The sequence below is a fragment of the Saimiri boliviensis genome, chromosome 15 (assembly GCF_048565385.1).
Source record: "Saimiri boliviensis isolate mSaiBol1 chromosome 15, mSaiBol1.pri, whole genome shotgun sequence".
Classification (NCBI taxonomy): Eukaryota; Metazoa; Chordata; class Mammalia; order Primates; family Cebidae; genus Saimiri; species Saimiri boliviensis.
Genome location: NC_133463.1, coordinates 40,428,992 through 40,501,080, shown reverse-complemented (window position 1 = coordinate 40,501,080; position 72,089 = coordinate 40,428,992). Strand labels below are relative to the sequence as shown.

The following is a 72,089-nucleotide window of genomic DNA, read 5'->3' as shown; positions in this document are numbered from 1 at the left end:
TGAACACTCTTAATGATATAATAAAGAATGATATTTATAATTCCTACCTATTAGGAAGTTCCAAGTTATAGAAATTTAAATTTTCTTAAACAGTGATTTTGTGTTGCTATTGTTTCCTTTTTCCCTCTTCTCTTTATATATCAAGTTCCATTTTGAAAGCACAATAACAAAATTAAACGCATCTAGTAGGTTGAACCACATGAAAATGCTATTTTTGTGAGCAAAAATAGTTGAATATTGTCAATTTCCTACAATTTATCCTAATAAATTGGACTCACATGTGCCTATAATAACTGTTCTGAATGGCTGGACAGGAAAAAATGCAACAAATTGAACCACTCCATTTCTACATGAACAAACTCATATAGGCCTAGCCTCATTGTTTGAGGTCTATGTTACGGCTTTCCCTGGGCCACTTAGTGTGTCCAACCTCTTCCAAAATAGCTATGCTCTGAATTCTATTTTGATCTAGCTTATACTGCCAAACCTTGATCTTAGGGTTTCTGCATAGTTTCCAGTATACTTTGGAAGATATTTGAACCTCTAAATCACTCTGTGATGGGTTGAGATGTTTATCAACAAGCCCAAATTAATGCTGCTGAGAATTGTCTAGTTCAGCCATCCACATTGATTGGTTTTCTGGGAAATTTCTGAAAATTTTCCATTTCATCTCATTTGAATAGACACAGTCTAAATTAGACAAAGATGAAAGTTCTTGCTCGTTGTCTTAAAGAAAAGTGTAGTTGGAAGCAAGTTGTGGAGAAGGAGCTCACATTTGCTCAGTGATAATCGTGCAGGCACTGTGGTGAGCACTTTAAGGTGCTTAATCTGAGTTAATCTTCACAGCAGCTTTGAAAGTTTGGTATTATTATCACCTTCTTAGAGATGTGAAAGTGGGTTCAGAGAGGTTTAGCAACTTGCCTGAGATGACAGAACTAGCAATGGGTGAAGCCAGCATTTGAACCTACATCCTTCTGGTTCTCAACTGTCCAGTTCTTCCCACTGCACCACACTACTGACCTGTTCTTTGGGTGGTGTATGCATCCTCATTGTCCATCTGTTGTTTCAGTTTTACTTTCCTAAATGTTAAAATGATGTTTCATAATAATGAAACAAGCAAACAAAATAAGAAAGACAGAAAAGAGGAATCATTTATCTTGACATATCCCCAGGCTTCATTTTGTGAGGAATCCAGTGTCCTGGGAGTGGCACCATCCACCCAACACACTGACCACGTTTTGCCTATGAGGCCTGGGCTATAAGAGCACTTGTTTAAAGTAGACCTATGTAAAAGAAGTGTGAATTCACTGTTGACCAAGCTTATCTGAATCACAGTGCTGAGAGGGGGTCCTCTCCCTGGACCCTACCGACTTCGCCAGTTTCATCTTCACTGGGGCTCTTCAGATGATCATGGCTCTGAGCACACTGTGGATGGAGTCAAGTATGCGGCGGAGGTAGGAGGAACTGCCGTAGTCCATTTTGGGTCTCACACAGTGAAAATTGCAAAATTAAAAATAAGAACCACAGCAACAAAGCATTATCTACTGCTTTTGCCTCAAGTCTATAGTTATGAAAAGAGCTGTATTCATTTTAGGTAAACTGAAGCTGCCAGGCATTCTAGGCTAGACAGGTAAGAGGGTATAGGTGAGTTGGCTTCATACATGAAGATTTCCAAGGTTACATTAAGAAACGGGTGAGTGCAGTGGCTCATGCCTGGAATCCCAACACTTCAGGAGGCTGAGGCAGGTGGATCGCTTGAGGCCAGGTGTTTGAGACTAGCCTGGGCAATATGGTAAAACCTTGTCTCTACAAAAATTAGCCTGGCATGGTGGCATGCATCTGTGGTCCCAGCTACTCAGGAGGCTGAGATGGGAAGATCACTTGAGCCTGGGATGTTGAGGCTGCAGTGAGCCATGATTGCACCACTTTACTGCAGCCTGGGCAACAGAGGAAAAGCCTGTCTTGAAAAAAAAATATCTGAAAATTAGAAATTGGATAGCTACTTAATAAGAAAGGCCAGGATCCTCAATGGGACTGGAAAAAGGATAGCTAACACTTATTAAATGCTTACATGTATCAACTCGTTTGATCCTCTTAGCAACCTTATGAGATAGGTTACAGATGAGGAAACAGAGGCATAGAAAAGACACTTAATAAAGTCACACAGCTGGTGAGTGCTGGTGCTCTACCTGATACGGACTGGCTTCAGAGTTACCCAGTGCTCTATGCTGCCGGTTTTATAAGAATATAGTGCTTTAAAAATAGCATTTAGAAATTCTGAATAATGCTTATGTTCTAATCTCTTAATGAACAGTGTACATATATATGTGTGCGTTTATCTATATATAAACACACACATATATTTACACACACATAGAGATATGTGTACACACATAGAATTGAATCTGAGCACATACTACCGTCTGTCTCAGTTAACCCATTAAAAAAAAGCATGAATTGTAATCAAGGCATCAAGGCATCAAATTACAAGGGTTTAAGACAGGCCTCTGACATGTTTTTTTAATAAAGTCAAGCCACTAAGTGGTGGCAGTTGCCTTAGAGGTGAGGACCGATTCATTTTTCCTGCCTTAATCTTTTCCAGAGATAGGCTCTGGTTAACACAGGGGCTGTGACAGAGCCTAGAAATGTACTATGAACACGTCCTTAAGCGTAATCATTAGGCAGCTTAGTTATTAGTTACATTAAACTCTAGGAAACCCAAAGTACTTCACTGTGATCTTTCCATTTTTTAAAAGCCAATCTGGAGAGCCATGGCAAGATACATCAAATATTGGGAATGCCTTCTAGATATCTTCCCCACCAAATGGGAAAAGTTGAGTGTATTTCTTACAGATGCAGGCAAGGCTTTCAGTTTGACCTTTGCACATGGGATTATTTCATACTTTTGGTCTTGAATACAAATTTTTTTAACTGCTGCAAATGATTATATTCTCTTGCAATTCTCTGTGACTCAGCATAGAAAGTTTGATTAACTTAACTGCTGCCCATGTTCTAAATTAAGATCAGGTTGCCACCAGGTTTCAGAGCTCTGGCTGATAAAATGAGGTAAATACATAATTTTATATGCTTTTTACTTAAACCACTAGAAATGTTACCAAAATATTACATGCTACTTTTTCAAATTTCCTCAACTTTTATGAGATTGCTCAGCAACTTTAGACAGTATAATGATTGGGTTTATTGTGGATAATTTTATACTTATTTTTATATTCCCAGAATTTGCCTTCTAATCTGTCTCCTATGGTTTCAGCTTCATTTGGTTCACTGGAATCCAAAGTATAACACTTTTAAAGAAGCCCTGAAGCAGCGGGATGGGATCGCTGTGGTTGGCATTTTTCTGAAGGTAAAGCAAAAGTTGACCATATATTTTCTTTCAAAACATATTTTCCTACTAGTGCTTAGCATAGTTTGAGTTTCATTCCCTCATTTTACCTTCCTCCCTCTATATACGTTTTTTATTTATTCAACTAATCAAGATATGTCTGCTAAGATCAACTCAAAATGTCTTACTTTTCTCTAAAATGTATCTTTTACCACACTCCAGCACCCCTAGTGCTTCTAAATTTTCCCCAGATGTGGGATGTGTGTGTGTGTGTGTGTGTGTGTGTGTGTGTGTGTGTGTATGTGTTGGGGGGGTGGGGGATTGGGCCCAGGGCTTTAGAGTGAGTTTATTACGTGGTTGTGAGGGCAAGGACGGCATGTATTCATTTTCCTTTCTCACTGCTACACTTCAATTATACTGGAAACCAGAAAAGCCAGTGTTGGGAACCATATGATGCCAAGTGCCTGGCTGGACATCCCTTCGGCTTGAGGTGGTCACCACTCACATGATCCCAGGCTAAGACAGCACATGGAATGTGTGTGTTGTTGAGCCAGCCTTGATTTAAAGAGGACTTAGTGTCATTAACACATGAGGTTAGTGATAACATAATCTAGATTTCAAGCTAGAGGTGAAAATCTGGCTTCTTTCTCTTTGAATGACCTAATTTGTTTAATTCATTGGGTCATTTTCGGTGCTTGAACACAGCACAGCAGAGGTGGAGTAAGTCTGAGAAGAAAGACAGTGAGTTTAGTCTGGGATACATAGAGTCCCTTTTGGTTCTAAATCTGTTTTTTAGAAAAGTGGAATGACTTTGCAGAGAAGGTCAGAGACACAGAACTAGATCAATGTGTAATTTTGTGGTCCTGTACTTCAGGGGCCTTGAGTCCAAATTTAGGTCAGAAACTATATACTTAAAATCTTGAGGAAAAATAAACTTTTGTTTTTGCTTAGTATGAGGTATTCTGGCAGATTTATAAACACTAGTTGCAGATGAGTGGGTCAAAGTCAGCTATGAAGACAATCCTAAATTACGGAGAAGTAAAAGAATTATACTTGGATTTCTATTTTCTTACAGATAGGACGTGAGAAAGGTGAGTTCCAGGTTTTCCTTGATGCGTTGGACAAGATTAAGACAAAGGTAAACAAAAGTTATTTTCCCCTCTAAAACATAACACAGATTACACAAATTTTCTTTACACATTTTCAAGTATTTTTTTTTTTCACCTAAAATCTGTTACTAAGTTTGCTGGATATGCTAAGCATACATATCAAAATAAATGCTACGATATTTGTATGGCATACAGGTTTTAGAGAAATTTCACATACATCAGTTTTTTTAATGGTCATAGTCATCCTGTCAGATAATCACTTTCTCAATGAAGTGAGAGTCAGAGAAGTTGAGTAGTCATCCCCTCCTCACCCAGTGCCCGTGCGCAGGCACACACACACACACACACACACACACACACACACACACACGCCCTGCATATATGCATTCATACCATAATGGAGCTACTAAATATCAGTCAGCACTTGTCTTTTGAGTCTTGGTGATGCCCTTTCTGGGAAGCACATATAAATTTAAAATCTTAAAAATAGACTCATGTAAGTAACAAAAACTTTAAATTATTTTTTGTGACCATTCTAATAAAATATTATTGAGTTTTATCAATAGAGAAAGTAAGTATTCCAAGTAGAACATTCAATAAAAAATGCAAGCCTGATATTTTTGGTATCATCAACAACCAAAATATTAACTTATATGAAATAATTCAATTACACTTCAGATATCAGCGTCTCCTTTTTCTTTAAAAGTGATAGAATTATAGTTCTACTCACAGTTAAAACAATAAGGAATACAATATGACAATGATTGTGTCAGATCAAATATAATGTGCAAACCAGCTTCCCCACTTTGATCTTTATTTTTGAAAGGCCTATACTTTGTTTAAAAGTTCTATTTTCTCTATTGCATTTGAAATCCGTTCTCACAAATAAAGTGGTGAGGGCATTGGGGTGGGCTTATGCATGCACCCACTCACTGCAACTGTGCCTTACTTTTACCCAGGGCAAGGAGGCACCCTTCATAAAATTTGACCCATCCTGCCTGTTCCCGGCATGCCGGGACTACTGGACCTACCACGGCTCCTTCACCACGCCGCCCTGTGAGGAGTGCATTGTGTGGCTGCTGCTGAAGGAGCCCATGACCGTGAGCTCTGACCAGGTGAGCACCCTTGTGAACACATGGGCTTATGTTGCTGTCTGCCTATGTAAGACACAGATGCTAAATCAAAAATACATAGTTCCTAACTGGATACTCACTGAACAGCTCTATGGCTAGAGATTTCATAGTCTGCCCTGGTTAATTACAACCAGGCTGCTTGGCTTTCTAAAACTTGGCCCCCAAAGCATACCAGGATAAATGCAACTCATTTAAAAAATGGTTTTGATACTATGACTGAGTTTATGCTCTATAAACACTTTAAAGGGTTTAGATTAATATGAGTCTTTGTTAATGTGGATGTTGCTAAATACTGAGTACTGGTAAGGAGATGGGATAATAAACACAGACCTGGAGAAGAGACGGGTGCTAATGGAAGGGATTTAACAATTTTGTATGCTATATATTATTTCTGCAGTTTTACGGATACATAATTCAAGGCTCAGAAAGGTTAACTAATTCACCTGTGATCACACAGCCAAGTACAGGATTCTAATCCCAGCTCCAGGCTGTTCCTAGTACTTTTGGCATCTCTTCTCAGGTTCCCTTCTTACTGTTCCTCTAAAGAGTGTCCTAGTAGCATTCATTAAAGACATTTCAAGGAAAAACTGTGTAGGAGAAAATAAGTTGGCAAGAACATGGAGAGAAAAACAGATTGAAGCAAGTAAACAACACAGGGACTCACAACCTAGAGCACGCATGTACTCAAATAGTAAAATCAGTTTCTCAGTGTGTGTCTCTTGCATAAAGTAACAGCTTTCATATTTCTGTCAGTTGTAAACTCAAGTATATAAAGACATTTTTATTAAGATATCAGATTTAACAACCTTGTTCAATTATACAACTATTTTGAAAGAAGAAAATTTTTTCAAGGAGAAATCTAAAAATATTTTAATATAGGATCATAGTGTTATTAATGAGAATTTTTTATTTTCTTATCCTTTAAGAAAGAAAAGTCAATTTAAAATGGAAAATGTAGCATGAGTCGGATTTCTTTTTGCTCTTAAAATAAATTGACTTCATAAACTTATACGATAAATGTCTATTAAGTTTTATTTGCGCTGATACATGGATGTGGTCATCCTCTCCAGCAAAGTATATAGTTCATACCGACCCCTCAAATAAAAAATAAATGTTTCAGAATTCAAGAGGAAAAGGTTGTGACCAGAGGGCATAGTGATCCTGTATAGAATGAAGAAAAGGGCTTTTACAAATAAAGAAAAAATGTGTGTTACTCAGGAGCTGCTAGCTAAATAGCTCTGGGCTGAACACTGGGGACAGAGTGTGTGGTCTGCTTATCTTGTTTAAAATGTCAGTATTGGCCCAGTGCAGTGGCTAACGTTTGTAATACCAGCACTTCGTGGGGCAGAGGTGGGTCGATCATCTGAGGTCAGAAGTTCAAGACAATCCTGGCCAACATGGTGAAACCCTATCTTTATTTAAAATACAAAAAAATTAGCTGGGCATGGTGGTGGACGCCTGTAATCCCAGCTACTCAGGAGGCTGAAGCAGGAGAATCGCTTGAACCCGGAAGGTGGAGGTTGCATTAAGCCGAGATTGCACCACTGCACTCCAGCCTGGTGTCAGAGTGAGACTCCATCTCAAAAAAACAAAAACAAAAACAACTCACCAGTCTTTACACCTCTTTGTTGCATAGTGTGTCCAGTTGATCCCAGTGTCTTGCTAACAGTTTGCCCCTGACCTTTGCAGATGGCCAAGCTGCGGAGCCTCCTCTCCAGTGCTGAGAACGAGCCCCCAGTTCCCCTTGTGGGCAACTGGCGCCCTCCACAGCCTATCAATAACAGGGTGGTGAGAGCTTCCTTCAAATGAGGCTGCTGGGTCTTGCCCTCTTCAGGAAAGGAAACCTGCCACTGGAGAGTTTGGCTCCTTGCCTCCTTCTGGTGCTCCTTACTCCAAGTCTATTTCATTTTTCCACACTGAGCAATGAATATGAGAGATGTGGTCACCAAGAAACCAAAGTTACTTTTGACAAGATCTGATATGAAAGCGTCGATTTCACATTTGATGTTTGTAATAATCATCTTTCCTATAAAAGTAGCATTTTTAGTAAAGTTTCAAAGAAGAAGAAACAGAGGTGGAAGAGTAAAGATATTTAAAAAATAGCTAGCTATTGGGCACCAGTTCTTCTGTTATCTTAAATTTCACAGAACTTCATTGCTTTTATTTTTATATTATGAGTTGTCCATCTTAAAGAAATGAGTAATTCTACATGTAGTAGAGATGTATGAAGATAATGTAACAATTAAACATAAGCCAGAAATTAAAATGACTATGGACAGCAAGAATTGAGCTAATAATATGTTTTAATTCTTAACACCAGCAAGAAGTCAGTCATTTATTGAAATTTTAGCTACTAAGATTGCTTGGTTTTGATTATCAGTGAAAAGAAAACACAATAGAATCAGGAGTTTTAAAATTTTTGATTCAGTATTTGAATATCTTCTTTATAAAAGTGGTTGAATTTATCCTAGTATTTTTCTTTACCTGAAGGAGGGCCATTTACTTTTAATTTCACTGTTTTTTTCTTTGCATGATTATTAAAATAAAGACTGCCTCTGTTGTCTTTCTCACTGGAGGCTGGAATGAATGAACACTAGAACACAAAAGAGTGAATGATGACACTTGAAATCAAGGCAGTTGTACTGATCACCAGAACCAATAAAGACATGAATGCAAAATGTTGAGTGTTGTGTTTCTTTAATGGAAAAGCAGTATAAATGACGAAAATGGAGTTTAACCAGGAGGAACAAACTTTGTAAGTTTGTTTTTATAGCTGAAAAATGGCACTAAGGACTGAAGTTAGGAGTTTGGCTGCTACATTCCTCAAGGAGGGACTAAAGCAACTAGTGAGGGTCTTCTGAGGAAAATGAAGACCAGAAGAGAAATGTGTGGCCATATATCTGAGAGTGGTGGGAAATACTTTCCAGAGACCTCAAAATTGGTTTAGGATTCTGGGATTCAGACTGGTGCAATGGGTATTAGGTTAGGGACATGAAATCACGTTGGACTGTAGCTTTTACATCCTTATTTTTAAAAATTGTGCCCTTAGAATGACGCTAGGCTGACACAGCAAAAATCCATATATTTAGACCTTTAAGCCATTTAATATAACACCTTTAGACATAAAGCCAAATTTCGCAGTTAGTGGCTTTGATACGTCTTTCATCACCTCACTGGCCAATAGGTTAACTTACTTTAGAAAGTGACAGGATTAAGTTCGTTACCCTAAGGAATGAAAATAATACTGAGTCAGGAGAGTCCTGAGATGCCAGAAGTCAAATCACATGACAGAGTCCTATGAGGCTAAAATTATTTAATAGATTACCACCCAGGTGAAGTCAAACCAGGTTGGTCAGTGTGAACTGGAAGTGTTAATTAAATCCCTTGGAATTAGGAGGTGTGGAGTTTGATCATTAGTGATAATACACAAGCTGATTCTCTCAAGGTACTTACTCAGTAATGCTTAAGCACTGTAAAAGATGTATCCACTATTAACTGTATGTGGGGGAGGGACATGTGACTTAATGCCCGCCACAAGTGGTCCTTATTTCAGTACACAAGCTGACCAAGGTTGGAACTGTTTTGAGGGAAAATGTCCCATCAAAGGAGGTTTCTTCATAGACCACAGGCTCCATGATACCATGAATACCAGTCTTGCATGCTGACGTTCACCTTGTTGTCTAATACTGTGTCTGGCATATAAAAATTGCTCAATTAATATTTGTCGAGTAAGTGATGTCATGAACATAGATGACTCCAGGTAAAATACTTACCTTTTGAATAACACATTACATGTTTAATAGGAATATTGTTTTTTGTTTGTCTCAATTTAGATCTCCTTGGACAATGATCTCACTAGCTTCTGGCGGGAGCTTTCTAGTAGAACATATTTCTCCCCACTCCAGTCTGAGTCATTGTCGATACTCACAATTATCACCCATCTTAAAATTTCCTCCCAGTTTCTCAAAGTGCTGAACTCAAGTTGCTGTGATATTGTAGATGTCCATTACAATATTAAAGACATACTGTGTTCTTATTCAGCAGGGGGATCTTTTTCCTGATCATAAACAGGCTCCCAAACAATTGCGTTTTAGATACACACAGCCTACAAAGGGGCATGACCAGGAACTGCTGTGATAAAAAGTTGTCAGCATCTGCCAACTTTGTTCTTCAGGGTATAATCATTGCAGGTATTTGAAAATTTCAAAATAGGGCAGAAACTAATTTGAATTTGTGTTTCACAATATTCAGATGATCATATCATTAAAAGCCTATGGATAGGGCAAAATGAATAAGATTTTACCTAATATAGGGTATTGTTAGGAGTATGCAAATATAGCTTTATCTATAATTTGTTTTTTTGAGATGGACTGTCACTGTGTCACCCAGGTTGGAATACAGCGGTGTGATCACGGCTCACTGCCACTTCTGCCTCCTGGGTTCAATAGATTCTTGTGCCTCAGGCTCCCAAGTAGCTGGGATTACAGGCATGCACCACCATGCCCTGCTAATTCTTGTATTTTTAGTACAGGTGGGGGTTTCACCATGTTGCCCAAGCTGGTCTTGAACTCGTGACCTCAGGTGATCTGCTCACCTTGGCCTCCCAAAGTGCTGGGATTACAGAGATGAGCCACAGCACCCAGCCAAGACTAAGTGTGCAAATGTATTCTTAATATAACCCCTGCCTTTTAAATAAGCAGACAGGATATATTTATGAAAAGGCAAATAATTTCAGGAGTATTGATCCAAAATTCTTGAAAGTGTACAATCAGTGAATATTTATGTAGATGAGTGGGAAGTATTCTACATAGACCATGCAAAACTAAAGTGCTCGGTATTTACCCATCGTCATTTATATAATTAAATATAGTTGAAGTTGATCAGCTATTAACAAACTTGGATACACTTGGAAAAATTAATGACAGTTATTAAAATGAGAATTGGCCCAAATAAAATTGGCCTAAGAGAAATACATGTGGTCTAAAACTACATCAAAAACTACACATAAAGAAAATTAATTAGATTCTAGGTTCTTTACTAATGCCTTCTTGTCTGATATTAAAGAGGAGCTCTAGTTATGAGTAAAATATATTATTTTAGCAGAGGAAGACTAAGTGAGAAGAGGTAAGAAAAATGAGTAACTTTGAATGGTAGGTTTTTAAAATTTCATATTTAACATATATAAATTTAGCAATTTTTAAAAACCTACCCCTAAAGTAGTACTTAAATGCAAATGAGAAAGCAAAATTAGGTTTGGATGTTATTTTCACCTAGGTCACTAGATGGCAGCAAAATATTTAAAAATTTCATGTGAGTCACTAGATGGCAGCAAAATAATTACAAAAATGACTATGACATTAAAAATCATGCTGTGCTTTATTCACATTAATTACAGAGCAATAATTTTTGAACTGACAGTCCATTTCTGTTTTTAAAACGTTTATTATTAGCCATTAATGTCTATGCAAATGAAAAGGCACTGAATGATCGTTACGTATTTTTGAGAGTCTTAATAATCAAAAATAAGGCCTGAGGGATAAAAATAGTAGTTATTGAACTGAAACTTAAATAATGGGAAATTAACATTTTAAAGCCCTCATCAGTTTTCAGGAGGACTAGATTCAAGTCACACAACACTTGCTGGATGTGTGGCGTTAGGCAAGTTAATTTCTCTATGCCTCAGTTTCCTCATCTAGTACCTGCTTCCAGGGTGTTTTTAAGAATTACTTGTAAACTACTTAGAATAGTCCTTCTGACATAACTCGCAATAGGAGTTAACTATGGTCTTTTACTAACTAATTTTACATCAAGCCAGAAAAATTCAGATGCCTTATTCAATATCTAAAATCATGTTTCTTTCTTTATGTATCAGTTATTAACATCCTGAATCAACAGGTAATAGTAAAAGAGTTTCTATACCAGGTTCACCTCTGCTTGTTATTGGTGAAAATGGTACTTAGAAACAACAGTAACTTTTGTCCCATATACATAGCAGGCAAAACAAGATGTGGTCACATTGGAAGCCAGCACACCACTAGAAGCGACAATTCAGTGGAGGACCAAATAACTTCCTGAGGAAGCTTCTACTCCAGGAACTCTACACCTCTCCTGAGAAGCACACAATGAGCAAAACATCCAGAAAATAAACCAAAGAGGAGAGTTGGAAGAACCATAGGGTTCATTTTGTTCAATATTGATTTTCAAATGTTGGTGAAAGAGAATCCCTTGGAGTGCGGCATGAAGTGGAAAAATCTATCTTAAAAAATTTTTCTTACATTTATTTTATTGCATTTTAGGTTTTGGGGTACATGTGAAGAACATGCAAGATTGTTGCATAGGTACACACATGGCAGTGTGATTTGCTGCCTTCCTCCCCTTCACCTATATCTGGCATTTCTCCCCATGCTATCTCTCCCCAACTCCCCACCCCCCACTGTCCTTCCCCTATTTCCTCCCAACAGACCCCTTAATAGTAAATACAGAAAGTCTCCTGCCATGAAATTAACTTTGGACTTGTCTGGGCATGGTGTAAAGTCAGAATCCTAAATGAGATGCACCAGTCACACCTGAGAGAAGAGCTTGTACTTTGGGAGTGATTCAACTCCAAAAAAAGGAGATAAAACAGTCTAGGCATAAAATCCAGCAGCAAGGAATTAACTAGAGAGTTAAAGAACTACTTCAGCTGTGAAGGTGTTTTGTAGGTGCTGCCACTTGACAACTTGACCACGTAAGTCATCACAGGTAATCAGCAGGAGTAAGAGTGAAGCTAATGGTGTAATCACAGGGGACCACGTGCACTGCAGCAGCATGAAACCCAATGATTTAAAAGCTAATTTTAGCCAGGTTAGAATTGACTCTGTGCAGTAAACAGGAATCAGATCTTCCCTTGTATTTAAGTCTCTCTCAGGTAGAGGAGACTGGAACTCCAGGGAAAATATTTTGGCCATTAAGTATACATATTCTCTGTTCTAACAGGCCTATACATTTCTATTTATATATTCAGCTAATTTGAAATTTGGATGGTTCCAAATGAGTTTGTTTAGGTGAATTCTTACCCTAAAGGAAACACGACTTCCATGAAAGTATAATACAAATGGAAGTGTTTGAAAATACTGAGCTTATAATAATTCTTCTGCTCCTGTGAGATCAGTTTACAGCAAGATCTAAGGGAGTCACGAGGGGCACGTGGATGGATCAGAACCCCAAAGAAGGGGACCTATTAAGGGTAGGAAAACTGTACAAGCCAAGCACAGCAGGTGTAAGGGCAAGGCCGAGGGCTGGGACAAACTAAGAACCAAGAAGTCTGCACGTCATTGAATATATAAGAGCTCAGATTCTCACACAGGGAACTAGGAGTAACAACAACATTTTAAAATTATATTTGTTAATATAAGTTGGGGTGTGTGCATATGTGATGAGTCATGGTGGCAGGGAGGTTTTATGAAGATAAAGAGTTTATCTGTTTCATTATACTATTGAAGCCCCAGCACCTAACACAGTATCTGGAGCCTAGAATGGAGCTCAAAGATATTTGTTGCACTGTTGAAGGAATGAATGGATGGATGGATAAACTGATAGAGGGATGGATGGATGAACAGACAGACGGTGCAATGAAATTCCTAACATACTGAATTCCAGTGAAGGTCTATGAGCTACTGGGAGCTGTGGCTTTATATTAGGAAGGTCAGAGGCTGGCATCTCAATGAATTCTTGCAGGAATATACAGATGTCTGTTGCTGCAACCCAGGCTTCTCTGTAAAAAGAGTTTGCATGGAAGAAGAGATATCCAAATGATATCCAAAGCTTATCATTTGCAAATTTGAATTTTAATAACTAATTTCACTTTGTATAACAGAGACATGTTTTAGGAGATATAAAAGCAGAGTCTCTCCCCGCATATTTATCTTTTAGTACTCATGCTTCTAATGTGCAAGTTGAAGAGGTAGATTAGCAATGAGTGTGGCGTTAAACTCTGATGACACTAATTGGCACGATTCATGCTCGCACTTGAACTTCCCCACTCCCTCTTTTCTCTAAGTTTGCCTTAATTTTCTCATTAGTGACTTTAGTTCTCCATTTCAGTCAGTTTTGTGTGGAGATGCTTATAGCAATTTCACATACATAATAAAGATACCTCTTCCTAACTCAAATCCTTGTTTCACAGTCATAATTGGCAAAGAATGACACTTTTGAAAATCCAGTAAGCATTTCCAACTGACACATTCCACTCCATACCAGCCAAACAGATGATAAATTCGAGTAAATTTCCTCCACAAACAACATAGGCATATACAGCCCATGTGTGTTCAGGTACTTATAATTACTATCTCAAGCTTTATAATATAGCTGAGAATTAAAAAAAAAAAAAGCTTTACCTCAGACAGTAAATTACTAGAACTCACGGTCAATTATGATGGTGGTGGGTTGGGGAGTGGCAGGGTGGAATAGTAAGCACTTTGTGGCTTAACTTGTAACTTGATAGGTAAATTTCAGACAGCCTGTTGTAAATATTTCTTAATTAAAAGAATATTTTAAGGACATCTTATCTGAGAAGGTGTAATTCCTTTCTCTTAATCTGTTTTCTCTAACAAGGGACCTGTTGTCAGGGTTGTGAGGTGTACTAAGGAGCTTAATTGATATGAAACATTGATGAGACCCCAAGAGGAGTAGAGAGTTGCAGAGGAATTATGAAATAACCACAAGACATAAAGAAGAAAGTTTATAGCTACAGGGTAATGCTTTTAGTACGGCAAAACTATTCACCATTTGGTATATAATTTTAAAAGCATATACAGATGACTAAAGAAAGGCTTTTTTTTTTTTTTTTTTTTTGAGACACAGCCTCACTCTGTTGTCACCTGGCTGGAATGCAATGGCATGATCTTGGCTGGAATTACAGACATTAGCCACCATGCTCGGTTAATTTTTGCACTTTTAGTAGAGACGGGGTTTCAGCATGTTGGCCAGGCCGGTCTCAAACGCCTTACCCCAGGTGATCTGCCCACTTTGGCTTTCCAAACTGCTGGGATTACAGTTGTGAGCCACCATGCCTAGTCATAAGAAAGGCTCTTTTTGAAAAGATTTCATGCTTTTCAAAAGTGTTTATGTGTCAAATACAAAAGAGATAAAAGCAGGTTAAGGCACTACCTAGAAGCATTAAGGAGAAGAAAAAAATAGAAAGAAAAAGGCGACTTCCAAACATTGCTCAAGAGAAATGATACTAGACATGGCTGCAACCACTATAGGAAAGGGTTTATCGGGCACAAGCACAGTGCCCATCACACTGGGCATGAAATACATGTTGAACAGTGATACCAGTGCCATGGGAAAGAAGGAACAGATAGCAGGACCGAGGGCACAGGCGACCTGCAAAACACGGCTCTGGGTCTACCTGGGTCTATGGGTCAGCAATGGACTGCAGACTCTTTTTGAATGATGTAAGGCCCCTGGGACACAGTTCTTTCACATGTTCTCACAATGTTGCATTTACAAAAAATAAAAATATATATTCACAGTATTTTATTATTTTATATATTATAAAATATGAACGAAGTGGAAAATTTTAGAGGGTAAAAAATTAACTATAAATAGAATTTCTCATATTTTCTTCCTGTTACGGAGCAGTCACATGTGCACCCCTTAAATGTGTGCAGGGTCATGTTGGGGGCAGCTGGTGCAGAGTCAAATGCTAACAAAATCAGGCTACAGAATCTCCTGCCAATCACTTTGTTCTATCCTGTGGTTTCTCAACAGCTATTATGGCCAGCTGTCATATTCACTGTCTCACCGAGTGGGGACAACCTGAGAGAAGAAGTAGAAGGAGATAATTCTATAACAAATCTGAAACAAACAAACAAAAAGAGCCGTTAAGACTGCTGTGAATTGTTTCATGGTTGAAGGAATGAATGGATGGATGGATAAATGGATGGAAGGACGGACAGATGGTACAATGAACCTCCTAAAATACTGAATGCCAGTCTAGGTTCATGAGCTACTGGGAGCTGTGGCCTTGTCCTGGGAAGGTCAGAGACTGGCATCTCAGTGAGTTCTTGGAGGAACACCACACAATTTTGACTCATCAGTTTTGATCTTGGGTTGGGCGGTTTTTTAAAATGTAGTTGTAACTTTTTCAGCTTGGTAAAAGATGGCAAAAGGTAAAAAAAAAAAAAAAAAAAAAAAAAAAGAGAAAAGCATTTGCAATACATAGGTCAAGGGAAATTGGGAAATTTACTATACTATTCCTTCTGTTCATTAAAATATTTAATATTTAATATTTATTCATTTAAGTGTGTATTATTTTCTAGCCATTGTACTCAGATGGAGGAGAGAGAGAAAGACAGTCAGAGAGACACACTAATAGAAGCATAGAGCTAACTGCATGGAATAATCTTTAAAAGTTTGTGTGAATGGTAAAAACACAGCAATCGAACAGAAAGCAAAGAAGTGCAAAGAAAATGCCAAGGGAGTTCACAGTTAGCGGCAGTTTTCTTAGGTTATATACTACTTCTGTTTCCCCAAATCTTAATTTTGAGTAGTTCAAAACTTTTAAGCATATAATCTTAATCTATCTTTTCATGCATATAGATTTTCTTTCTTCTTTAGAATAAACCTGGATAAACACAAATGAGAAAACTGCAGTTATAAAATGTAATTATCTTTGTTTCCTAGAGCCTAGCCTATCCACATACATTAAAGGATTATAAAAATGCTGATTTTCCACTTGTATACTCTTAAGACAGTTTTCAGTTAGTGACACTGGTGAATGAGTACTTCTGCCTTTGAACAGAAGGAAAAAACTTACTTGTAATGCCTACAATTCTCCTTGTATGGAAAATGTTTAATTGTTCTTGTAACTAAAGGGAAGTCAGAAATTCCCCCCATACAAGGTGGTGATTTACAAGGAAAAGAGAAGTTTAATCATGTGGCAAAGCTTAAGCCACTATGATTTAAGGTGCAAAGCCATCATTGGAAATGTGTTGAAGCAAAGTGAACAGACAATAATCTTAAGTTGCAGAGGCTGGATTTTCTTTTCTACTCAACCCAGTAAACCAAAGATGAATGAGGCAGTATTATGGGAAAAGCCCTGTCCTAGGGCTCACGTGTTGCTGGATACAAATGCAACTCTTATACAGACCTTTTACAAAAGCATTACCTTATGTATACTCTTAAGGTAGGGTTCCAAAATCTTAGTACTGCTAATGTTTTGGACAAAAATATTCACTGTTGTCAGTGGGTGATTCTCTGCATTGCAGGATGTTTAGCAACATCTCTGGCCTCTATCCACTAGAGACCAATGGCACACAACTCCTCTCTTCCCCTGTTGTGAAAACCAAAAACGTGTCCAGACATTGTCAACATCTCCCTGCGGAGCGAAATTGCCTACAGCAGAGAACCTAGGTTCTGAGAAGAGGTGGACTTTGATTTTTATTAGATTGATTATAGTATCACCTGCAGCAGCTGCTCTGGAATATAAAATATTTAAAATGTATACTTTGCATATTCTCAGTGTGATTGTCACACTTAGTAATTCTTCCAGTTCTGGTGGAAAGTGAAACTGGGTAACGAGCTTGGAACTTGTTCATTGCTCTTAAAAACTAAATAGATTTTTATTACTTATAGAAAAGTTAAGTGTTACTATGCATTATGATAAATCAAAGACACATTTAGAAACTAAACTTTTAAAAGTCTGAAAAGCAATTTACTAAGAGAAGTTGAACTTAATTGTTTATTATATGTAAAGTTAGCATTATCCCCTCTTCCCTAAATAGTTAAAAGGAGTTTAGCAGGAAACCCTAAAAATGACCAGCATTTCGGTAGAATATTCTGTTATAGAAGAGTACTGCATACATAATCTTAATGCATTGCTATTACATCACTATGAGGTGGGCGCCTTTACAAGCTCCTTGAAGGCACTTTGCTGACCCTTGGGGAGACCACGGAGCAAATGGCTCATAGTTCAAACTGTTTGGTTTCATACCTGGCCCCATCACTTTCTAGCGGAGTGACCTGGGGTGATCTGACTTACCTCTTTGCTTCAATGTCACCGGCTCTAAAGTAGGACTATGTAAAGCATTCAGAACGGTGTTGGTGCATAATCAGTTTTCAGTAAGTGTTAGTCATTTTTATAGACCAGGAACTCAAATAATGCTAATTAAATACATGCAAATTTTTGTCCAAGTTAGAGAACTAGAAAAGTCAACCTGTTACTTGACAATGGAAAGTATATGACAATCGGATCATTTAATCAACAAAGAAAATGTGCCAGGATTGTTTCTAGCATCTTACAGACACTCATCCTCATCATGTTCTGGAGCTAGAATTCCCCCTGCCCAGCTCTGCCCAACCCCCATGTACAAACAAAACGTGAAGTTCAGAGGGATTACTTAGTTTGCTCAAAGTGATGCAGCCATTAAGTGTTCGAGTCAGAGTATGAACTCAGGTCTGCCTTATCACAAAGTCGATTCTCATTTCACAATTCTATGGCTCTTGACTACAATCACAACCATCCTAATGGAGTAGCTAACAACATAGCAGGTATCATGTTCATTCACATGACCACACACAAACTAGTCCGATTAACACTCTCAGCAGCCCTGGGTACTCCTACTACATTTCACATATGAAAACCGAGGCTTGAGGAGGTGAAATAAATAATAAAAGATCATGTAGTGGAGAAGTCCTAGAAGCCAAATCCAAACGACAAAATCCGGCCTCTTGGCCACATGTGATGCTGCCTCCCGTCTTACCAAAGAAGGATACTGAAAAAACTCAGGGCCCAAGAGGGAAACCAGAGACAGGATTAAATGGTTTCACAGTCAGAAGAAGTTTGGATCTATCTGTAAAGGAAGTTGTCAGACGAATAAAAGCAAGGAGCTAGGGAAAAGCATGTTGTATCTGGGGACTTCTACAAGATTTCTCATCTATAAAATAAAGACTTGGACCAGGTAATCTCCAAACTTCTTTTAATTCTACAATGCTATATTGTCGCAGTTGGTATTATACTCTCCCACCCCCAGTGCCTAATACACCTGTGCATAAGCTACTCCCCAGTGGCTTCCCTGTGGAATTAGTATAATATCCTTTCTTGGTATCATTGTCTGCAAGGCTCTGCAGGCTGTAGCCCCTGACTGTCTCTGACTTCACTACTTGTCTGTTCTTCCTCAATCACCATGCTCCAGTCACAAGCTTTTTTGTTCTAGAATCTTCCTTTCACAGGGCTTTTATACTTGCTGTTTCCTCTGCCCAAAATGCCCTTCCCCAGATCTTTTCTTAGTGGTTCCTCAAATGAACTTCCTACAATAGGTTTTCTATAACCACTGCATCTAAAGTAGGACTTCCTCACTCATTATTCTTTACCTCATTCCTGTTTTACTTTCTTCATATTAATTATCAGTATTGGAAATTCGTTTTTGTTGTGCTTTTATTTTTTGGCCATTTATCGTATAGTACTCCCAACCATCCCCATGTAAACTCTGTGAGGGCCGGGATCATGTTGATCTGGCTCATGGCTGTACCCCTTGTGCTGATGCCTGACACATAGCAGCACTCAGAATGATTTGTTCAGTGAATGAAGACATGAGTCATCCTGTGTAGCCCACCTGGCACAGAGAAAACATTAAACACAAAATAGGAGCTGAGAAACCTGTCATGGTAGTAAGGATAACTAACATTAATCAAGTTCTAATTATTGGCACTAGGTAAAATCCTTCACACACATTATGTCATTTTAGTCCTCACCACAACTCTATGGTATTATTATTATCCTAGTTTTATAGATGAGGACACGGAATCTTAGCACAATCAAGCAATTTGCCCGAAGTCACAAAGCTAGTAAATTAACTCAGATTCAAAGCCAGTCTAATTTCAGCACAATGCTATTTGCCAATTGTAATCTGTAACACAATTATTTACCAACTTCTGCAAAATGAAACTGCCATTACCTCCATTTGGATTTTTCAAAGTTTATAATTTCAAAGAGTACTATGTGAGTAGCTACTATATGTATCCTGGGACTCAGGCTAGGTAAAGGGTGCTAGGTGCCTAAGATACAGAGATAAATAATGTGATACAGGGCCCAACTTCAGAAGGCACAGTTTAAGAAGAAAAACATAAGTGTGGTAGAATCGACATCTCCATGACCCAAACCCTCCTACACACACACACACACACACACACACACGCACACACACCCCTCATGCTGCTGGAGACTTATTCCTCCTAAATGTTTCCCTTGTACCTGGTGTTTAATTTTGCATTCCTTACATTATAGTCTAACTGCTTAGCACTGTCTAGGAGGAACCGAATAGCCATGATTTACTGAGTGCCTACACATGGCAGGTGATTTATCTATACTCACTGACCGAATTCTTACAACAATGAGGTGGGTGTCATTATTTCTGCTTTACCAATGAGCAGTCAACAGCTTATTGGGTCATTGGATTACAATGCAATGATTACAATAGAGTGTCTGATTACAATGCAGAATTGCCAATATTAGATAGAAGGGTGTGTGTGCAAAGACCTATGGGAGCCCCAAGAAGCAAGTGGCTCTGGCACCCATAGATATTTATTTATTTTTATTTTGTTTGAGACAGGGTCTTACTCTGTTTCCTAGTCTGGAGTGTGGTGGCATAGCTCACTGCAGTTTCAACCTCCTGGGCTCCAATCTGCCCACCTCAGCCTCCTAAGCAGCTGGGACTACAGGTGCACATCACCATGCCTGGCAAATTTTTTGTTTTTTGTAGAGACAGAGTTCTGCCATGTTATTCAGGCTAGTCTTGAACTCCTGAGCTCAAGAGATCTGCCTGTCTTGGCCTCCCAAAGTGCTGGATTACAGGTGTGAGCCAGCCCCAGATATTTACTTTAACACTATAATTGTAACAAATATGAAGATATCTGGCTTTTTTATTAGCTTTTTAATTAAATATTTAATAAATCATATATATCTCACTTTGTAAAATATTTTAACAATATCTTTACTTTTTTGAGAAAAAGCAAATATTTTTTCTTTTTACATTTTTGCTAGGATTAATAATATGTTAGAAGCTTTTTTATTACAATAATTGGAACACAGACTTTAAGATATTTTTTATATTACATTTTCCTGATGTACTGGCTGAATTTTTTTCCCCCTGGGGCAAAGAAAAGTACTTTTCTTCAGCTACTGTCAGTTCCTTTACTTAGGATTTTTCTGAAATGAACCAATCCTTCTCTCTAATAGACACATAGGTACATAATAAGATAAGCACTTTACTTATTTTAACAAATCCAGTATTAGAATCGTTTTTTGCAGCCCGTGAATCATGACGGCCTGCTAAGATTGCCTTCAGTAAAATAAAGTTAGATTGGGACTGACTGATGTGAACACACAAAGTTAACTCCATTATAAAAACTGACCAGGAAAAAAATAATAATAATGCTAAGTTAACCAAAACCTGCTACTGTAATACCAAAACGCTACTAAAAAATTTAGATTGCTTCTGAGTATCCAAAGGTGAGCTCTCCACCCTGTGGTGAGCACGTGACACTCTCCCCAACAGCAGCTCTGTGGGGAGGGCCTGATCCCACTGAGAATTAATTCACTTTCCAGAAGTGAGAGATAAGGGAAAATTCCCATAACAAGAATCCATTTGGTGAACTGCAGTTTGGCGGTATTTGAAGTTTTACACATATTTAAGAATCAAATTTGATCTTACTACACACTTCTTAGGAAAGCCACAATTCAGTTTCATGGAAAATGAAAGACAAGGATTCCAGCTGATCAAATAGCCTAGCTCCCTTCACGGAATCCTGCGAACCCACTCTACATTGATCAACTTCCCACTCAATTCTTGGCACCTATCAATGTCATATCCCAGGGCCAAGTGAAGAGTTTCACAGCAATCAAGTTAATATTTGAAAATTATAAAAAGAATCAAAATTATCTCACTGGGCTCCAACAGATACAATGCATCTACAGAGGCACAAATAAAAGGTTCTTCTTTGCTACAAACTCCATTTTGTAATGGTCCTAAATATTTAAAAAGTTTATTGCTGCTTTCTTGCCTAAGAATTCCCTGCAACATCAACCCAAAACCCACATAAGCAGCAGTACACAATTTTCTAAAGTCTTAGAACAAGAGCAAGTAAGTCTAAACATGAATTATTTTGGTTGCATGAAATTGACTGATAAATAGTAAAGAGTAATTTTGAGATCAATATTGCAAAACTGTGTGCTAATAACTTATCCTTTTATTTATCTATGTATTTTCAAATATAAGTAATGTGATGTCAAGGCTGACACAATCACATTAAACTATGTCCTGCTTCCCTGGCTGTAATTCTAATACTGTCGCCCTCAAAGATTGCAGAGACCACAGAACCAAACTCTTTCCCACAAACCCCCAGATTTTTGTGTGGCAAAGTCCCTTGCAGGAAATGAATTCTGTCTATACTTCAAAACAGAGTCACTAACCCATTAGGCCCTTTAAGCACAGTGCCTCAGGTCCACAATCCTTTTAGATGCCTAAGAAAAGATTTCCTTTTAAAATAAGAACAACAAAAAAAATTAGGTTTGGGTCAAAGAAAATGTTTAAATTTATAATATTAAGATATTTATCTTTATGTCAGTGCAGTTATAAATGTGTTTGTGTGTTTATGAAAAAGGGACTCACCAAGGTGAAATGCCACAGGAGCCACAAAAGCCATAATGCTGGCTGGCCTCAAAATGTCCTTCCTATTAAACTATTTTGAATGATTCCTAGGTATGCCAGATGCCAAGTTTTCTTGGCCAGCTGGGGAACTTCTTTCTCATGTCTTTGGAAGAAATTATCTTTTACTAGATGCTTCTGAGAAAAGCGATTTGCTAGAAGTTTTGGTTACTTCAAATCAATATGTACTCAACTAGGACGTCTCCTCACCCACGTTAATTTTTTAAAGAGAAGGAAAGTAGAAGATGAGCACTTCATGTGAGGCTCTGCCAGCCCACGAGGAAACGCAATCCTCCAGGCTCGCCCGAGCGTGCGCTGCGGGCAGAGGACCGCGACGCCTCCGTCTTGCTGTATTCCGCGGCCGTGCAGCAGAGGGCGCGTGGCTCCCGGCGCTCAGTGCCGCGCGCTCCCCGCGCCTGCAGGATCGTATCCCTATTTGCCCCAAGGTCATAGCTCCTAACCAGCTTGCCAGCCCCAGGCCGGAGACACCGGAGAGGCAGCCCTTCGGGCTGGAGACCCCGGCGCGGGTGGGACGGGAGGGCTCCGGGGCCAGGAGACAGATCACAATGGGGACAGGGGACGAAAGGCGCCAGGGGCCCGGGACCCGAGCTGTCCCCGCAGCCGCCAGACTCCGCGCCCGGGAGGGGGATGGGGTGCGCGTAGACGCTCCGCGGCCCCAGTCGGACTGAGGAGCCCAGGAGTCACCGCAGCCGCCGCGCGCCGAGAGCGCCGAGCCTCGCTGCCAGCTCAGGACACCGGGGCCGGGCCGCTGGAAAGGAGCCCCGGAGCCCCGCTGAGCGCCGGCCGGGAGGGCGTTTTCCCCGCCCCCGGAGCCTGGCCCGCCCGGCCCGCCCCGAGCGCGGGGAGATCACCTCCGCCCGCCACCTCCTCCCCTGTCGCCCAGGTCCACCCGGGACCCCTCCCCCGGGCCGCCCCCGAGCACGAAGTTGGCGGGAGCCTATAAAAGCCGGTGCCGGCGCGACCCGCGGACACAGTGCAGGCGCCCGAGCCGCCGCCGCCGCCGCCGCTAGACCGGTGCCGATTCCTGCCCTGCCCCGACCGCCGGCGCGACCATGTCCCATCACTGGGGGTACGGCAAGCACAACGGTGAGTGCGGGCGGCGGGCGGCGGGCGGCGCGGCGGAGCCGGGAGTGCCGAGCCCCGAGCCCAGTGGCCGGCCCGGGGCCCGCAGCGCCCGCACCTGCCGTTTACCGCGGCCGCGGGGAGCGCTGGAGACTCAGGTGCGCCCCGGACGCTCGCTCAGCCCGCGGCTCCCCCGCGCCGGGGATTCCCACCATCTCCCCAGCTGCGAGGCCACTGTCGAGGAATCCCCGCGTCCGCCCGAGGCGCGCAGGGCCCGAGGGAGGGGAGACGCAGCCTGGCCGCGGGATCCGAGGACAGTCCCACCCGGTTCCCGAGCCGGGAATCATTTTAACCCGACCTAGGAGGAGGCGGGGAAGGGTTGTAACGGAAAATTCTAGTTGGTGATCGCAGAGAAATTAAGAGACCCCCTTCCCCCGCCCCCCGACACAGTCCTCCAGCTTCGACACCACCTGTGGCTAAGGCGCTCATCACCAACTGTCCCGGGGCATTTCCCGGTGCTGGTTTGAATCCATGACGCTGATTTCCGAGTTTTCCCGTCGGACACCAAGAATCGGGTTTTATCTTGGCCTCAGATCTGGTTCTCTGGAACCAGCGGAGCAGAGAGGCACGCGTCTGGCGCAGCTTGCTCAGCTTTGGAGGGGTGTGGGGCTTCCCAGGTAGTGGCGACCCTGTGGGTTAAAGGAGGGGTGGGCCCGGGCCTGGGCAGTGAGGAAGGGATTCGGACCTGCTTGAATGTCTTAAGTGAGCTTGCATATCCCAAATCCCAACCACAAGCCCTGACGTTAGTGTCTGCCCAAGTTCAGTTGCTGAATTTCAGTAAAACTATCATTAAAATAGCTAATATTTATATGGCACTCAGTGATCTAAGAGCTTTACCTATATCTATTCTAATTCTCACAGCGACATCTATGAAGTAGATTTCTAATTATCCCATGTTACAAATGTAGAAACTGAAGCACAGATTACGTGTTTTTCCAAAGTTTATCCCACTGTGGAACTGAGCAGATTGGCTCCAGAATGATTGCTCTTCTCTAGGGGTTTGGGTGTAACCTTCCCCACAGTGGTGGATTCACATGTCTTGTCTTCTTTTCCCCAGGACCTGAGCACTGGCATAAGGATTTCCCCATTGCCAAAGGAGAGCGCCAGTCCCCTGTTGACATCGACACTCATACAGCCAAGTATGACCCTTCCCTGAAGCCTCTGTCTGTTTCCTATGATCAAGCAACTTCCCGGAGGATCCTCAACAATGGTCATTCTTTCAACGTCGAGTTTGATGACTCTCAGGACAAAGCAGGTCAGTGTTTAGAAAACAACTTGTGTCTTTTAGCCAGTAGCTGTTTTCCAAGCTTAATGAAGGAGCCAGAAACAGTGGCAGGAACCCTCTTAATCAAAAACAGTTTGTCTCAGGACTCAAGGATGCCATGCTGATCATCTTCATTAGAATCCGAGGATTCTGAGAAGTAGGCTAATTAGTTTGAAGTGTCCTGGGGCCGTTTCTCCCCTGTAAAATTACTGGCTTCTATGTAGGGCATTGAATAACTTCGATATACCTGTGAAAAGTCACAAAAGGCAAAGTCCCCTAGCAATAAAGATCAGTAATGATGAGATTTGCGCTAATTGAACTTTTAAGAATGTAAAATATTTGTCTTCCAGAGCTCATGTGTATCCATTAAAAAGTGTATCTTAGTGAGCTTTATCTTTAAGGTAGCATTGAGAAGAGTAATGAAAATGTGCCAATTTAAAATACTGAAATTCTTGGAAAATGTTATACTTCTGAGTATTTCTTAGTATTGGGCTAGTGTGATAAAGATGGCAGCATATTTTGATATCTACTCAGAAACTCATTCCACAAATGAAGATGTTTTAGAGAAGGTGGATATACCTGGCCCGTTAGTGACAAAACTAATTGCCATCTTTATTTGTAATACAGCTGTTTACAGGATGCTCACTGAAGAGAGAGAGAGAGAGAGAGAGAGAGAGAGAGAGAGAGAGAGAAGAAAGAAAAAATACTGCTTTTTTTTTTTTTTAAATTCTCCGTCTTTTGAAACAAGAGAACAATCCCATTCAGACATAGTAGCTGCCTTCTTCTCTCAGCCGTTAATTTAATTGCCAGTGCCCTATTTTCCTGAGTGCTTTCCTCTGAAGGTCATTGAATGAAATGGTGCTGCAAACATTCTCTTTGGTGATGGTGTGGGAGTGAGAAGAGTGGTGGAACAAAATGAGAAAGTTTTGGAGTAGTGACCTATGCTACTAATATATTATATAATCATTTTCATCAGGTTGACTCTTCTTTGACAGCAGCTATCCAATATAGTCAGCTCAGTTTTGAAAACAAAATTCTTCCCTCCTTTCAACTTTAAAAATATTTATAAACACCTGGCTTTCCGAAATGGTGATTCTGGAAGACAATTCGATGGAGGGATAATGTGGAGGTCATATGAGAAATGTTTTCAACCTACATGTGACTGCCTATGTGCACCCCTCCCCGGTACACACATACACACACATACGCACACACACACACACACACACACACACTCACTCTGGCATTGTATCATGATTTATTAGAATCAAGTAAACATACACTGAAGACAGTTCAGTGATTCTGCTAAATTGCTTTCCCAAGCATTCTTCTCACTTCAGAGAAACAGTGCTCATTTAATTAAACAATTTTTTTTTTTTTAATACTGTATATCGTCTGGGTGCGGTGGCTGTAATCCCAGCACATTGGGAGGGCAAGGTGGGCGGATCACCTGAGGTCAGGAGTTCGAGACCAGCCTGACCAACATGGAGAAACCATGTCTCTATTAAAAACACAAAATTAGCCGGGCGTGGTGGTGCATGCCTGTAATCCTAGCTCCTTGGGAGGCTGAGGCAGGAGAATCACTTGAACCCGTGAGGCAGAGGTTGCGGTGAGCCAAGATCATGCCATTGTGCTCCAGCCTGGACAACAGGAGTGGAACTCCACCTCAAAACAAAAACAAAAACAAAAACATATATTTATAACATGACAAGGCCAAAGGTCTCAAGGTATTACACATACAAAAAGTATACTATAAAATTTCATGTTTAGTTATTTAAAAACAAAAGAAAGTGCGCTACTTTAGTCTGTAGCTGTACCTTTTTTAAGAGTCACAGTGATGTCATTGTTTTCAATGATATAATGTCTACCGAAGTGTGTATCTCATTGGATACTACATAGAAATTGGATGCTTTAGTCTTTTTTGGGACAATGAATAAGCAAATCTCCAACAAATGAAAGCAGATGGGGTTCTTTATAGTCCTTAAAAAATGGATAGTGAAATAAATTATTCCAGTAATATGTATTACTGTAAAGTGGATTTCAGTATATGGTCTCATGATTATCAGCATAGTTTGGAGTCAGGGAGAGCTGGATTTAAGTTCTGGCTTTGCCGACAACTAGCTCAGAGACTTTGGGAGTAATGCTATCTAGGTTTCAGTTCTTTTAAACTGTGAAGTTGGAGTAGCAATAGTATCTGCCACAATGGAAGGATGAAATGGGACAGTATATGTAAAGCACCTTGCCTAGTGCCTGGCACATAAAAGTTCCTCAATAAATGACTTCTGTTGTTGTCACAACTGTCACAACTGTGAACCCTTCGATTGTCTCTGTTAGACAATTGCTGTAGATGTTTTACCTGAGATAAGATTTCTGAATAAATTTTTCCTTTAATAGCTTTAAGATTAGTTCCCATCATTTGATGGTATTTAAAAATTTTATTTTTCTATTTTCTGAAACATGCTGTATATCATACTGAATATGTACTTATTTTATGTATGAAGTTATTATATAGTTATATATTTTACCATGAATCTGTTAAACTTTGATGGATTTCTCTATAAGCAGTAACTAATTAGATCTAGCTACATTTTCCCCAGCCATTTCTTCTGGAGAGTAATGCATACATTTTTGAAGAAGTTAGCCATGTTTAGATTGTCAGATGAAAACCACAGGGTTTAGATAGGAGATCCCACCCATGCCTTTAGAGACACATGTATTATCCACCTAGTTCTTCTACAAAAATTACTAACACTAACTAAATGCATGGTAAGCTAAGCATCATGAAAGCCAAGCGGAGGCCTGGTCCCTCTCCTGTTCTCGAGAATCCATGCTGGAAATACCTAAAGTAGAAAGACATAGAAATAGTAGACCCTGACTGCTACTTCGGTAAGTGCAGAAAGGAATTATTCCATGGAAACGTGAAGGAGGCTTAACAGTCTAACTGCATAAGACAGGAAAGACTTTCCAGGGTAAATAAGGCTTATGTGGAGGCTTGAAGGATTTTGATGTCTTGGACTAAAGTCCAGGCAAAGGGAAATAGGAAATACCAGGGGACTTAAGAGAGCACAGTATGCACTCTAGAAAGGCAAGAAGGTATACTAAAAGCAAGGGTCAGGAAGGACTTGCCCTCCTTTGTAGGTGAAAGATTCCTTTGCAATTTTACCTATCTCTTCTACATTTTCAGTTACTTTAGTTAAAAAGGATGCAGAATATATTAAAATGTCAGTATTAAGGGAAAAGATATCTACAGAATAAATTTTGAGAAATCATACCATGTGGGGAGCCAGCCTCAATGGCTCATGCCTGTAGTCCCAGCACTTTGGGAGGCCAAGGTGGGCAGATCACTTGAGGTCAGAAGTCCAAGATCAGCTTGGCTGATGCAGTGAAACTCCATCTCTACTAAAAATACAAAAAATTAGCCGGGCATGGTGGTATGCTACTGTAATCCTAGCTACTCCAGAGGCTGAGGCAGAAGAATCGCTTGAACCCAGGAGGTGGAGGTTTCAATGAGCCAAGACTGCTCCACTGCACTCCAGCCTGGGGGACAGAGTGAGACTCCGCACCCCCACCAAAAAAAAAAAAAAAAAAAAAAATCATACCATATGAAAAAACACCCTTTATATATATATATATTTAAAATAAAACAATCCTAGACTCTCAAAGCCAGAACAACGAGTAGAGGTACTCTGGTTAAACTCACTTAAAATAAACATGAAGAAACAGAAGCCGAAGAGTTTAAATAACTTGCTCAGTTGTCTCCTTGCTAGTTTGCTGAAGGGACTAAATAGCAATCACTTAAAAACAGAATTTGAATAAGGATATTTGAAGGATAACCATATTTAATATTTAGTTTGTACATGCCATGTTTTAAAAAAACTGGCATTCTTTTCTGTATACTTAAGTCAAAAAGTTACTTATTTTAGTCACTTAATTTAAAAAAGTCAACAGTTTAACATCTGTATTAGGAGTTATTTTTGTGGTGATAACCTTTTAGATGTCCTATATCTCTTATTTCCTCCATTTAAATGCAGCTTATTTACCTGTCTTTTTTGCCTCAATGATATTTCAGCCTTCTGGAACTTCTCATAGATCGGGGTTTTCCAATATGCTTTAAAGATTCTCTTATATCCAAACTTAAGTACTTGGGTATCAGAAACTGAGCAGATTGACTTTATTGCTGATTTCAGCTTGAGAGAATTTTTTGAAACTGTGTAGTTAATAGGATTTAACTAGAAGCTTGGGTTAGAGCTCTCATCAATCTTCTAAATTCCTTTGAAAATAAGCCACCTTAAATTCACCTTAAGTTAATGAAAAATTGCTAATCCTTTTAGATTTTTAAAAAACTTATTAAAAAATAGCTCTCCCTGCTTGAGATGTTTTATTAATGGCCTTATCTGGGAGAAAAGAATAGTAGTCAAATTATTAACTCCTGCTAACTTATTAACTTTTATTAGGGAGTTTAATACTGTCCTCCTTTCTTGCACAGTTAGGGACAAATATTGATAGCCAATGCCAGCATTATTAAGCCAACCCTTATGCAAGTCTTACATGATTTCTGTTTTTTAGAAATTAGAATTTTAAAAATCTGTTTGTTATTTAAAGAAAAGAGTGAAGGAAGCTGGATGCGTTTACCTGTGCTCATTTTAAGTGACCCATTGTCTGTATGACATGATGGATCTTCATACATGGATCCTGCTTGACTTCCAGGAACTTGCTTTCAAAGCTTTAAAAGTTTTCTTCTGGGCCGGGCACGGTGGCTCAAGCCTGTGATCCCAGCACTTTGGGAGGCTGAGGCGGGTGGATCACAAGGTCAAGAGATCGAGACCATCCTGGTCAACATGGTGAAACCCCATCTCTACTAAAAATACAAAAAATTAGCTGGGCATGGTGGCGCGTGCCTGTAATCCCAGCTACTCAGGAGGCTGAGGCAGGAGAATAGCCTGAACCCAGGAGGCGGAGGTTGCGGTGAGCTGAGATCGTGCCATTGCACTCCAGCCTGGGTAACAAGAGCAAAACTCTGTCTCAAAAAAAAAAAAAAAAGTTTTCTTCTTCAGCAGTCCTAAGTTAAAAGAAAGCATAAAAACAACAAATGAAAGGGCTTGCCATGCACACAGTTAATGGTGTCAGCAGAACCCTAAATGTCTAGAAAGTGGACCAACATATTCTGAACACTGTAGTTAACTATATTCACATCAAAACAACTTCTTTTTGTATTCCTATACATTTGCCATATAGCTTAAACAACAACTTCTGTTGAATTTCGACTGTGTTTACTCTAATGAAAGTGACAGCTAAACGTCTTACTGCATTAAAATAAATGGAATATGTGTATCTTTGTTCCAATATTTGTCTAATCCTAAGGCACATAGCCCTAGGATTATTGGCTGTTGCCAACAGGCAAAACAGTAATGCATGATATTAAAATTTTCAGGTTATTTATAGAAAAAATGGTTCTGACAATGCCATGTTTTCTCTAGAATTAATCATTTGCTTCATTAATAGTAATTCACTTAAATTTTAGTTTTAAACTAAAGATTATTGAGAATAGTTTATTTATATTTTGGACTTGAGAGAAACTGTTGACATTCATTAAGGTCTTTAGTCTGTTACTCCAGTGCGTCTTAATGTAGTAGGAAGTGATTAGGGAGAAAAAATTTAAAAATATTAAATTTTCAGTTTTTAATTTGTATAATAATGTGATTGATTTCAATATTATTGGATCTCTTATTTTTCACAAAAAGCAATTCATATAATTTCCTCAAATAATATGTAGAGGAAGACAGATTATTCTATAATATTATACTTAGTGTTTGGTTTGTGTTATAGGTAGAGTATGTATAACTGATGACAGATCATGAAAATTAAATTGGCTGGAGCTCTTGGTGTTGAGATTTGAATTTAAATTAAATTTGGGGGGGTCTTGAAAAAACATTAGAGTAGAAAACTGTACTTATGTCTCCATCCCTCATGGAACACATTTCTGGGGCACAATAAACCATTAACTCTTTAAAGCACCACTGCCATGGCCAGATTTTACAGAGAAAAAACATGTAGTCAGCAATTTCTGTTATTTTTTAAACATTATTTTTACATTAGAAAATAGATTTCTTTTTAAACTGCAACAGTTTAGAAAATGGCATGTAGTCATTTAAATAAATAAGTAGATCCAGAATATAGCATAAAGTCCCTAACTTAAACCAAAATGTTATCTTTTATGTTTCTCAAATAAAACGTTTGAGTTTATGGCAATTTATTATAACAATATTTTTGAAGGAATTCATTGACTACACTCCATGCTAAGAGTTTGCCAGAACTGCTGCCTCCTGTAGCAAGTAAACTTTAAAGATTTAGTAACTTTTTCTAGTTACAGTGGGTTTCTAATCTTCATAGCAACAAGTTTTATTTTAACAGGGGCTAAAACAGGTATCTGGTGATAATAGATTAGCACAGAATGTGTTTAATCATTGAGCCCAGAGCACGTTTTTTTTTTGTTTTGTTTTTAGTGTTAGCTGTTAGCAAGCATTGTTTAATAAAAGTTTGCACATGCTCTGGCCTAATTCTAAATGTTCTTAGAAATAAAAAAAGAAAGATGAAATTTTAAGGTTTGTAAGAGAGAATAAGAATAAGAAATAGCAATAAATTTCATTATCTTTAAAATGTAAGATCCTGCTATGATTCTTCACTGGGGAGAAAAAAGATACATTTAAAAAATTGGTTATCTCAGATGCTTATATGGTTTTATTTAATTAGTTTTACCACTTGGTAGAATTAACGGTTACAAATGACATTTGCTTTTTATTATCAGCCAGTTGGTTGCTAGCTTTAAAGAGTTGTTATGAAGGATTTTTTCAGTATTAATTTATTTCTTAAACATATTTATTTTTAAGGGTATATTTTTTAAAAAAGGGATTTTTTTTCCATTTTTTTAAAGAAGTCTAAAATTAGAGGCTAATATTTCCATAAAGAATTATCAGGAAACAAATAAACTGTTATAATAAGTTGTGTTTGTGTTCCAAGAGGTGTGACTTTGTTGTAATACATCCAAATCCATGTTTCTTAGCAGATCTGTAATGTAACATAACACCATTTATCATTCTTTCTGTTCTCATTCTCCTTTTTTTCTCCTGGCCTATTGTAAAGCAGATCTGGCAGCCAGAGGTTGCATCAGGAACCATAGAAAGGCCGCACAGCTTAAATATCTTCAAAGCAATCTTTAGCTTTGAATAGATGAATGGGTGTTGCTACCATGTAAGCATATTTAGGTGAAACTCAGTGAACAAATCTTGTTGTACAGAAGTTGTCCCTTTGTAATGAGCCAAAGTAATTTTGGGCTCATTATTTTATGGAATTATATAGTAAAGCTAATAAAATACGCTTATAGAAACAGATGTTTAAATCTCAGTATTAGAAAAATAAAATTTAAATTGTGGAACTAAACTACTTTTAAAAGCCTTTGAAAATATTGGTTAAATCCAATTAATACATATAAAGTTAGGTACAAAGTTTCTTGGTGGATGGGAGAGTGATTCCACACTATTTTAATCCTCTGTTAAGACACAACTTATTAATTATGTACAGTTTGTAGCCCAAGGATGTGATTTTTAGAACTGATTTTGCTTAACAAAGTTGCATTAATGGCAGAATAGCGGAATCATAGTGCAACCGGAGCAGGGTGCAGGGGCTCAGCTCCCTCCCCGAGCTCGCCAAAGATGTAACCCGGGACGGGAGCAGAGCTGCCGGGATGTCCCAAAGACACTTAACAGTTCTCGGATTCGATGTTCCCCTGATGTGGCCAGGTCCTTGGTATCTCTTGCCCCAGGAATGGGGAAAAGGGTCTCAGAGGTACAGTGAGCTTTCTGTTTGAATAAATGCCGTGGACCCAAAAAGTTTTACAAAAAGCAATTTATTAGGCAGAGAGAGAGAAAGAGAGAGACGGAGAGAGCTCTCACGCTGCCATGGGAGGGGATCCAAGGGAGGAATCCCTTTAGGTAAAGAGCAGTAGGTTTTTAACCTTGGAGTTATTCCTGCCCTATTCATGTTCTCGTCCAATGAGAGGAGTTCTTTTAAACTTCCTCTGGAGTGACTGACCTTCCACTTTGATACTGGATTGGCTGTCCGGCCCACAATCAGAGCCCCCTCCTCCCAGAGCTTTGGGGGGTGGGGGCTTTTTGGAACAAAGAAGCTCACCTTGAATTTCTTTCTAGCCCGTGGGGGAAAGTCAGACTAAGAAATTTACTTTCAGGATGGGGACGTAGATGGAGGCAGGGTGCTGGAAAATTCCTGCCTTTGAAACCACACCTCTTGCGGACTAGGTTTTCCTTAACACAGTCCCTCAGTAGGATAGTTATCAAGTTAGGATTTTAAGTTCTTGGAGATAATAGAGCATGTTACACTACATATAGAAGATGATCCATAAATTATTAATGAAATAAGTGATTTAGTGTATCCACTTTACAGATGAGTAAATTAAGGTCGAAGAGGCTTAATAAAAATTTTTGGCCAGGTGCGGTGGCCCATGCCTGTAATCCCAGCACTTTAGAAGGCCAAGGTGGACAGATTGCTCGAGCTCAGGAGTTCCAAACCAACCTGGGCACAAGGCAAGACTCTGCCTCTACTAAAAATAGAAAAATTAACTGAACCTGGTGGTGCACACCTGTAGTCTCAGCTACTTGGGAGGCTGAGGCATGAGAATCACTTGAACCTGGAGGTGGAGATTGCAGTGAGTTGAAATCGCACCACTACACTCCAGCCTGGGCAACATAGCAAGACTCTGTTTCAAAAAATAAAAATAAAAATAAAAATAAAAATAAAAATAAAAAAATTAAGAGAACAAAGCTAGCCAGCAGCAGTGACAGTCTGTTCACTGTGTTGAGCCGCCCTCTAAACAGTGGTAAAAGCCAATGGAGAAAGGTCTGGGCTGGAGATATATGAGCTCTGATTCACATGTTGAGGTGGAAGCTGCAGGTGTCTATGAAATCATCCAAGTAAAACAGGAAGAGCGAGTTGAGAAATCTGCCCAGGGAGCAATCCTGAGAAATCGCAATGTAAGGAAGCCTATATAAGGCCAATTGGATTTTGCATTGTTGAGATCAATGGAATACTTATTTCACAAATTCGGGTGTGTAAGAACTGGTATCAGAGGTTGGCAAAGCAGGCTGAATGGCAGCCATGGGACCTTGGTAGAAATGAGGTTCCCACGTGTGCGAATGTAAGTAGCAGACCAATTCATTGGCCAGTAGCTGCATGAGCATTGCCTAAATGTTTCACAGAGGGATTATTAGTTTCAGGTAAAATTTTCTCTCTCTGGACCTGAATCTATGACTCTAAAACACAAACCCAGAAAAAGGAGTCAGTATGCTCAGAAAGAAAGACGTGAAAAGCATCCATTCTCCAGACAACACATGTGAGAAATAAAAACAGGTGTGTGATTTTGTTCAGCACCATAGACTAAACTTGACTCTGGATTGAATTTTTAGAGTGAAATGTGATTAAAGGCAAACATTTAGTACTATAAAACAGAACTAGAGATGGTAGTATTTAGACGTGTTTCATATGCGTATGTATGTGTGAGTGTATGCATGTATGCATGCATATATATGTGAATACAGATACACATATGTTACATATATATATGTTTTTAATTTTAGTGCTCAAGGGAGGACCCCTGGATGGCACTTACAGATTGATTCAGTTTCACTTTCACTGGGGTTCAACTGATGGGCAAGGTTCTGAGCATACTGTGGATAAAAAGAAATATGCTGCTGAGGTAAGATATACTTTTTTTTTTCTTTCTAGGGAAAAATGTTTGTAAGTTGATATTTAGCATTAATTTCAAAAGCTTAATTTGTAAATTCAACTCACACCCAGTGAATCACATCTTTTACAAAGGACCTTCACATTTGCTTTTTAAAAGCTTTAATTGTGATATCATACTTAATGCTGCAAAACTTTCTCTACTGTCTCCAAGGCCACCATTTGCAAAAAGTAAACAGACTCAAATTGGAGGACCCAGTTTTAACATAAATTTGGAAATAAAATGTGTGCCTTATGTCAAAACTACATTTCTTTGTCTTAGAGATGTTGATGAAAACACTTGCTATTACACCAAGAACCATGTGGATAATTAGAATTAAAAGAAAAGGAAAGTTTTTATTTAAAATTATCCATATTTGCAATTTCTTAAGTAACCTTTACTATGAGGAAAAGACCATTGGATAAAATCCAATGGCTTTCGTGGTGTAAACCATTCACTGTGGCTTTGTCTCTTTGGCTTTAGCTTCACTTGGTTCACTGGAACACCAAATATGGGGATTTTGGGAAAGCTGCACAGCAACCTGATGGACTGGCCGTTCTAGGTATTTTTTTGAAGGTTAGTTGATGGCTCATATTTTTTTTTCCCCATTTTTAATAAAGAATGACCAGATAGAACATTTGTAACATACAGGACATTCTACAAAAGAGCTTAGGAAATGCTTTTGTCCCTGAAATGTTTTCAAGTTTATCTCCTTCTTTTATTATCTGCTAGCTGCAGTGGAGATAAAGGGCAGAAAGACAATAGGAGCTGTATTTATTTGGTGCTATTTCGATATAAATATGAAGAACATAAAGAGATCAACTTGGATGACTGCCAGGCATTTGCTTTCTTTTCATTTAACCTGAAGCTAGACAGTACTATATCATGATAAAGTAAGATGAAGTTCTGGAGAGGGGAAGGACAGTGAATTTCAGGCAACAGTGGGACATAACTGTCGAGCTGCCCTCTAACCAGTGGCAAAGGAGAATAGAGAAAGGTCTGCGCTGGAGATTTATGAGCTCTGATTCATATGTGGAGGCGGAAGCTGCAGGTGTCTATGAAATCATCCAAGTACAACAGGAAGAGGGAGATGAGAAAGCTGCCCAGGGAGCAATCCTGAGAAACTGCAAAATGTAGGGCCTTTAAGACAAGGAGAGAGATACAAATTAAACTACTTAAAAGGGGCCAGTCATGGTGGCTTACGCCTGTAATCCCAGCACTTTGAGATGCTAAGGCGAGAGGATAGTTTGAGGCAAGGAGCTCAAGACCAGCCTGGGCAACATGGTGCAATACAAAACGTATTTTAAAATTAGTTGGGCATGGTATTGTACACCTGTAGTCCCAGCTACTCGGAAGGCTGGGACAGGAAGATCACTTGAGCCTAGGAGTTTGAGGTTGCAGTGAGCTATGGTCATGCCACTGCAATACAGGCTGGGTGACAGAGCAAGACCCTAAAAAAAAAAAATGCAAGAGTCAAGAGATATTTGGGACGCTGGAATGCATAAGGAAAGCCAAAGAAGAAAAGAAATTTTCAAAAGAAGGGAAGACCATAGTGTAAAGTCCTACAAGGAAATTAAGGCAAGCATTTGGGGACACTTTATTGGGTGGTTTCAGGGGTACTATCTCAGTGGAAGCCAAGGCAGATTGAAGATTCAGTGAAAGTAGGCAAGTCTATGGAGTCGTGTCATCAAGCCAGTACTGATAGGTGTTATGTATAAAGTAGAGGATTTGGGCTCACTATTTGGATGTTTTCTAATAGAGCTACCCAAAACAAAATCAAAACTGGTACAGCATCAACTGGGTGATAGTATCTTGCCCTTTATGTTTTTCTATAGGTTGGCAGTGCTAAACCGGGCCTTCAAAAAGTTGTTGATGTGCTGGATTCCATTAAAACAAAGGTAAAGTTGAATTTTCTGTCACCTCCTTAGGGTACCGATTTTCAATACTCCATTGGTTTTAGAAATTTCTTTTGATCAGATTGAACAGTGTCAATGACACGTGTGTTTGGATGAGCAGTTAATAAAGGTAGAATGTTACTTAAATATTTAATTAACATTTCTTTAAACAAAAGTTGATCCTAATGCTAGCATAATTCTACAACTCGTATTTATTTAATCTTGCTCCTCCATCATTTGAACATTCATATGTAAGAGTTAGAGAATCTTATGACTGCAAGGAGGTTCAAAGATCATCTTAGCAAATTATTCACTCATTCATACAGCAGATATTTGTTGAGTATGTACTATGTGCCAGTCACTTTGCAAACTAGTAGATATAATGGTGAACAAGATAAACAAGACCCTGTTTCATGGAGATTTCTATTTTATGATCTCTTAGATATATGTATTTCTTTCTTTTTTGAGATGAAGTCTTGTTCTGTTACCCAGGCTGGAGTGCAGTGGCACAATCTTGGCTCACCGCAACATCCACTTCCTGGGCTCAAGAGATTCTCCTGTAATCCCAAGTAGCTGGGATTACAGACATGCATCACCACGTCCAGCTAATTTTTGTATTTTTAGTAGAGATGGGGTTTCACCATGTTGGCCAGGCTGGTCTCAAATTCCCAACCTCATGTGATCTACCCACCTTGGCCTCCCAAAGTTCTGGGATTACAGGACTGAGCCACTGTGCCTGGCCTGACCTCTTTGAACACATCCATCCTGCATTTAAATCCTCTCTACAGCATAGTTGTGTTGAGTTTGTTGAGCATCTGTTTAAACACTGCAGTCACTTCCCATGATGGGGAACTTATCACCAGGGGCAGCCCTGGCTTTATAAAGCTGATCCTCACATTGAAGAAGCATTTATCCTCTGAAATGCTCACTCTGCACCCCTGGCTTGAGCCCTTTGAATTCATAGGATAAACCTGATCTCTCTTCCACTAACCCTACCCTCTCTCTACTCTGTTTTTTCACCTACCCCAAGCTAATTATCTTTAGTTTCCTGTAACTATTCTCATATAATATAGTTTTTTCTCTTTGCCACCACCTTGTCACTCTTCCAGTAAGTCATTTCTGTTTGCTTTAAAAGTGTAACATTCAAAACGAAATATAGTTTTTCTATTCTGATCTAGAGCAAGAAAATCACCTCCTCAGGGCAACCCTATTTCTGTTACTGCAACTTGAGGTCGCTTCATTTTAGTGGCAGCAGTCTCACTTTAAATACTGAGTGTGATCAGTGAATGACTTAATGGAGAATGTAAGGGATCATTTTAGATAAAAGGCCAAGATGAAAAATGGGTATTTGAAAATAGTTTTTTGTTTTTGTTTTTGTTTTTGTTTTTTTGCTAAGATCTGCCACAGATTTTCAAGTTGAATGTCTTCTTTTCTTTTTATTTTGTTTGCCAGTGAATATAAAACTCTCATTTAAAAAGTGTTTTTGGCTCTCAGGGAGGAGTATACCTATTTGTATCTCCTGCTCTTCTACCTTCCTCCTACTCTGTGGATGTGACGGTTTGAACCTGCGTATTTGCCTTGTTCTAGGGCAAGAGTGCTGACTTCACTAACTTCGATCCTCGTGGCCTCCTTCCTGAAAGCTTGGATTACTGGACCTACCCAGGCTCACTGACCACCCCTCCTCTTCTGGAGAGTGTGACCTGGATTGTGCTCAAGGAACCCATCAGTGTCAGCAGCGAGCAGGTTGGTTTTCTGAGGACAAGTCTGTTTACAGGTGGAAAATTTAGTCAAGGCAGAAGATCTTGGCCTCTGGAGTGAGAGAGACTGAGATGTATTCCTCCTCCTGCGACTTCTGGCTGTGGAAATAGTGCCTTTGATGTTACTTAGCAAATAAATAGCATTCGGTAAATCTTTGTTGTTATTAACTATAAACTTATTTTGTTTAGTCTGTAAAATTGGAGAGTCTTGTGAGGGTTCGATGAGAAAGGTGTCTGTCACCTAATAAATGCTTTTTTTTATTTTTGCCAGTTATGGGGAAACTAAGGCCAGAAAAGTGAGATTTCACCTTCAAGGTTATGTAGGTATCAGTGAATTCCCAGCCTACTGCTCACTCACATAAAGCTTTCTGCAGTTTTATTTATATCAGAATGCATTTCTAAATCCTGACAGGGGAGGGTCATCCCTTGGAGAACACATATCTATTAAAACTCACTCCAGGTCACTTTAGAGGCTTAGAGCAGTTGTTCTTACATTTCCAATACAATGTAGTGTGTGATGTTCAAGTGATTAATGCAGCTTCTAAGTCACTGATGAGTATCCACCAAAGTGGATGCAAATGAATTTTTCCTAGACTTGTCTCTTAGCGCACAGTTGAAATGTAGAAAGTGAACATTCCTTAGGATTCAAAAGAGGTTGGATCCTGAATAATTTAAGTAGAGCATTAGGGGCCAACAGTCTTGAAAATGGTAACTACGTGAGTAGTGGTAGTGTGATTTAAACCTACAAAAATGCTGAATAATAGAGGGTTAGAGCTGCAATGTGCAATAGAAATTATGTCCATCTTTCTCATTTCACTGGCTTGAATCACATTGATCAAGTCTGAGATGCAGGAAAACTGAAGTGTTTTCCACTCAGCTACCTCGGAACAGAATTGGGTCTGGGAGCAAGGATTCTATTCCTGTGTCCTCCTTTAGAAAATGAACTTATGAGTACCAAAGATACTACACGTCTTTCTTTAAAGGAAATCTGTATCTAACTGGAAAATTACTTGTAGTATATAAAGGTGGGCCTAAAAAATAGCATGCTTGTCTGGTATGTCACCTGAAGATTGACCTTATAGTGATAACATATTTGAGCAAACTTCTTGAAGTTGTAGCATAAGGAAAGATTGTAATGCCACTTCTTTTTGTAGATGCAGTGTTTACGTTACAATTTAAAACGTGGATTTTTTTTTTCTTCTTTCACTAAGAGCAATCCAACTTTAAAGGAATAGTCTGACATTTAAAGCCATTATAACAAATGGATTTATGGTATATACACACCCATAGGCAGAAATACACATATAGATAAGGGCAGTCGAACCTACTCTATTAATCCCTGTGCCCTGAGTTTGCTTGTTAAAGTTGAAAGTGGCATTAAACTAGTAACGTTAATCGCATATATTAGCAAAATACCAATAGGGCTATTTTTCATGTTCTGTAACATGGAGTCTGGAGGGAGAGTCATGCTCAGCTCAGGAAACAAGGGCTATAGGTCCTTCTCTATCTGATTCCCTTGACTTGGCCCTGCATATTGGTGAATTCATCCTCAAGGTGGTTGCAATAGTATTTTGATCATCACATCTATATATAGTCACTTCTCAAGGAGGAAATGAATACCTCTTCCATTGGCTCCCTAGGAGCAGAGAATCTTTTCCCTGAAGGCCCCTAGCAAACCTTTCACTTCTCACTGGCTAGAATTGTGTTTCTTGCTCAGTCCCTAGCCAGTCCCTAGGGAATGTGATCACCACAGTCAGTTAAGACCTGCAGATTTACCCACCTGAGGCTTACAGGAAGAGGGGCAGGGGGAGAGGGGTCATGGATTTTAGGTAAACAATATAAATGGGTCTGCTAATTCTGCTACCTTTATTTTCTATACTCAGGCTCTGCTTCTGTGATGCTAAAATAATGAGTCAAGTTGACTAATATGATAGCGTAATTTAATTGGTGCAGTGAGGAGCAGAAATCAGTTATACTGGTTTGATCAAAACTTTGACCTGATTGCACTTTATGTACAAACTCATTCAGATTGCTGGAATTCTGTTGTAATAAATCAACCCCGTATGTCCTTAGAATGCTTCCTTGCATTCAGTAACCATAGCGCACATGTTATAATACATGTGAATGGAAGGTGGCTTTATGGGAATGATTGAGGTACTATTACTGTACGAAAGAGATCAGGTTAAAGGCTATTGATTCATGGGCCACTATATTACTGCCCAAACCACCCTTTTTCATTTGAATCAAGTCTTGGCTAGAGGGAGGAAAGTAGCACTTTTTAAGCTCCTTGAAGAAGTGGGAGACTGTTTAAGGGCTGCCTGTATCTCAGTGGTGGCCAGTAAACTGAAACAAGCTTACAAGGGAATAAAAATCAACCAGTGACAAGGGGTTCTAATGTTAATTACATATATTGGCAAAATACCAGTAGGGCTCTGTGGGGTGATGAGCACTCACAATTGTTTACTAAAGTGCTATTTTTAAAACATAGGAAAGTAGAATGGTTGAGTACAAATTCATAGCCTGAGATAAATTGAGCTAGTTAAGGCAAATCAACCTGGGCAAATTCATTTCTGCGTTTTTGTGTATTTGGAGATGCCAGCTCATCACTCAGCCCATATAGCCTGCAGGTCCTGACCACTTGATCCAATTGTACAGATGCTGTAGTTGTCTTCCCTGAGGTAGAAAACAAAGCTTTAATTTGGAACTAAAATTGTTATTATTTTAGATCTAAAGGTATGATTTTATAGACTTTTGACATTGGATTTCAAAATTCGAAGCTCACTGAAAATTTTCTTTAAATACAACCCCAACAAATTTGTGTGCTTTGTATAAATTGGTTATACAAAATGTTATATTAAAGCATGCATACATAATCTATATGTGATTATGTATTTATTAGGAATCAAATGGAATTTTGGTCATTGATGCAACTATACTGTGAATGTCGGGGAATGTATTTTTTGTTTATTTTTGTTTCTGTTTTTTGAGACAGAATCTCACTCTGCTGCCTAGGCTGGAGTGCAGTGGTGCAATCTCAGCTTTTGCAACCTCTGCCTCCAGGGTTTAAATGATTTTCATACCCTACCCTCCCAAGTAGCTGGGATTACAGGCGTGCCACCATGCCCGGCTAAATTTTTTGTATTTTTTTTTTTTTAAGTAAAGACAGGATTTTGCCTTGTTGGCCAGGCTGGTCTCAAACTACTGACCTCGGGTGATCCACCTGCCTCAGCTTTCCAAAGTGCTGGGATTACAGGCATGAGCCACTGCACCTGGCACGGGAATGCATTTAAAGATGTAACACAAGCATATGATTGTATACTATTGTGAAACTTGAATTATCACTGTTTTATTATGTCTTTTAGATGTTGAAATTCCGTAAACTTAACTTCAGTGGGGAGGGTGAACCTGAAGAACTGATGGTGGACAACTGGCGCCCAGCTCAGCCGCTGAAGAGCAGACAAATCAAGGCTTCCTTCAAATAAGATGGTCCCGTAGCCTGCATCCAAATAATACATCTTCGGGTGTTTCCCTTTAGCTAAGCACAGATCCACCTTGGTGATTTGGACCCTGGTTGCTTTGTGTCTGGTTTTCTAGAATCTTCATCTCTCATCGGATAGGCTTACTAATAAAATGTGAAGAGCTAGACCAATTGTCATGCTTGACACAGCTGCTGTGGCTGGTTGGTGCTTTGTTTATGGTTGTAGTCCTTCTGTAACAGAGAATATAGGATACGGAATAGGAATAACGTACCTTGACTTTGTTCACAGCATGTAGGGTAATGAGCATTCACAATTGTTCGCTCGCATACTACTTTTAAAACATAGGAAAGTAGAACGATTGGGTGCAAATCCATAGCATAAGATAATTTGAGCTAGTTAAGGCAAATCAGGTAAAATAGTCATGATTCTATGTAATATAAACCAGAAAAAAAATGAATGTTAAGATTCCAAGATGTTATATTAAAGAAAAACTTTAAAAATTATGTATTTATAGCAAAGTTATCTTAAATATGAATTATGTTGTAATTTAGTGACTTTTGAACTACCGAGATATAAATGAAGTATTATCTGTAAAAATTACTATAGAGTTGTGATACAGAATATATTTCCATTCAGACAATATATCATAACAGTAAATATTGTATTTTAGATATATTCTCTAATAAAATTCAGAATTTGATTCTGGGTGGTTTTATTGTGTACTGAGTGGTGGGTAATACAGTAATGGAGAAGCAAATGTCTACTTTTACAATTCGTAATAATTCCTTATTAATAATAAGCCATCATAATTGGCTTACTCATAATTGAAGAAGTCTCCATAAAAGGAAAAACTCTGGAGGTCATTTACTTAATATGCCAAGTACTGTTTTAAGTGTTTTCTGAGCATTCATGTGATCTTCATGACAATCCTATGAAGATTAATCCTGCAAGAGTAATGATTACATTAAAAGTAGTGAGGTAGAGAAGGGGGAAGAGTGTACACACTCCATCAACATAAGCCCCTTGGGAATAAAATAAATAAAAGTTCATTTTATTCAAAAAGGGAATTCAAGTGATACCCAAAAGTGAAAGAATAATTTGAATTTAAAAAAGATAAATTAAGCTGAGCATGGTGGTTCAGTCCTGTAATCCCAGTACTTTGGGAGGCTGAGGCAGGAATTTGCTTGAGGCCAGGCATTTGAGACCAGCCTAGGCCACATAGCAAGGCCTTGTCTTTACAAAAATGTGAAAATTATTCAAGCATGGTGGTGCATACCTGCAGTTCTAGCTACTTGGGAATCTGGGGCAGAAGGAACACTTGAGCCTCAGTGTAAGTATTGAGTTGTGAGGTACTATTCTATTCATCATGCTATTTGTTGCCCTTTGGTTCTTTTCATTGTGTAATTCATATATAGCTATTGTGCGATTTATGCTTTAAGGATATTCTATTTTTGTGTATTTTTAAGGATTTGTTTTATGATTTAGAGCTCCTTTTAGCAGTTCTTTCAGATTTCTCTTCTTCCTGGAGAACATCAATTATTCTTAGGTTTGGATGTTTAACATAGTCTCAAACTTCTCGGAGGCTTTGTTCATTTTTAAAAATTATTTTTTCTTTGTGTTTGCTGGATTGGGCTTATTGGAAAGCCTTCTCTTCGAGCTCTGAAGTTCTTTCTTCTGCTTGTTTGATTCTACTGCTGAGACTTTTCAGGGCATTTTGCATTTCTCTAAGTGTGTCCTTGATTCCCAGAAGTTGTAATAGATTTTTATTTATGCTGTCTTTTTCACTGAAGAATTTTCCTTTCATATCCTGTACCATGTTTTTGATTTCTTTAAGTTGGACTTCACCTTTCTCTGGTGCCTCCTTGATTCACTTAATAACCAACTTTCTGAATTCTCTTTCTGCCAGTTTGGAGATTTTGTCTTGGCTTGGATCCATTGCTGGTGATCTGGTATGATCTTTCGGGGGTGTTAAAGATTATTGTTTTGTTCTTTCGTTCTATTACCAGAATTGTTTTTCTGATTCCTGCTCATTGGGTAGATTGTATCAGAGGGAAGATCTGGGATTCAAGCGCTGCGATTCAGATTCTTTTGTCCCGTGGTGGGGTGCTCCCTTGATGTGGTATTCTCCCCCTTTCCCTAGGAATGGAGCTTCTTGAGAGCTGAACTGCAGTGATTGTTTTTACTCTTCTGGGTCTAGCCACCCAGAGGAGCTTTTTTTTTTTTTTTTTTTTTTTTTTTTTTTTTTTTTGCCTGATAATTCTTTATTAATTTAAATATAACTGACTACAGCAATAGCTCTATAACATGTTGTAAATTAAAGATCAAAGTCTATGCATATTGTATCAGAGACTTGGCTTGAAAAATCAAAATCACTAAGTATATTTACAAGGGTAAATCACGCTGTACCATGTTCTAGGTGATGAAGAAAAATAGGAAAGAACAAAGATCTTCGAGAGTCTTCTAAGACAAACCTCAAGAACACCACTGAAACTATTTTCTGGAGTTCTGTGTAAGAATTCATTTCAAAATAACTTAAGGTTTTTATCTTAGGAGTCCGTGGGATCCTCAGCTGGAGAGGGAGGTGGGGCAGGAGGTACTCTGAGGTGGTGAGGGGGAGGGGCTTGTTGCCAATCCAAGTGGGAGAGCATCTTAGCTTCATCACTTTTCTGGGTGATTATCTCTTTTCTAGTGGTCTTCTGGGTTGGCACTGATGAGTGTCTGGGAGGAGTCCTGTGATGTGATCTGTCTTCAGGTCTTGCAGCCATGGATACACCGGCACCTGTTCCGGTGGAGGTAGCAGGGGAGTGTGGTGGACTTTGTGAGGGCCCCTTGTTGTATTTTGGTTTGGTGCACTGGTTTTGTATTGGTTGGCCTCCAGCCAAGAGGTAGCACTTTCAAGAGGGCATCAGCTGCAATCCTGTAGGGATGATGCGAACTTGCCCTAGGGACACGTGGTTAAGTATTCAGGTTTCTTAGGCAGTGGGCAGGACCATAGAGCTCCCAAGAGAATATTATCTTTGTCTTCGATTAACAGGGTGAGTAGAGAAAGACCACCAGGTGGGGGCAGGGATAGGCATGTATGAGTTCAGACACTTCTTGGGCAGGGCTTGCTGTAGCTGCTATGGGGAATGGGGGTGTGGTTCCCAGGCCAATGGAGTTGTATTACCGGGGTGATTATGGCTGCTACTTCTAAGTCATACAGTTCATCAGGGAAGTGGGGGAAAGCTTTCAGTCACAGGCCTCACCAGGCTCCCACACAGACCACAGTCCTAAAGGACAGTTTCACCCCCACCATGCCCCTCCAGCAGCACCAAGTCTATTTCCAGGCAGCTAGTGACCAGGGCCAAGAACTTGCTTCAGACCACAGGCCTCCCTGTTGAGAAAGAAAGCAGATTCACAGTTTTTCAGTGTCTCAGGAAGCCTTCAAGGGTGATCCAGTTCCTTCAGAGGCTCTGTGGATTCTCTTGGCTTTCCTGGTATGTTCCTGCAGTAGTTCTTGGAGCAAAAGTTCAAGATGTGAGTCTCCACAGGCTGGTCTGTCCTTCTGAGCAGGAACCACAAGCTAGTTCTGCCTCCTATCCGCCATTTTTTATTTTTTGAGACAGAGTCTTTCTCTGTCACCCAGGCTGGAGTGTAGTGATGCAATCTCAGCTCACACAACGTCTGCTTCCCGGGTGCAAGAAATTCTCCTGCCTCAGCCTCTCGAGTATCTGGGAATACAGGCACAAGCTACCATGCCTGGCTAACTGTGTGTGTGTGTGTGTGTGTGTGTGTGTGTGTGTGTGTGTGTGTGTGTTAGTAGAGATGGGGTTTCACCATGTTGGCCAGGCTGGTCTCAAACTCCTGACTTCAGGTGATCTGCCCACCTCAGCCTCCCAAAGTGCTGGGATTACAGGCATGAGCCACCCTGCCTGGCCCTATCCACCATCTTAATCCAAAAAATGCATCATTACTTTTCATCTGGTATCTTTAACAATTTGTTTTATGGAATAAAACCAAAAAAAACTCTGAAGGTTCTGATACCAAAAGGTTCTTGTTCCACAAATAGGACAGTGCACAATTTCCTTGTGTAGGAAACAGAGATGGGGCAGAGGTGGTGCCTCTGTGGGACTTGTGGGAGAATCTCAACCATTGGCTTCCGGCTGCAGGCAGTACCTGTGATGGAGTTACTTCTGTAGAACAGCATGGCCCCCCACCAGCAAGGATCTGTTTTTCAAGTATAGATGCCCAGAAAAAGGTTTAGGAACAGAAGGGGCCCTCAGCTAACAGGGGCCTGCAGGTGCAAGTGGAGACAGTGAGTGCAGCACAGTCCTGGGCACCCACACTCCCCAAGCCAGGACCCAGATATTGAAGATTTCTTCCACATACCTTTGGTCTTTGGAAGAAAGATTGTCCCTGATGTTTTCAGAGAAGTATTTTTTCCTTCTCTTAGAATGATGATTTTGACATGTTTGGCAGAGGGCAACTTGCCCTCCCAGAAGGGGTCTGTCTATTGGTCAGTCATTGGACTATCATTTATTTCTTCTTTTCACTCCACCTGAGTTTCTACTTTCCGGAGAATTCAAGTCTGCATGCTCAGAAAGTTCTGGCAGGCACAGTGATGTCTTTCAGCCTATAGAAATGTGCACAGGACATGTGTAGAGTTTCGAATTTTTTTTTTTTTTTTGGTTTGTGGGTATACATACACATAGATACACAAATAAAGGTTGGCAATGTGTGTTTATGATGTGTAAGATATTTTATACATGGCTACCTCGATGAGCCACCTGGTTCCTTCAGGAGCCAATACTGAAACAGGATTTACTGTTTCATTATCTTCCTACATGACCTTCTAGTCATATAGCATCAAAAATAGAAAATTCAAGTATTGCAGAACAATGTAGGCTACAGTTGTCATAAAAAAGGAGTGAGGTTTTATATCACACAGTGTGCAGCATTTCATGGCCCAAATCCCCATTCACCGTCCCTCTCCTTCCCCCTTCAAGGACTCTGAATGTCCCTGGCTGCAGCTCCCTGTCTCTGGAGCCTCCCTTGGGCCTCATTTTCTTCTCTATTTCTAGCACAGAGGAATTACTTCCACCTTCTTTGCCTCCTCCTCCGCAATACACACATACACTCTCAAACATACACTGAGAAGCTCACCCACATGTGAATGCACACACACAGGTGCACATACATGCACCTATCTCGTTACTGTACCACATTTACGCATGCTAAAGGATAGCAAAGAAAATTTCCTCCAGTTTCAAGGTCTCTCCATAAAGTTGGCAGAATAATTACAAATATTTATTTTTCTTGACAGCAATCATTTTTGTATTATCTCCCATGTATCAACAAAATAAACATTATTCCCCCCCACCTTTTTTTTTTTGAGATGGAGTTTGCCCAGGCTGGAGAGTAATGGCAAGATTTTGGCTCACCACAACCTCTGCCTCTTGGGTTCAAGCCATTCTCCTACCTCAGCGTCCCGAGTAGCTAGGATTACAGGCATGCACCACCACTCCTGGCTACTTTTATATTTTTAGCATGAATGGGGTTTCTCCACGTTGGTCAGACTGTTCTCAAACTCCCAACCTCCGGTGATCTGCCCGCCTTGGCCTCCCAAAGTGCTGGGATTACAGAAGTGAGCCACCACCCCGGCCAATATTATTCCCCATGGAGACTTGGGGGCTTAAACAGGATAGCAAGCATGCCCCAATCCTATAGCAAATGAGGCAAAAAGAAGGTGTGAGCCCAAGCTCGAGTGTTCACGCCGTCTCTGAAACACCACATGGAGGATGACACTTGATGGCCCAGGGCCTATGTATCAAACCATCCCCCCACTCCTGCCCTTTTGATTAACAGCTGGTTTTGGTGGCCAAACTATAAGGAATAAGGCTCACCAAGCTGGGTCAGCCAGGCTTGTAAGGAGAATTTGACAAAGAGAACTGGGCCAGGCTTTGCTCACCACCTGGCTCAGAGCAGAGGTTCAACTAGACTTGAGTAGCACTGCTGAATGAATAGATAAATATGTTTTACTTTCAAGTGTAATGAGAAGCACTCTGGAGAGGGATGTTGGTGATGATTGTACAACAGTGTGAACGTACTTAATACCACCAGACTGAAATTTAAAAATGGTTAAAATGGTAAATTGTACGTTAAATGCAGTTTATCACAAATTTTGAAAAAGTCAAATGTAATTTACTTTATATTGAATGTTTTATTATTCATTTTTTCCCTCAGTTGAAAGCAGTCATATTTTGCACACAACAATCTCAAATCTACAAATCTAACTTAAAAAGATGGATAAGACCTTAAATAAGATGTGGCATCGTAATGACCTGGATTGAAGGGTGACGAATGTTGTGGATGACCACAGTGAGTTCTGGAATTAGATTGTCTAGGTGTAATGCCTGGCTTTTTGTCCCTTAGCTGCATAAACTCGGGCCAGTTATTTAATCTCTTTAAACCTCTATTTCTCATCTGTAAAATGAGGATTATAATACCAGCTAACACATAAGATTCTTTTGAGCTAATCCAAGTAAAGACAAAAGATCATGCTTTGAAAGCACTCAAAAAATCCCAGCTATGATTAGTTAGGATCCAACAGTGACTAAAAAGGAAGGTCCTTCAGTATTAGTCTAACTCAAACCAGGCTTCTGCTTGTAAACAGCTAGGAGTGACTTTGTGTGTCATCTTTCCTCTCTTTTCCCTAGGTATAGAACAGTCTTTACACTGCCTTCTTGAATAGTGCCCCAAGAATGCATGCCTTTCCTGATCATTCTGTGAAATATTGAGTATAGGAACGAGTAAATTCTAGATGGACAAATATCTAGCATGTTCTCCATTAGTTTCAAAGGCTGGAAAGCATTTATTATGCAATCAGAAAATAAAATCCAATTGCTTCCTATTGTGTTGCCTTCCCAAATATATTACAGAGTATATTTTAAAAATGTGTATTGATCAAGTAAGCCACACTTGATTTCTCCTAGTAGAATCTATAGAACTATTCCACTGCTCCTGGGCAAGGTGGTTTGAATACAAACTCCATACTGCCAGGATGTCCTCTCTCCCTGCTCTCACTTTTGCTTTAATTTCTGTTTTTTGAAAGAGAGATGATTAATCTATTTCAGATTGGAATTTTAACTTGTTTTACTTACTGGCCAGTTTTACTCACTGGTGAAATGAATGGATAGCAATTTCTCAGCTTATCTTAGTCTCCTGTGAGATGAAGAAAAATGTCATATTTGAGGAAAAATATTTCATATGCAGAACTATTATTAATCAGAGATTAATAGGTAAGATAACAGAAACTGATTAAGTGAGAATTTTTTTTTCGTAAAAGAAGGAAGCTAGAATGGGAAATGTGGTTTTTAGAATCCTGCTGAGAGGCCTATATTTTAACTGTGTGACCTTGAATGTGTTACTTAATGACTCAGACCTATTCTTTCATGTATAAAATGAGGTGAGTGAAACATTTCAGAGTCAGTGTGAGAATCAAATGGAAATATGCACAAAGAGCACCAGTGTAGTCTTGCCCACAGTAAGTGTTCAATAAATGGTTACTCTTATAAATATACTCAAAATAAGATATATTTTCCAATCAAACAACAGTCTTACTTAAGGATCATATCAACCTCTTTCTGGCTGACTCAGGTACAGTAAGATGTGGGGTTGGCCAGATGGCTGACGATTAAACACCGACTTTGCTATCACTTCCAAAGCAGGCTCCAGTTTCCTCATCCATTCAATGGAAATAATAAAGGTACCTAGTTCTTCGGGTTGTTTTGAGGATTTAAAAAGATAATTTAGGTAAAACTCTTAACACTAGTAAATGCTATCTGAGGTTATTAAAAGTTCATTGAATCAGCCATGCAGAAATTCACTTCATGATGTGGCAAGTGGGTTTTTTTCCAGGTTTCTGGAAATGTATAACCACATAAGTGAATATATGGCTACCCCCAACAACCACGTTGAATTTTTTTTTTTACTTCAGGACAAACTTTGGTCATGCTGTAAGCCTACTGGAATGTCTGATTCATCTGTTTATGACTCAAGAAACACCCACCTCAGAATGGAAGCCATTTAGCAGGTAATGGTCCCTGTGGAATGACAGTTCTTACAATGAGTTTGTGAAGACACAAGTATCTGATGCCTTCCTTGGTAAACAGTGCTATCAGGGGCTGATAGACTCCACCATTTATTTTTTCAGCTGATCCTGTAGCGTTCAAAAAGCACTTTTCTTGAGGTAGTCCCAAGCATTTTCATAGCCTTTTCTGCTGTGCCAGTAGCAAGCACTTAAATGTCTTTGCTTACTTTTCATTTACCTACCTCTCAGGTAAATTTACCGAGTAACTACAAAATGGTGACTATAGCCATGAGAAGATCATATGTGTTTTCTAAAAATGCCACTGTCCTTGAAATCATTAATTTTATATTTGTATAGAAGATCAGAAAGTCAATTTCCATGCAAATCATGAAACGTTTATGTTGAGTTTTACATTTTCGGTGTTCCGATCCTACCTGATAGACTTGCAGGAAAGCTCTATCTGTGAAAAATTCTTTCTCTCCAGAGATTTCTTCAGATCTGAGAGGTACATACATCTATTCAAGAAACATTCCTTGGGAATAATTCGATATTATTGCCTGCTGATGAAGCAGGAAGTCACAGACATTTCTTGTGGGCAAACTCCACAGGTGATGGCCCCTGAAAGGTCTCTGGTTCTGTGTCCTCCCTCCACTCTTGCTATCAGTAAGGGAAAGGGAGATCTGCCATTGTCATGGGGCTGGGGACCCACTCACATCTCTGGTAGCACTGTCATTTTTGCCAGGGCTTCCAGCTGAACCTTACAGTCGCATGGTCTTAGTGCATACCTCCTTCAATTCACACAAGTTGTGATGCTCTTGAGAAAGGGCTGAGTATAATGCACAATTGAAAAACTGTGGAACAAACCCAAATGCCCATCATTCAACAAGTGGATAAAGAAACGGTGAAGTGTGTGTGTGTGTGTGTGTGTGTGTGTATTTATATACACACACATATATATATACACAAACACATATATATACTTACATGTATATATACATATCATATATATATATATATATATATATATATATATGATGGAATACTACTCATCCATACAAAGGAATGAATCAATGGCATTTACAGCAACCTGGATGGGATTGGAGATTATTATTCTAAGTGAAGTAACTTAAAAATAGAAAACCAGCCGGGCGCGGTGGCTCAAGCCTGTAATCCCAGCACTTTGGGAGGCCGAGGCGGACGGATCACGAGGTCGAGAGATCGAGACCATCCCGGTCAACATAGTGAAACCCCGTCTCTACTAAAAATACAAAAAATTAGCTGGGCATGGTGGCACGTGCCTGTAATCCCAGCTACTCAGGAGGCTGAGGCAGGAGAATTGCCTGAACCCAGGAGGCGGAGGTTGCGGTGAGCCGAGATCGCGCCATTGCACTCCAGCCTGGGTAACAAGAGCGAAACTCTGTCTCAAAAAAAAAAAAAAAAAAAAAAAAAAAAAAAAAAAAAAAAAAAAAAAAAATAGAAAACCAAACATATGGTTTTCACTCATAAGTGGGAGCTAGGCTATAAGAATGCAAAGGCGTAAAAATGACACAATAGACTTTGGGGACTTGGGGGAAAGTGTGAGAAGGGGATGAGGGATAAAAGACGACAAATCAGCTTCAGTGTATATTGTTCTGGTGATGGGTGCATAAAAATCTCACAAATCACCACTAAAGAACTTACCTCATGTAACTAAATACCACCTGTTTCCCAAAAACCTATGTAAATAATAATAAAAAAAATTAAGACACAAGCAATATAGAAAAAAAAAAGAAAGAAAAGAGGTGAGTAGAATCCCACCCTGTCTCTATATTATAATGTATTGGCTTTGCACTGTCTGTGCTCCTAAATGCTGACAGGCACAATTCTTTCACACACACAGATGCACACACACACACACATCATTGTCTCTAGAGTTCTCCCACAGCACAGGGCCCATTTGGCCTTCACGCTGAGGACAGCTTGGGATCCAGGTGCCATCTTCCCCATTGGTGCTTTCCCTTTCATGATGCAATCTGGTTTCAATCATGTGTCACCCCAGTTGATGCATTTTTACCGACTTGAATCTCAATGAGGTCAGTGTTCCTGTATGTTTTTCAAAGGCAGGCAGATTTTCAGCTCTTATATAAACTAATTCATTATATAAGACACTTGGGTTATTGCCTAACTCTGCTTCTCCTCAACATATAAGCTTAACCTTCTTATGGATTCAGTGAATGAGAGGAGATTCCTAACTCCACTTACAAGGTGTGGTTGACCATGTATTAGTTTGCAAGAGTGTCTGCAACATGTACCACAAACTAAGTGGCTTAAACAATAGTTTATTGTCTCACAACTCTGGACCCTGGAGCACCAAGAAGAAGGTGTTGGCCAGGCCTATGAAGGCGCTAGAGAAGACTCTGTTCTAGTCCTGTCTCCTAGTTTCTGGTAGTTACTTGATTTATGGCAGCATATGACCAGTTTTCACCGGGCATGCTCCCTGTGTATCTATGTGCAAATTTCGTCTTTACATAGACACCAGTCGTATTGGATTATACCATGGAATGCCCACTCTACTTCAGTATGAGCTCATCTTAACTAATTAACATCAGCAATGAGTGGGACTCTAACATTATATTATTTTGAGGGGGAGAGACACAATTCAACCCCTAACACCATTCAAAATATCTTCTTGCACAAAAATTTGTGTTACATGACAAAGGGAAACTTTATTCTTCACTGATTCCTAAACATGTCTTAATTGAACCTACACTTTATTTTATTGTTGCTTCCTGTTAACAAATTTCATAAAATATATATGGTATGTTTTAATTACTGCAACGGATTCAATATAAATTTTAAAAGGAGGGAAAAAAAGCACAACTTAATGCACCATGTGTTTATATTATATGTAAATCACTATTGGCGAAAATTTTACAGAATATTTGTGGAAATGCCAAATTAGAAATAACAAACACTTATCAAGCTGAACTCACATCCCTGATGTCGTCAAACATGTTGTTACAAACCTCCATTTTTCAGGAAGCAACATCTATTGTGTTCATCTCCTGTGTTTCACCTGTATGTTTGTTATCCATATAAAGTTACAGTTATGTAAGATTTGTTCTTTCACAATGAGAGTGAAGCTACCGTTTGTTTTTTTTTTTTTTTTTTTTTAGAGGAGTTTAGCTCTTGTTGCCCAGGTTGGAGTGCAGTGGCATGTTCTTGGCTCATTGCAACCTCCACCTCCCAGGTCCAGGCAATCTTAGTAGCTCGGATTACAGGTGTCTGCCACCACATCCAGCTAATTTTTGTATTTTTAGTAGAGACAGTGTTTCACCATGTTGCCCAGGCTGGTCTCGAACTCCTGACCTCAGGTGACTCACCTCCCCATCTTGAAAAATGTAGATAGTAACTTTAAAAGATCTTTTATGAGGACTGAAAAGCATTTTTAAGTACTTAGCATAGTGCTACATGTGACTGATCAATAATTGTTTATTTCCTTTGCTCCCTTCCTCCTTCCCTTTCTCCTTTCAATTCTTGTTAATAAAGCCACATGCAGTCTTAAAGTCTGCTTTAAATTTTACATCAAGAACCACATCCCCAAACCTAAATGCCAATATATTTTGTTATTCTGAGTCAGTCCTACTTCATGTGATGTTCACTTCCTGTATCTCATATACCGGCAGACCTTAAATACAAACTGAAGAGCGATCATTTTCTTTGTGTGTCATACATAAGCTTTCATACGACATATGATGAAATTATTTTTAGCTTGACTCTTTCTACAATAAGATATTGCATGCAGTTGGGAAGTGGAAATTATTCTCTTTTGAAAATTGGACCCCAAAAGTGTACAATATACAGTTAATTCTTCCCGTGACAGACATGGATCTCTTCAGTGATACACTCTGTACCACACTCCAGCATTCTTTGGGCACCCCCCAGCTATCTAGCATTCCCAGACTTCTTATCTAGGAATTGGCAGCATCTCAACATTAGGCAACTGTCTCAATGACTATAGTAATATTGGTTTCTAAAAATTAAAGAAAGAGTTAAGTAAATGCTTTTAGAAAGTGATCTTTAGATACAAATCAAAACAGTATATTTGGTTAAGAGCTTGTCAGAACATTTGTTGCTTGCAAGTAAAGATCTGAAGGCTTGCTCTCTGTGCACACCTGGACAAGCTACGTCAACCCATTCAGCGATAAATCCATGTCATTGTTCACAGCAAATCTCCTCGGAAGAGTTGTTCATACTTGCTGTCTTAACTTCCCCGTTCTCTTCTCTCCCTAGCTTACTTAGTCAGCATTTTTTCTCCATTAGACCATTGAAATGGCACTAATTTAAGATCCCAAAGAACTACACACAAAAATCTAAATGAAGCAAACTCTTCCTCCTGTGTCCTAATCTGGACATCATGATGCAGCTGATACAGCTGACCACTCCTCCTTTTTCTGTGTTTAACTGTTTTTTTACAGTGGCTTCAATGTCTAGTTTTTCTTCTGGTTTGCTACCCCCTTCGCTGGCTTTTCTTTCTCTGCCAGACCTCCTACTGATGCAGTTCCTCATGCCCCTACTCTTTGTTGCTCATTCTCTAGCTACGCTGTCTACCTGGGGGATCCGGGATTTCCATTTCAAATGCCACTGGCCTGTTGAAGACTACCACATTTTTATCTTTCATCTCTGCTGAATCACAGCCTCTCATGTCCAATTGTCTATTCAACTTTGCCACTTGGATGTCTAAGAGGCACCTTCAACTTTAATATGACCAAAAAGACCAACTGAGCTGGTCTCTGCAATCTTCTTCATTCTCAGCGTTCTCTAGGTCACTAAATTGCATAATCTTCATCCATTTGCTCAAGCCAAACATTTGGAAATCACATCTGATATGCATTCCTCTGCATAACATTCTTTCTCTCTGCCTAACATTCTTCATGCAACCCTTATCCAAACCATCATTATATCTTCGGCAAACTACTGCAATAACATCTCGGTATGTCTCTCTCCCTCTACTCTGGCAACTCTGAAGTTTATTTTTTACACAGGAGGCAGAGAGCTCAAACAAGCATAAATTCAATCATATACTCCCCTCTATGACAGCTTTCAGTGGCTTCTCATTGAATCAATAAGGAAATCCAAACTCTCTTCCCTGCCCTCAGGGCCTTAAGTGATCTGACCAGCCTTCCTCTTTAAACATTTTTCCCTCCTCTCTCTGCATTCCAGAGCCTCAAGGGGTCTACACTTGCTATTCCTTCTCTTTGGAATGATTTTCCCCAGACTTCCAAATGGCTCTTCCCACTCCTTTGAGATGTCAGCTGGAATGATGCCATTTTATTAAGGTTTTCCTTCAGTATCCTAGTAAAATACTTCACCAGTGCCCTACTTCCATCACTTTCTTGTATATCATTCTATTTTATTTTCTGTGAAGCACCTACACGTTATTTGAAATTACTGTACTTATTTATATGTTTTGTTTATGATATTTCTCTGACTTGTGCTATGTAGGATCCTTGTATTACCAGCACCCTGATCAGGGTCTGGCACTTAGCAGGAGCTTCTTTCATTTATAGTTATTTGCTGGCTGACTGGATGCTTTAATTCTCTTTAAGAACCAGACAGTAGCAAGGCATATTTTATGAATGTTTGTAAAGCACTTAAGTGTACTTGTAGAGTGGTACTCTGTAAATGTTAGCCATCATTATTATTAAAATGTAAATTTTCATCTAGAAAATTAGCTATCCATTAGATATTAGTAAATGCTATCTAATGCTGAGTTGGATATGGTGAAATAGTCTCATACATTGCTGGTAAAAATGTAAATCCTCTTAGAAAGCAATTGGGCTTTGCAGAGTGAGATTTTAAACCTGTTATGAGGGACCTCAGTAACTTTCATATTCTTTGACTCACAAATATCCAAAAAAATCTATATTTTCAGAAAATAAACTTAACAAAAAAGATACTCACTCACCATTATTTGTGAGTATAAATCCAAAAGCAATCTCAATAGGATAATAGTTAAGTAAAATATCTAACTAAAAGTAGTTAAATATTTCTATAAAAATAGTTAAAAATTAGGCTAGGCACAGTGGCTCACGCCTGTAATCCTAGCATCTTGGGAGGCCAAGGTGAGCAGATTATGAGGTCAGGAGTTCGAGACCAGCCTGACCAACATGGTAAAACCCTGTCTCTCCTAAAAACACAAAAATTAGCTGGGCTTGGTGGTGTATGCTTATAATCCCAACTACTCAGGGGGCTGAGGCAGGAGAATCGTTTGAATCCAGGAAGTGGAGGTTGCAGTGAGCTGAGATCACACCACTGCACTCTAGCCTGGATGCCAGAGCAAGACTCCATCTCAAAAAAAAAAAAAAAAAAAAGTTAAAAATTGTGACAAAACTAGAAAAAATTGCTACAAAATACATACAGTAATATGGAAACTGTAATTATACATTTTTTAAATAAAAACTTACACACTCTTATGCTATGCTGAGTCTCCCTCCCTAAAGAAGTGAGAATAGAAATACATAAATTGGGGTGCTTTGGTTGGTTTTCTTCCTTTTTCTCTAATTTCTAACTTTCTTTAATTATTTATATTTTTATTATGAGTATCTGATTTAAAAAACTGAAGTACATGTTCATAATAATTTTCATTAAAGCAGATTTTTAGTTCAACTTTATATGTCCAGTAAGCTAGCTTTCATTTGTTAATTATTTAAAGGTTTTATAAAATAGTGAAAATATAGAAAAGTATCCAAAATATAATAAATACTCATATTCTCACCATCTTCTACTAACAGTTGGTTTTCTTCATTTTGCTTTGTTTTGTTTAAACGGGGTCTCACTCTCGCCCAGGCTGGAATGCAGAGACATGATCTCAGCTCAGCGCAACTTTGGCCTCCTGGGCTCAAGTGATCCTCCCACCTCAGCCTCCCAAGTAGCTGGGACTACAAGAACTTGCTATCACATCTGGCTAATTTTTATATCTTTTGTAGAGACAGGGTTTTTCCATGTTGCCCAGGCTGCTCTGAAGCTCCTGAGCTGGAGCGATGGAGCAATCCACCTGCTTCTGCCTCCCAAAGTGCTGGAATCACAAGCATGAGCCACCATGCCAGGCCCTAACACTTGTTAATATTCAGTCACTTTTGCTTTGTCTTTTCTCCTCAGTTTTAAAAAAACAAGACCAGTAAGATTTGTATATATGCAAGTCATATTGTTTTTGTTGATTCCTGGATATTTTTTCACCAATGTTAATAACTCCACTCACTTTGTCTATGTAACCAGTCAAACAAGTACCTTCAGGACCCAAAACTGAATTATTCTGTCTGGGTCCCTGATTTGATGGGAACTCTTTACCTCATCCTTGGCTAACATACTTTCTCATTCACTACTACAGTCACCCCAAATATCTATCTGTAAAAATTCCAACAATGCCCTAACTTTCATCCAACTTTCCCTTTCATCCAACTTTACTTTGTACTTCAATGAGAAAATGGAGGCCATTAGGCACAAATATCAACATTCCTTTCCATCACTGAGAACTGATATGTACCTGATGTGAACCAGTACCTTTACATACATGGGTTGTTTGTATCAATCTGTCTCATGTGATTGATGTCCATGTCAAACATGGCAGGCATTCTGGTGTGCAGGGGTAAGAGGGGCCCACAAGAAGAATTTTCTACATCTTTTAATCCACGAGGGACTTGTGTGTAGGAACTGGCAGGCCTCCCAAATCTCCTGGAGCTAGCTGGATGCCGTGAAGTTGCCACTGTGCTGTTTGATAGCCAGGACCAGTCTGCACAAGACTTGATTTGTATAATTCAATTCATTTCCAAGCTGATTTTTACTATCACTATTATTCTTATTAATCAATATTTTGACTATCACATCTGTTACCGTTTAAAAATTTACCAATATATTTATTCATTTTTACTTGTCTCTTGTTTCAGAAAAAGAAAATTTAGATTTCAGCCCAAAGCTAACCTCTATGTTCCACCTCTTCATCTTTCTGCACTAAAAATTATTCTGCCTTCCCTTCTGTCTTCAACTTTTTTCTTTCACTCTGTGTTTGATGTACTTAAGCCCTTCTCATCAGTAAAAACAAAGAAACCAGTGGAATCCACCCGTGAAAGCTTTAGAGCTAACTTTCATTTATAAAAAATATGGAGGTAGGAAAACTGACTGGTTTATCAAGTAATCCAAGGGATGAAAAAAAAAAAAAATCCAAAAACCTAAAGCCAATGTACTACTTGGAGCATGCTTGAATCTTGATTCCAATAAGCTTATTGTAAAAAAACATTTTTTGAGATAAAGAATTTTGAATATGAATTAAGTATCAGTTATAACAAGGAATTATTGGTAATTTTGTTGGATATAGCAATAGTATTATATTTACATAAAATATATTTTTAGTGAAGCATAGGTAAGAATATGAAGACTACATTAAATATCATGATGTCTGGGATTTGCCATAAAATACGTAGGGAAAAGATGTAATTTCCCAAGTTTCTTCCTGCCCACTCTACAAATAAAATCAATTCACAGAGACCATTGCATTGCAGTCAAGAATGAGTTTAATTGATGGGAGGCTGGCCATGCCTTGTGGGAGATGGAGTTATTACTCAAATCAATCTCACCAAAGGCTCAGAGGTTAGGGGTTTTTCAAAGATAGTTTGGTGGGTAGGGGGCCAGGAATTGGTTGGGTAGGAGATGAAATCATAGGGAGTGGAAGCTGTTCAATTGTGCTGAGTTGGTTCCTGAGTGGGGCCACAGGACTATCTGGTGAGTCCCAGTGGGGCCATTTGGTTGTCAGAAATGCAAAACCTGAAAAGACATCTCGAAAAGCCAGTCATAGGTTCTACAGTAGTGATATTATTTGCAGGAGTAATTGGGGAAGACACAAGTCTTGGGACCTCCAGAATAATGAATGGTAATTATTATTATTATTATTTGCTTCTGACTTAGAGACCAATGTTCTTTCTTCTTTTTTAAAAAAATTTTTTAATTGCATTTTAGGTTTTGGGGTACATGTGAAGAACATGCAAGATTGTTGCATAGGTACACACATGGCAGTGTGATTTGCTGCCTTCCTCCCCCTCACCTGTATCTGGCATTTCTCCCCATGCTATCTCTCCCCAACTCCCCACCCCCTGCTGTCCCTCCCCCTTTCTCCCCAACAGACCCCAGTGTGTAGTGCTCCCCTCCCTGTGTCCATGTGTTCTCATCGTTCAACACCCACCTATGAGTGAGAACATACAGTGTTTGATTTTCTGTTCTTGTGTCAGTTTGCTGAGAATGATGGTTTCCAGGTTCATCCATGTCCCTACAAAGGACACGAACTCATCATTTTTGATGGCTGCATAATATTCCATGGTGTATATGTACCACATTTTCCCTGTCCAGTCTATCATCGATGAGCATTTGGGTTGGTTCCAGGTCTTTGCTATTGTAAACAGTGCTGCAATGAACATTAGTGTGAATGTGTCCTTATAGTAGAACAATTTATAATCCTTTGGATATATACCCAGTAATGGGATTGCTGGGTCAAATGGACTTTCTATTTCTAGGTCCTTGAGGAATCGCTGCACTGTCTCCCACAATGGTTGAACCAATTTATACTCCCACCAACAGTGTAAAAGTGTTCCTATTTCTCCACATCCTCTCCAGCATCTGTTGTCTCCAGATTATTTAATGATCACCATTCTGACTGGCGTGAGATGGTATCTCAATGTAGTTTTGATTTGCATTTCTTTAATGACCAGTGATGATGAGCATTTTTTCATAAGTTTGTTAGGACCCTCTCATCCTCATAACTTTGTGGCCTTTCATTAGTTTTACAAAGGAAGTTAGTTTTTGGGAAGGCCTATTACCATTCAAACTACAAACTACATTTCCCCCAAAGTTAGCTTGGTAGAGTGTTGGCAAAGTGACAACAGCCAGCCTGTGAAGCAAGAAGCAAGATGGAGTCAGTCATGCCAAATTTCTCTTCCTGTCAAAATGTTGCAAAAGCAGTTTCACAAAGAGCAAGAGAAAGGAAAAATGTTGCAAAAGCAGATATCTGATCATTGATAATTGTTCATACTAAATGAGTTATGATGGTTCACTTTACTACTGTTTCTACTTTTGTATGTTTGAACTTTTTTCTTGAAAGAGTTATTTCAAAGACCGTGTGAACAAGTATGTTTCCTTTAACCCCATTTCTCTTCAGGGTTCATTTTCACCTCTCTCCCCCTTTCATTGTCTTGACATTTTTGGAAATAGCTGTCTAGCTAAACATCTTTTGTTTACCTGCAACAATTTGATTTTTATGCACACAGTTTTCCTGAAACTGATTTATCAAAAGGCATTTTACATCTCTGTCATATTCTAATTCACTTCCACTCCCCAGCACTGTCTGAGCAAAAGATGCTGTTTTGCCCGTGGAGGGGAGAGAGGCAGGAAGCAGCGTGGAGGAGGACAGGCTCACATGATGTTTTAACCTGCCTGCTTTGTTCACAAGCACAGTTGATATCCACAGAGAAGAGAATGGTTCCTGGATTCCTGCAAATGCTAAAATCCTTAGATGCTCACGTCCCTTATATAAAATGGTGTAGTGTTTTCAAATAACCTATGTGTGTCCTTCCATATTCTTTGAATCATCTCTAGATTGTTTATAATACCTAATACAATGTAAATGCTATGTAAATAGTGGTTGTATTGTATTTTATTTCTACTATTTTTATTGTTAATTATTTATTACTTTTAAAAAAATATGTTAGATATGTGGTTGGCTGCATTCACCCGTGTGGAACCTGTGGATACAGAGAACAAACTGTGTAAGTTCCCCAAGATGTTATCATCCTTTTGAAGAAGTAAATGTCAACTATGAGCATCACAATAGCTTTCACCGGAGCAAAGAATAAATTTTTTCTCTGTACTTACCAACTGATTTGTCAATCAGAACAATTAGGATATGTTCAGGCCTCCTCATCTTTCTTACAGGGATAGTTTGGGGATTGTTATCACAGAGACAAAACATGCCCTTAAATAAAGAACAGACTCTTCCTGGAAGCTGCTAATGCCTGGCATGATTGGCTCCACCTTTTCACTCCATGGCACATGCTCACTGTGCTGTGTGCCCCGCCCCACGTGGGATGTTCCTGGTCCTCCTACTGCAGGCCTTTGCATGTGCTATCCTCGTACCCAAGTCTCCCCACTCTCCTTAGCCTGTCTGCTCCCCAGACCACCAGCTCCTTCAGAACCCAGCATGATTATTACTTTCTCAGGAAGGCTCTCCTCCCTATGCAAACCAACCCTTCCTGTAACCTGCTTTCCCATTCGTGTTCACTTTCTTCTTATCCTTTATCTGGCTATAACCTTACATGTATCGAGTCTTTGATAACATCTCTCCCCAGTAATATAGATTCCATGATGGTGGGAACCACAGTTTAATTTTTTTTGTCCTTATTAATTCTTTCTGTCCTGAAAGCTCTCCATTAGTCCTTGATCAGTCTCCTTAAAGTTAAACCATTTGGCTTCTCTCTGATCTCAACCTACACTGTTCTGTGCCTCCTATTTATGGCCCATCTTTCGTTTTTCATCTTCAGTCCAATCCTGAACTCATATATCATGTGGGCCTCATGAACTTTGAGATTACAAAGTGGAGTCAATAATCTCTTAAATCCCAGCTCTTGTATCAAAATCATTAAAAGAAAAACTTCAGCCAAATTAAATTTAAGATAATTTAACTGAGCAAAGAATGATTCAAATATGGGGCAGGCTCCTGAGCCAGAGTAGGCTCAGAGACTCCAGCGCAGCCATGTGGTGGAAGATTTATGGACAGAAAAAGAAAAGTGATGTACAGAAAACGCAAGTGAGGTACAGAAACAGCCAGGTTGGTTACAGCTCAGCATTTGCCTCATTTGAACATGGTTTGAATGGTTGGCCACCTTTGACTGGTGAAAACTTGGTGATTGGCACAAGAGTAGACTAAAGTCTGTATACAACTCCATTTAGGTTATAGTTGACGATGTACAAAGAAACCTTTAGGCTGAACTTAAAATATGCATGGAGGCAGCTTTAGACTACCTTGATTTAAGAAAACTCAATTGCTTCTTTTTCCCTGTGTGAAACCTCATTGTCTTTAGTATAAATTCTTTGGTTGGTCTACTCACTTCCCAAACGTAAAGGATGTGGAAAATTGTCTTCTTCTGTACGTCATGTCCTGCCAACATATCGGTGACCTCAGTGGTCATGTGGATGTCCCATCTGAAATCCTAACCCTCACAGTCCCCTGATTTCCTTATCTCTAAGGATCTTGTCCACCCCTCTGCCTCGGTCACACATACAGTCATACTTTCACCTGGGATCTGGTCACCAACTAGACTAATTCCTATTAGAAATCTTCAATGCCAGTATTCTACTCTGGCCATAATCTCCAGCATGCTCAGTCCCTATTTTTGCAAATATGTCTGGATCATCTTCAGCCCTCATCTTGCCTGACCACTTTGTAGCATTTGATGGTGCGATCCATCTTTTTCTTATAAAAATCCTTGACTTTCTTGTCTCTAATCAAAACTGTCTACCCAGGTCATCCTCTGATTTCCTTTCTCATTCCTTCTTACTATCATACATGGGCCTTTTCCCCTGCCCTCTCAAGTGATTTCTTCTCCAGGTTCTGTTTTTATCCATTGCTCTTCCATTCAACAGATTTTTCTGGGTGATTCACATGGTTTAAGCAATTCCTGTATGAAGATGACTCATTCATCATATGCATGTATCTATCCTTTCTATCTGGGTATCCATCTATGTCTATATGTATGTATGTAGGTATGTGTCTATCTATCCATCCATCCGTCTATCTTTGTAGCATTGCCCTCACATCTGGGATATAAACTTGAATATCCAAATGCTTAATGAACATCTTCACTTGGATGTACCACAGACTCCTCAGACTTTATGTCTCACGCTCACTCCCCATGACCTTTTCCTATCCTGACCACCTCTTCCTCCTGGTTTTCTCGCTCATTTGATGGCACAATCATCCCAGTCAGACACTCGTGAATCACCCTGAACTCCCCCTCCTCCCTCCTCCCTGCATACCCAGTTAAACACTGAAATGAATAGTCTGCTCACTGTGGTGGCTCATGCCTGTAATCCCTGCACTTTGGGAGGCTGAGGCGGGTGGATCACCTGAGGTTAGGAGTTCAAGACCAGCCTGACCAACATGGTGAAACCCTGTCTCTGCGAAAAATATAAAAATTAGCTGGGCATAATGGTGGGTGCCTATAATCCCAGCTACTTGGGAGGCTGAGGCAGGGGAATCGCTCGAACCCGGGAGAATGGAAGATACAGTGAGCCAAGATTGTGCCACTGCACTCCAGCCTGTGCATCGGAGCAAGACTAGATCTCAAAAATAAAAAAAAATAAAAAAAAAATGAATATTCTGCTTTCAAAGTAGTTTGAGTCAATACTCTATTTTTCTATCTGATATATGGTTTTCTTTCATATACTCATTGTTTCTCTCACTGGAATATTACAATAGCCTCCTACATTTGCTTACTTCCCTCTAATCTAATGTATTCATTATTTCTCAAAGGACTATTACAACAGCCTTCTACCCTCCTTTCATCCGAGGAGCTTTCAAATTTATCCTCCATACTGTCACTAGAATGCTCTATCTAAAATGCAATTGCAACTAGTTACACCCTGCTTAAAACTCTTTAAAGCCTTTCTGTTTTCCACAAGATAAAGTTTAGGGCCCGAAGCAATACACATAAGACCTACATGATCTATCACTATCACCATGGCCAACCTACCCTTTCATCTGTAGGAGTATCAAGCTATCTGTCATTCCCATCTGAACTGTTTCACTCCTGGTCTCACAAACACTGTCCTAGATATATTCTCAGTCGTTCTAATCTTGTGCTATTGCAGAAGTATCTTTATTGGTGATGGCTGCAGAATTGTTGTCTCTAAAGTATTGATCTGACAATGTCGTTTTCCTGCTCAACAGCTTTGTTAACTAATCAGTCTTTTTAGAATTTATTTATTCATTCACTCATTTAGTCAATAAGCGTTGAGCATCTAGCATATTCCAGGCATTGTGCTGAAGTTCTCAGCAACACAATGCATGTATTCTAGAACCAACACTTATTTCCAGTTCCATATCTCTCCTGCTGGTCTCTCTGCCTGGAATTTTCTTCCCTGGTTCAGTGTAGCGAGCTACTTCTTTCCCTTCAGGATTCAACCAAAACAGCATTTGCTTAGGAAGGTATTCCTGCATCTTTTATCTAAATCCTTTTATTCTACCAAGGATGCCACAACAGCATCTTCATTTCCTTCACCCTGCTTTGCATTTTATCAGCACTTATCAATTCAGTGATCTCTTTGTCCTTCAGTACTGTAAGTTAGAGGAAAATAAGGACCATCATCTTTTGCTTACTTCTGGATACCCGGTGCCTAGTATAGTGCTTGACACATAGAAGCTATTTCTGAAAAGAATGAATGAAATCAGCATAAATGAAAGAATACAAATCATAATTCTTTGTTCTCTATTAATCCAAAAGTTGCCAATTTTCAACAAAGCAGATGTACAATGTTTAAGTAGTCTATGTTCTGCCTCAGCATTTATTCCATTGTGCTGAATCTGTCCCAAATATTTCCATCTCCTGCCTAGTTCCATGTCAGAAATCCCTTGTTTTTGTTTCCCTAACACTCCTTTGCCATTCTTAATTCTTCTCCATCAGAAACACGGTCTCTTGTGTATGTGCTCCCATATATTCAGTACATGTCTGTCCTTCAGCATTGGTAAGGCACTACCTATATCTTTATGGATTATGAGTTCCTTAAAATCGAGGTTTCTTGCTCTAGATCTAGGGGAGACAAATCATTTTTGGATACTTGGCACCTGCTAAGCGACTGCATATGAGATATTTAATTCTTTATGCAACATTTTACAAACTTAGTTTTGCAGGTAAAAAAAAACTGAAAGTCAAAGGGGTTATTTGCCCAAGATTAGTAATAAGTTAATAAAAAGCAAATAGGTGGTAGAGCTGTGTCTCAGAGTAAGTTAAGACTAATTTCAAGAAAGTGTTATTATGTTTGTGTCTCTTGCTTATTTTTGTATGCCAACCACCTAGCTCAGTGTCTTCCATATAGTAAGCATCAAATAGAACATAAACTTAATCAAACTGAAACCAGATGGGCAACCATCTCCTTTGAGGTTCACTGTGTGTTAGGTAAGTTGTTATACCTAGTAATTTTATTCATAAGCTTTAATATACATACCAGAAAACCAAACATTATCACCCTCCCTTTTTGCCAGCTGATCATAATTTCTTCCCATCCATAACCTCAAAAAACCCAGAAAATATTGTAAGACATACTATATATAATATCCCACTATTTATTTCTTCCATGTATCTCTCAATGTTGTGGCCTATGAAAGGAAGCTACAGATGATCTAACTGACTTCTGAGATCCAATCTGTTCTAATGTTCTGCATGTCTGTAACTCTATGAGTAGATGAATTATCAAATATTATGAAAACTCACCTAGGATCAATGCAGAAGGATAAAAATGCTAAATACCTATTCTGAAACAGTAGCCTCACAGAAGAATACTACATAAATACTACAATTTCCAGAAGCGTAATCTAGTTTCAGACTAAAACACAAAATTAAAAGTATTCCTATTGTAATGAGACGCTTCTTTTTACTTTGTACCAATGCACTCCAGTATCACTCTTGCTTATATTTCAACAGTTTTTGAGTCAAGTTGGTAGGCTTAGAAGGAGATGACACATTTATGCCAGATTCAGCAAAGTTCCTTTCCAATGGTACTTAAATGTCCTAATTCCAGAGGGAAATAAAATTATAGACTACAATGGAAGTATTTTGAGCTGCAGAATTTAGAACCGTGTCCTCCAAATCATTTGGTCAGTAAGGTGTCTGTTGGAAAACCCAAAAGAACTTCAACAGCAAAAATTGAGCAGGTCTTCATTGTTTTTGCCTCAATATATCTAACACACAGCTTTCTGGGAAGGTAGCCAAGGTAGGAGTTGCCCTAACTAAAAATACATTTCCTTTCAATGTGAAAGTGGAAGTGATTGTAGCAATTGTTATTTGCGAGGCTCCAAAGAGATACTTGATATTGCTACATAGGAGATTTGCCTCTTGGAATTTAAAGAGTTTTCCGGCATGATCTTATTAAGCCATTGTTAATTATTTTGTTCATCAACTAAATAAGTATTTAGAACGACAATCTGTTCAACTTTAAAGCTATTTCATTGATACTGCTTCCCTTGTGCAAATAGGAGATAATAGAAGAGTAATGTTTACATAACAAACCAGTTGTGTGTTAGTTCATGTATATATATTTTTTCCCAGCAAGTTAATGTTTTCAAGTGATCAGAGCAGGTTTTCTTACAACAAAAGAGAGAACCTTAGCAGTTTGTGAAAAAGACCTGAGAATTAACTCTGGAAATCTGCACAACTTCAGGTAGAGACTAGGTTAGTGGCTTTAAGAACTGCTATACTTCCTACTATACTAAGCTTCTTGGCTAAACTGTTAGTGCACATAACAAAGCAGCAAAGATATTTCCCTTTTATTAAAACAATGGAAAAAATAAAAGTTATACTCTGGATAAGATTTCTAATATTTGTTAAATAATCTACTAGAAGAGAGTAACTTTTAGGGTCTCTTTCAAAGGGAAAACACCAGAACCAGGAGTTAAAACTGTGAAGATTAACTGATTGAACATAAATACAAAGATAGACTTAACAATGTTGATTATTTCTGTTAGGAGTTTAATTATTCTCATTAGCGTCTTGGGTGTGAAATTCCATAGCTCACTAGGAATTTTCCCCAATTTTATTCTATTAGCTCTCTTATTTTTGGTGTCCAATTTTGTAGAGGTGAACATGTATTGTAGAAGAAATACTTGAATTATTTTCATTTTATAAATAGGAGAAAATCTAAGCTTTCTAAAAGCAAGAGATTAAAGCCAAGCTACAATCCAATGCAGAGGCAGAGTAAATAATTAGGATTTACGGCTCCTAATGCTCTTATGACTGTTTTAAGAAGTACTTGTCTGTATCTACCACTGAAGATATGTGGTTGTTTAATATATACATACATCAAAACAATCACACTGTAATCATACATATATACAATGATTATTTGTCAATTAAAAGTAAAATAATGTAAATTTTTAAAAATGAAGAAAACAATCGAAATCTTTCAACAGACTTTATTTTCCTTTTATTTTTACATGTTTACTTATTTTCAAAGGTATTTAAATACTGCTAAGGAGGGACTTAATGCGCTATGACTTTTTTAGAGCCTCCTTGAGACTTGTTAAAGTTGCACAGATGAAAAATACCACACAGCTTTACTGCTGTGCTTGGCAACTTTTCAAAAGATAAATGCTAGCATTACAGAGACTTTCCGAGTGAATAGCGAAGGGTGGAAACACGCATTCAGCACCTAATGGCAAGCTGGGCTAATGATGAGAGGTACCTTGGAGGTGGATGAGGATGTGGAGGGTTGGTGCAGAAGCCTGTAGGACCCAATGAGGCAGGAACAGGGAACAGGTGCATGTGATACCAAAAATCAGCCCTATAATATAGCTATTTTGCCATATGTGTATGGGTTGCTGAATATCTTTGCATATGATATTTTCTACATTAATTAATTATTCATTAGATTCAAGAAATGTGTATTGCATATCTGTTTTGTTCCAGGTACTGCGCTCAGCATGAAGGAGAGAGATGAAAACCACTCAGCCTCTAGCCTCAAGCAAAGCAACAGCCAATTGCAATCCAGTGAAATAATGAGTGTCTGGTATTGTAGAAACAGAGAAGACACCTCTAACTCAGACTCTGGTTGGAAAATTTTAAATGTGAGGATAATGCTTGAGTTTAAAATACAGGAAAACTTAGTAACCTGCCAAGTAAGTAACAGGGGAGAGGGGCTTTCAGCCAGAGAGAATGGAATGTGCAAAGGTGAGAGACAAAAAAAAAATCAGAGTTTTGAGAAATGCAAGTGAGTATGGTGGCATTATGGCCTCTGTGTGTGTGTGTGTGTGTGTGTGTGTGTGTGTGTGTGCGCTTGTGCACAAGCACATATGTACACGATATGTGGAGTGACGGGGAAGGAATCGATTGAAGGTTGAAAACGAAGTCAAAGAAGCAGGTAAAATCTAAGTCATAAAAGGTTGTGCCTTTCAACAGTTTGAACCTGGTACAGTTTAACCATTTGTTTATTCAATGCAGGTTGCCTCCTCTACCTGTTCCCCACTACAGCACTTTCAAACCTTTGTGGGCCAGTCAGCTCTGTGAAGGTAGTAGCCATGGCTCTTAGCCATGGTTGTATCTCTGGTGACAAGTGCAACAGCTGACACATGGGAGATTTCCAGTCACTACAGGAGGGATAAGCCTCTTTTCTCAAGCTTTCAGCTCTATACCAACTCCTTCCTCCCAGAAGATGACTTTAACTTCTTCTTCTTCTTCTTCTTTTTTTTTTTTTTTTTGAGACTGAGTCTCACTCTATCACCCAGGTTGGAGTGAAGTGGCACAATCTCAGCTCACTGCAACTTCTGTCTCCTGGGTTCAAGCAATTCTCCTGCCTCAGCCTCCCAAGTAGCTGGGCTTCCTGGCACCTGCCACCACACCTAGCTAATTTTTGTATTTTTAGAAGAAACAGGGTTTCACCATGTTGGCCAGGCTGATCTTGAACTCTTGACCTCAAGTGATCTGCCTGTCTTGGCCTCCCAAAGTGCTGGGATTACAGGCATGAGCCAATGCACGTGGCAATTTTAACTTCTTAACTCAGGAAATAATCATAGTTGGACATTGTATTACTTTCTATAACAAAATTCGACAAACTAAGTGGCTTCAACAACAGAAACTTATTGTCTCACAGTTCTGAAGCCTAGGAGTTCAAGATCAAGTGTCAGCAGAGTTGATTCCTTCTTGAGGCTGTGAGGAAGAATCTGTTCAATGCCTCTTCCCTAGTTTTTAATGGGTTGGGGGCAATCTTTGATATTGTATCAAATCACTCCAATCTATCACTCCAATCTTTGCCTTCATGTTCACATGGCATTCTCCCTGTGTGTGTGCCTGCTACCAAACTTCCCCTTTAGTAAGGACACAAGTCACTTTGCATTAGGGCCCACTATATTCATCTCATTTTGACTACATTGCCTCTGTAAAGATCCTATCTCTGAGTGAAGTCCCCTTTGGAGGTAACCTAGGTTAGGACTTCAATGCACAATTTTTGAGGGGAGTGTAAAATTCAATCCACAACAGTTACGAACTTCACAACTACCTTCCATCAGCTTTCATAATTTATTCTGCAAAGAGAGTTTATTGTCCCCATTTTAAAAAGGAGAAAATGGCTTACCCTCTTTCTATGATTTGATCAAGTTCCCACAGGTAATACGTAGCAGAGTCTGAACATTGTCTTTACATAGCCAGATTGAATCCAACCCAAAAAAACATTTCAGGAAAGAATTTCAGGAAATAATTACTTTATTACATGTATGTGGCATTCAATATAAGAGTTGTTCATTCATCATTTTACTTATCTGATGAATAAATATATTGAGTATTTATGATGCACCAGGCACTGTGGTATGTGTTGAGAGGACAAGAAATTAGTAACACGTAAAGGTTGGCCTTAAAGCAATTTGCCATTTTCATGTCCAAACTGTAATGTTAAAACATGTAAGTATTGATTGAACATAAGAGGATGTCTTCCCAGATTTATCAAAATATACTCAAACTACTTCAGTTTTTAGATACAGTTACGAAACAACAAGGGAGAGAAATGTAGTGGGTTAACAATACAATATAATTTGAAAAGGTTGACTTCTAACATGTTTAAAGAGTTTAAAACATTTATCAGACAGCTTCATAACATGTTCAGATAAAAGGAAACATGTATAAAAATAAATACACAGGTCGGGCGCAGTGGCTCAAGCCTGTAATCCCAGCACTTTGGGAGGCCGAGGCGGGTGGATCACGAGGTCGAGAGATCGAGACCATCCTGGTCAACATGGTGAAACCCCGTCTCTACTAAAAATACAAAAAAAATTAGCTGGGCATGATGGCGCGTGCCTGTAATCCCAGTTACTCAGGAGTCTGAGGCAGGAGAATTGCTTGAACCCAGGAGGTGGAGGTTGCGGTGAGCCGAGATCACGCCATTGCACTCCAGCCTGGGTAACAAGAGCAAAACTCCGTCTCAAAATAAATAAATAAATAAATAAATAAATAAATAAATAAATACACAAAAAGCCAAAATGATCTTCAAACCTCTTGTTTACTCACCCACTGCAGTAGGATCTGAGAATGCTGAAAAGCAGCACATTTATCTTGAAAGGTGGTGTATTTTCAGATTCAGCAAGCATTTACTGAATGCCTACGGTGTGTACTGTTTCCTGGGCATTTTCCATTCTACCTGTGTGATAGTAAGCAACTTACCCCATGATTCTCAATTGCCCATCCATAAAATGGATGGACCCAAAACAGCAAAACCTGCCCATCCATAAAATAGATGGACCCCAGCAGCAAAAGCCAAGGAACTGGTGACAACAGCAAGTTGCCACAGCTAACAGTCAAGCCTAAGTCACAAAAGTCACAGTGAAAAAGATTTCCACTGTTTCCCACGCCCAGGACTTCCTACAGGGCACCAGTGCTACGTGGTAGAAGAGTTGAGATGGATTTAGGAATGAATAACTCATTGACACTGTTGTCAGATGGAGAGACAAGAAATCTAGGGTATGTGACCTATGGACCTGCAGGTCTTTTAGAAATGAGAGTCCTAGGCTTCACCGTAGACTTACTGAACCATAATATGCATTTCAACCAGACCTCCAGGTGATGTGTGTATGCATTAAAATGTGAGATGCTGTAGCACTCAGGGCGACAGTATTCTGTGTAGATCATTTAATTTTCTTTCCCCACGATCTCATCCTTCATCCCCTACACTCTCCTCCTCAGACCTCCCTCCTACAGGAGACTTGTTTGCTTGGATGTTTCCTTATATTACAAAATCATTAAGATTAGGAGGGGCTCAATCACTAGAGCAACTGGGAGAGGTGCCAGTGCTTTGAATGTAGCTGGAACCTTTCTCCATTTGGAGTAATTCCAACTATAAACTTGGCCTGTCTTACTTTGGTTGGTCAGAAGAATATAAACATTCTACAGTCTCTTTATCTAGTTTGTTTCAATGTCTTGCTGAGAAATGTGTTCTTCAGAATTCACTGACAACACATATTTAATCTAGTATATGGCTCTCCTTCAATATAATAAATTTCCCTTTATCAGCACTAATCCCAAACTCCCTCACCAATTACTACCTCTTCATATGTATCTCCCTACAAAAAAATTTCATCTCTCTGTTCCCCCACATCCTTCTTTACTAACTCTCTCCTTCTGGTGGGTCTCTTAGACTTAACTGTTAGGACCAACAGGACTCAGTTCATAAATGGATATACTACAAAATTTTGTTTTAAAGTCCTTTATTTGAAATTACAATGCACATTCTAACAGAAATTATTATAGACGTGGTGGTTGGTTTTCCAAAATAACAAGCAAAGGATTATTAAGTCTTTAACATGATTGTGGAATTGTTCATCTGCAATGAAAGGGATAATAAAGTGATGTTATTGCAATACAGTAACTAACCATGAGGGAAAACTAATGACACTGAATACGAAGTGATAATATATGCATTGTAGATTTGGTTGAACTAAAGAAGCGTGAGTACCATCTGTGGAGATCATAATAAGGCTTCCTTTTATTATTATGAATAATTATATCAAAAAACTGTTGGTTTTCTATTCCTGAATATAAATGCATCCAGGCCCCACCAGACGTAACTTGGGTCTCCTGGTTCCTTGAGAATCTACATGGGTCAAAGAAAAAAAAAGCCCTCCTCATTATTTCTGAAAATTTCTCATAACATTTTCTGTTTTTCTTATCCCTTTGTATTCCCGCACCCAAACTTGCTTTCTCCGTTCAGTCCTATTCTGGTTTCCATGAGAAAAAAAAATTAAAAACATCCTCTTGGCAAGCATCTCATGGTGTTTGTAACTTTACTGAAGATCTAGAGATGTTGCTGTAGAGGAATCAAATCACACACTCTCACCTACGGGCTTGCTCATCACACTTTGCTCTTTGCAGAGCTCTCTCACTGGACATGGGATCTTCCATTGTCTTCCCAGTGTCCCTTCTGGTCCTGCCATGACATCTCTCAGGGGGAGCAATGCTATCAGGACCAACTTCCCGGCCCTCTGAAGTGACTTCCTCCCACCCCCTAGCTCCTGCCAGGCAGCCCTTTCCACACAGCTGTCTCTTTGGGATCCAGTCACTACTTCCTTCCCTTGCCTTTAGAGTGGTAAGAACCCCTTGCTTGGGTAGCTCTGAAGTTCTGCACTGTCCCATGTAGATTCCACATC

At 39.3% G+C, this 72,089-nt stretch overlaps 2 protein-coding genes and 1 long non-coding RNA gene across 3 annotated transcripts in view; 2 read left to right on the top strand and 1 right to left on the bottom strand.

The window, feature by feature from the left end:
- The window catches only part of CA3 (carbonic anhydrase 3), a 10,206-nt gene extending 1,943 nt beyond the window's left edge, over positions 1-8,263 (top strand). Inside the window, exons 3-7 of the mRNA XM_003940495.4 lie at positions 1,336-1,454; positions 3,272-3,364; positions 4,419-4,481; positions 5,412-5,567; positions 7,275-8,263. Of these exons, the coding sequence (XP_003940544.2) occupies positions 1,336-1,454; positions 3,272-3,364; positions 4,419-4,481; positions 5,412-5,567; positions 7,275-7,394 (551 nt within the window). The 3' untranslated portion in view covers positions 7,395-8,263. The remainder of the gene's footprint in view (positions 1-1,335; positions 1,455-3,271; positions 3,365-4,418; positions 4,482-5,411; positions 5,568-7,274) is intronic.
- A 7,542-nt stretch (positions 8,264-15,805) lies between these two features.
- On the bottom strand, positions 15,806-22,358 carry LOC104653285 (uncharacterized). The gene is made up of 3 exons (XR_746504.1): positions 22,238-22,358; positions 22,039-22,104; positions 15,806-16,194 (listed from the first exon to the last, which is right to left on the bottom strand). It is a non-coding gene; the product is annotated as an uncharacterized LOC104653285 (long non-coding RNA).
- A 900-nt stretch (positions 22,359-23,258) lies between these two features.
- CA2 (carbonic anhydrase 2) lies at positions 23,259-42,304 on the top strand. The gene is made up of 7 exons (XM_039464548.2): positions 23,259-23,380; positions 24,474-24,671; positions 34,328-34,446; positions 34,957-35,049; positions 36,309-36,371; positions 37,956-38,111; positions 41,488-42,304. Exons 1-7 carry the CDS (start codon positions 23,347-23,349, stop codon positions 41,605-41,607), a joined length of 783 nt encoding a protein of 260 aa, XP_039320482.1. The 5' UTR covers positions 23,259-23,346; the 3' UTR covers positions 41,608-42,304.
- The last annotated feature ends 29,785 nt before the right edge of the window (positions 42,305-72,089 follow it).

Excerpts from the sequence above, each read along its gene's own strand:
- CA2 (XM_039464548.2), top strand. The coding sequence starts at position 23,347 with ATGTCCCATCACTGGGGGTACGGCAAGCACAACG. Across the intron at positions 24,672-34,327 it reads TGACTCTCAGGACAAAGCAG|TGCTCAAGGGAGGACCCCTG; the intron begins GTCAGTGTTTAG and ends TTTTAATTTTAG. Across the intron at positions 38,112-41,487 it reads TCAGTGTCAGCAGCGAGCAG|ATGTTGAAATTCCGTAAACT; the intron begins GTTGGTTTTCTG and ends TATGTCTTTTAG.